The sequence below is a fragment of the Myotis myotis genome, unplaced genomic scaffold, assembly GCF_014108235.1.
Source record: "Myotis myotis isolate mMyoMyo1 unplaced genomic scaffold, mMyoMyo1.p scaffold_m19_p_4, whole genome shotgun sequence".
NCBI classification, from domain to species: Eukaryota; Metazoa; Chordata; class Mammalia; order Chiroptera; family Vespertilionidae; genus Myotis; species Myotis myotis.
The window spans coordinates 82,090,863-82,150,723 of record NW_023416346.1 but is presented as its reverse complement, the minus strand read 5'-3'; the positions used below and the strand labels follow the sequence as shown (position 1 = coordinate 82,150,723).

General features: G+C 48.5%; 2 protein-coding genes across 17 annotated transcripts; both read left to right on the top strand.

The window, feature by feature from the left end:
• The first annotated feature begins 1,762 nt into the window (after window positions 1–1,762).
• Window positions 1,763–25,627, top strand: MED12 (mediator complex subunit 12). 14 transcript variants are annotated; one of them, XM_036304648.1, is made up of 45 exons: window positions 1,764–1,984; window positions 2,529–2,633; window positions 2,840–3,031; window positions 3,168–3,327; window positions 4,566–4,747; window positions 4,925–5,035; window positions 5,159–5,413; window positions 5,740–5,886; window positions 6,049–6,148; window positions 6,273–6,409; window positions 6,621–6,752; window positions 7,113–7,239; window positions 7,714–7,943; window positions 9,230–9,310; window positions 9,642–9,812; window positions 10,014–10,158; window positions 10,325–10,375; window positions 10,687–10,805; window positions 10,985–11,128; window positions 11,581–11,744; window positions 11,983–12,114; window positions 12,526–12,753; window positions 12,929–13,073; window positions 13,486–13,606; window positions 13,975–14,076; window positions 14,177–14,290; window positions 14,534–14,709; window positions 14,890–15,069; window positions 16,784–16,855; window positions 17,300–17,433; window positions 17,608–17,769; window positions 18,023–18,134; window positions 18,300–18,389; window positions 18,883–18,992; window positions 19,189–19,324; window positions 19,589–19,750; window positions 20,973–21,347; window positions 21,543–21,693; window positions 21,828–22,021; window positions 22,195–22,272; window positions 22,361–22,578; window positions 24,099–24,336; window positions 24,711–24,851; window positions 25,066–25,147; window positions 25,353–25,627. In XM_036304648.1, exons 1-45 carry the CDS (start codon window positions 1,886–1,888, stop codon window positions 25,394–25,396), a joined length of 6,549 nt encoding a protein of 2,182 aa, XP_036160541.1. In that variant the 5' UTR covers window positions 1,764–1,885; the 3' UTR covers window positions 25,397–25,627. The 14 variants fall into 14 exon arrangements, 13 of the variants coding, with proteins under 13 accessions (XP_036160535.1, XP_036160530.1, XP_036160529.1 ...); XM_036304642.1 differs by lacking the exons at window positions 24,711–24,851; window positions 25,066–25,147; window positions 25,353–25,627 and having other exon boundaries at window positions 1,763–1,984; window positions 14,165–14,290; window positions 17,300–17,448; ... (2 more) ...; window positions 22,491–22,578; window positions 24,099–24,432; XM_036304643.1 differs by lacking the exons at window positions 24,711–24,851; window positions 25,066–25,147; window positions 25,353–25,627 and having other exon boundaries at window positions 21,828–22,030; window positions 22,361–22,415; window positions 22,491–22,578; window positions 24,099–24,432.
• Window positions 25,628–25,776: 149 nt separating this feature from the next.
• On the top strand, window positions 25,777–54,512 carry NLGN3 (neuroligin 3). Of its 3 annotated transcripts, XM_036304649.1 has the most exons (7): window positions 25,777–27,768; window positions 30,273–30,928; window positions 36,299–36,358; window positions 37,975–38,124; window positions 44,537–44,722; window positions 46,779–47,568; window positions 48,204–54,512. In XM_036304649.1, exons 2-7 carry the CDS (start codon window positions 30,472–30,474, stop codon window positions 49,045–49,047), a joined length of 2,487 nt encoding a protein of 828 aa, XP_036160542.1. In that variant the 5' UTR covers window positions 25,777–27,768; window positions 30,273–30,471; the 3' UTR covers window positions 49,048–54,512. The 3 variants fall into 3 exon arrangements, with proteins under 3 accessions (XP_036160542.1, XP_036160543.1, XP_036160544.1); XM_036304650.1 differs by lacking the exon at window positions 36,299–36,358; XM_036304651.1 differs by lacking the exons at window positions 30,273–30,928; window positions 36,299–36,358.
• The last annotated feature ends 5,349 nt before the right edge of the window (window positions 54,513–59,861 follow it).

Here is a 59,861-nt window from a genome sequence, read left to right as displayed (position 1 = left end):
TTCCCTATCTCAGTTAATGGTATCATCACCCTCTCAGTCACCCAGACTTGAAATCACAAAGTCATCTCCAATTCCTCCCTCTCTTACTCTGAGAATCCAATCAACTCTACTTTCCGTGGTGTTTCTCCCAGCAGTGTCCTTTCCATGAGCATAACCACTGTGCTAAATCAGCCTTTCATTCCCTCTAGTTATGGTTCTTACTAGAATCCACCAACTGGCCTCCCTTTCTAAAGGCTCCCTGCTCTCTGCCCTGGCTGGGTAGCTCAGTTGGTTAGAGCATTGTCCTGATATGCCAAGGACAATGTGGGTTCAATCCCCATCATCTCATTGCCAGATTTATCTTCCCCTAAACACAGAACTGATCAGAGAGACTATCTACAAAAATTTTTCATTCAGCAAACATTTATTGAGCCTTTAATATGTGCCAGGCACTGTGCTTATGTTCTAACCCACCCTAATTTTCTGTCTATTAAAATTCCTCAGGGTTAGCTCAAATATTATCTCCTCCAAGCAGAATGTTTCCTCTCCCCAATCAGAATTAGTTTGTCTCACCCTAGCTGGTTTTGCTCAGTGGATAGAGTGCCAGCCTGAGGACTGAAGGGTCCCGGGTTCGATTCCGGTCAAGGGCATGTACCTTGGTTGCAGGCTCCTCCTGGGCCAGGGTCTGGTCGGGTTCCTGTAGGAGGCAATCAATGTGTTTCTCTCACATTGATGTCTCTCTCTGTCTTCCACTTTCCCTAAAAATCAATGGAAAAAATATCCTCGGGTGAGGATTAAAAAAAAAAAAAGAATTAGTTTGCCTCCCCACTGTGATCCAATAGCATTTTATTATTTTCACTTATTATATGCTAGTTTTATTTTTATGTATTGTAATTTGTTGCTTTTATTATAGTACTTTTCTCTAAAAGGCAATACCATCATCAAAAGAATATTGGCTCGAGTCAAGAAAAAATTCTAGCCTCAGCTGTTACTCAGTAGCTGTATAATATAGGACATATGAACTTCCATTCTGAATATCAGCCTCCCCATCCACAAAATGAAGACAGCAATCCCTAACTCATGCAGCTGTGTACGGATTAAAGGAGATAATATCTAAAAAGCATCTGACAGTAGGTGCCTCTTTCGCTAGAGCAGGGATTATAACCTGAAATCCATGGACACTTAGGGGATGCATCCATGAGCTTCACGGAGTGCAAGAATCTCCCTGGAAAGTAACGTTTTGTATGTCTCCATGTTTATTTTACTGGGATAAAGGTCACAGCTTCCATCAGCATCAAAGGGGCTGTGAATCAAAAAGGGTAATAATCTCAGTGCTAGACCATAAAGACCTTAAGGGATTAGATCTGGCCTTTCAGGGGTTTAATGAGTGTTTTCTCAGCATATATAGGTCCTTTGAAGGCGATATTAGTACACCCATTTTTCTGACGCGGAAACGAAGAGTGGTTTGTAAAAGGCATAGTTCCTAACCAATGCCATTACTATCGAGCACCCATTCTAGGCCCAAAACTGAGCGAGGCGCCCGGAAACCAGCTCCTGTCAGACTGCTGCTCCCCTTTTGACAGGTTCGCATCACCCCGCGCTGGGATCCGGGACCTTCCGCAGCCGCTGCCAGTGTGAAATGGATCTCAGGCCGGAACACTCCCGGAGCGGAGCTCCGCCCCAAGCCGGCCCGGCCCCGCCCCGCCCCGCCCCGCAGAGGTCGGTATTGTCCGACGGTTTCCGGCGTCCCTCGGTTCCCCTCGGTAGTTTCCGGCAATGATCGAGAGTTTCTAACCTGCCCCCCGTTGTCTCTCGGCCGCCGTCCTCGCCACCGCCGCCCCCCCTGCGGCTCCCCCCGCCCCGGAGCCGGCCCGGCTGGCGCCTCCGGCGCTACGGGCTGGGCAAAATGGCGGCCTTCGGGATCTTGAGCTACGAACACCGGCCCCTGAAGCGGCCGCGGCTGGGGCCTCCTGATGTGTACCCTCAAGATCCCAAACAGAAGGAGGTGCGCGTTCACAAACCGGGGCTCTCGCGGGGCCAGAGGCCAGCGCTCAGCCATGGAGGAAGCACCTAGGGTTTAGGAAAGGGGGGGGCGCGGCGGTCTGGTGGGAGCAAAAGTCCCGAAAGGGGGAAGAGTAAAGTGGGTGCAGGAGAGTGGGACCTGGAGGGCAGGGGGCGGTTCCTGAGTGTGACTAGGGAACGGTGGAGGGGCCACGCTGGAGGTGGCCTCCCCCTCTACACACCCTTCAGAAAGTTGTCTGAGGCAGCTTGGTGAGCCATGGCTGCTAGCCAGCTTGTGAGGAAAGAGTGATGTTGAGTGAGATCTGGGTGATGGGGAGCCTGAGTAACTTTGTGTGTGTGTGTGGGGGGGGGGGGTGAGGGTGGGGTCCAAATGAACATCAAGGCCTAGCTCTAAACAGTAATCTGTGCTACTTAGAATCCTCCTCCTACTTTCTCGCCCTCCCCCCTTTCCCCCTCTTTTCCTGCCCTCCTCTCCCACCACCACCACCCCCAAGGAAAAAAACTAAAATGCCATTTTCCTGCCTCAGGATGAACTGACGGCCTTGAATGTAAAACAAGGTTTCAATAACCAGCCTGCTGTCTCTGGGGATGAACATGGCAGTGCCAAGAATGTAAACTTCAATCCTTCCAAGGTGAGAAAATCCTGCCAGGCTGAAGGAAAAGGCTGGAAGAATCTGAGAAGGAGCAAAGGCCATGGGTTGGGAAGACCTAAAGGGACGACCTAAGTGGCCAAGTTTCCCTTCATAACCTAATGCTACCACAGTGGCATTTGCCCGTCAAAGGCACAACTACCTCTCCACCCTTTCTTTCCACCTGAGGTATAGTTTTCTTTCCTCAGATCAGTTCCAACTTCAGCAACATTATTGCCGAGAAGTTACGTTGTAACACCCTCCCTGACACTGGTCGCAGGAAGCCCCAAGTGAACCAGAAGGACAACTTCTGGCTGGTGACTCCAAGATCCCAGAGTGCCATTAACACCTGGTTCACTGACCTGGCTGGCACCAAGCCACTCACACAACTAGCCAAGAAGGTGAGATACTGTTTCCTGTTCTTCAGGCCAAGGAGGGGAGCATGGGTACCAAGTATAGTCCTATGCCCAGATTAAGCTATATGGCTGCAAGCTAATGGTGGCAATAGAGGTCTCACTATTTGCAATGTCCATCCAGGTCCCTATTTTCGGTAAGAAGGACGAAGTGTTTGGGTACTTAGCAAAATACACAGTGCCTGTGATGAGGGCCGCCTGGCTCATTAAGATGACCTGTGCCTACTATGCAGCAATCAATGAGACCAAGGTTAAGAAGAGAAATATCATTGACCCCTTCATGGGTGAGTAACTGTTAATTACCAGGGTTCCCACCACTGATCTCTTCAAGGAGCGATAGACCCTTAGAATTATTCTCCTTATCTATTCCTTGCTTCTGCTTGTATGTTGCTTTCTCTCAATTAGTAAACATCCAGTATCTTGAGTGTTTACTATGTACATGTGCTAGGCTATAAGGATGACCAGTACCTAATCCCTGCTCTTAGGATGCTTATAGTCTAGTAAGTATGCCAAGGCAGGTGTACGAGTTACATTATTAAATATATAAAGTGTCAAAAGAGGAGGCAGAAGCTTCTTTGAGACTTCAGTAGACCGAAAGATTACTTTCTTTATATTTTTTTATTTCAGAGAGGAAGGGAGCAGGAGAGAGAGATAGAAACATCAGTGATTAGAGAGAATCATTTATCAGCTGCCTCCTGCACACCCCCTACTGGGGATCGAGACCACGACCTGGGCATGTGCCCTTGACTGGAATCAAACCTGGGATCCTTCAGTCCGCAGGCTTATACTCTATCCACTGAGCCAAACCAGCTAGGGTGAAAGATTACCCTCTTTTGGGGACACCTGGGAAGGCTTTAGGAAGGTAGCATTTGACTAGAGCCAAAGAGGATGAATAGGGTTTAGAAGTACAGTAGTCCCCCCTTATCCAAGGGGGATACATTTCAAGACCCCCAGTGGATGCTGGAAACCACGGATAGTGATGAACCCAATATATACTGTTTTTTCCTCATACATACCTATGGTAAAGTTTAATTTATAAATTAGGCACAGTAAGAGATTAACAACAGTAAGTAAAAATAGAACAATTATGATAATATACTATGATAAAAGTTTTGTGAATGTGGTATCTCTCTCTAAACATCTTATTGTACTACATTCAAACTTCTTGTGATATGTGAGATGATAATGCCTACGTAATGAGATGAAATGAGGTGAATGACGTACGCATTTTGATGTAGCATTAGGCTACTATTGACCTGACCATATATCAGAAGGAGGATTATCTGCTCTGGGTAATCCTGGATCGTGGAGCCATGAATGACAGTGTCGATGGTTGGATATCAGGAACAGATTATATTGATGGTTAGGAAAATTTATTTATTTTCAGACCACAGTTGACTGTGGGTAACTGAAAAGGCAGAAAGCAAAACCATGGCTAAGGGGCGGGGTGGGGGGGTGGGGAACAGAAAATGTTCTAAGCAGAGGGACAGTATAAAATAGCCCCTTTCCATTTTTCCCTTAGAATGGACTCAGATCATCACCAAGTACTTATGGGAGCAGCTGCAAAAGATGGCTGAATATTACCGGCCTGGGCCTGCAGGCAGTGGGGGCTGTGGTTCCACTATAGGGCCCTTGCCCCATGATGTAGAGTTGGCAATACGGCAGTGGGATTACAACGAGAAGCTGGCCATGTTCATGTTTCAGGTAGGGCATGTCCTGTGGGACATTGGATTGAGCCTGATCTCGCACTCTGCCCATAGAGAACGGAATCTGCCTGCCACCTTGCCCCAGTTGTGGTTCTCTTCATCCTGTCATTGATTTTATCTGCCTCATCTCTAATAATCCCTGGGCTAAACTAATCCTTTCCCCTGGTACCCATAGGATGGAATGCTGGACAGACACGAGTTCCTGACATGGGTACTTGAGTGTTTTGAGAAAATCCGCCCTGGAGAAGATGAATTGCTTAAACTGCTGCTGCCCCTGCTGCTTCGAGTAAGGTCTAGGATTTAGGGGTCGGGGATGGGGGGGGCTCTCGGGAGGATTAGAGGAGGAATAAGATGTGACAGCAGGGTCCTTTGGAGAGAATTTGGGGTTTTGCTCCTCATGTCTTCACAGTACTCTGGGGAATTCGTTCAGTCTGCATACCTCTCCCGCCGCCTTGCCTACTTCTGTACCCGAAGACTGGCCCTGCAACTGGATGGCATGAGCAGTCACTCGGCTCATGTTATGTCTGCTCAGTCGACAAGCACACTGCCCACCACCCCTGCTCCTCAGCCCCCAACTAGTAGCACACCCTCTATACCTTTTAGTGACCTGCTTATGTGCCCTCAGCACCGGCCCCTTGTTTTTGGCCTCAGCTGTATCCTTCAGGTAAGTACTGGGTGGCCCCAAGGAAGTGTTAAGAGGCATCCTGAGAGGAGTTGGTTGGGTGCCTGTCCTGGAGAATGGGGGTGATTCTGAATTGGAGGTGGGACTCGGCACTGAGTACTTGCTTAGAGATTGTTGCTTCTCATTCATGGACTGTTAGTTCCTTTTCAGTTAGGAGTGTGGATGAGGGGAGGGGCTCAGGGATCGAGTGATGCCACTCCAGGGACTTAGAATACTTTGGATCGGAACTCTAAGGATTGGGTCTTATAATGGGATTCTAGAGAGGTAGCCATGGTAACTGAGTTTGACATAGTGGTTCCTATCTGCAGACGATCCTCCTGTGTTGTCCTAGTGCTTTGGTTTGGCACTACTCGCTGACTGATAGCCGAATTAAGACTGGCTCACCACTTGACCACCTGCCTATTGCCCCCTCCAACCTGCCCATGCCAGAGGGCAACAGTGCCTTCACCCAACAGGTAAGTCGGACCAGTTGCCTAGTACCCCCAGATTAGGAGGTGAGGCTCAATTATTCTTTCAAAAATAGTGACTTGGAGTCCTCTGGCACTATTCTTTTAGCCTGGGGCCCTGGCCTTTTGTATGCCTTGGTACATCCTTAAAGTCGTTGATATATATTTCAGGTCCGTGCAAAATTGCGGGAGATCGAACAGCAGATCAAGGAGCGTGGACAGGCAGTTGAGGTTCGCTGGTCTTTTGATAAGTGCCAGGAAGCTACTGCAGGTGAGTGCCAGACGATGAATAGTAAGAAGGATGTTTGAGGAAAGGATGGAGATTGGTTAGGACAGAGATCTGAGAGTTGGACTGCATAGGGAGGTAAATCCCCTTTGCCACTTTTCCTCCTTAGGCTTCACCATTGGACGGGTGCTCCATACTTTGGAAGTGCTGGACAGCCATAGTTTTGAGCGCTCTGACTTCAGCAACTCTCTTGACTCCCTTTGTAACCGAATCTTTGGATTGGGGCCTAGCAAGGACGGGCATGAGGTAAGCAAGAAGGGGCACCGAAGGAACAAAAAACTTTGCGAGAGCAACAGTATGAGGGGAAGGCCTGGTGAGGCATGAAAACGGGATGTCTGAAGAGATGCTATTACTGGGCCGGGATGTTTTAAGATGGGACCCAGTGTTTAAGAAATCGGAACTGGGTTCTTTGTCCCCAGCTCTACCTTACTCACTCCTGTCTTCCTGTGGTCTCCAGATCTCCTCAGATGATGATGCTGTGGTATCACTACTGTGTGAATGGGCTGTCAGCTGCAAACGTTCTGGTCGGCATCGTGCTATGGTGGTAGCCAAGCTCCTGGAGAAGAGACAGGCAGAGATTGAAGCTGAGGTTAGGGAGCAGAGAGAAAAGAAAGTGGTTGGCCAGTGGGGTAGTGGCAACTGGGGTTGAAGACAGATTGAGCTGGTAGTGGGACCATAGTTGAAGCTGTGAGAATAAAGAAATAGTAGAGAACCTAGGGGGGAAAGTCGAGGACATAAGGCAAAAGTAGAAAGGCAAGAGGATTGATGTCAGAGAAGCAATCAAAACTTCAGTTGGGAGGCAGTAAAGAAAATGGAGGTCAAAGGGGGAATGGAATTGAAAAGTTTGGGGTGGAGACAAAATAGGTGGTAGTTCTAGGATTACACATGGAGGAAGGAGTGAAGAAAACAGGTAAAAACCAATCCTGCAGTTTGTTCTTTCATCTTACAGCGTTGTGGAGAATCAGAAGCTGCAGATGAGAAAGGTTCCATTGCCTCTGGCTCCCTTTCTGCTCCTAGTGCTCCCATTTTCCAGGATGTCCTCCTGCAGTTCCTGGATACACAGGCTCCCATGCTGAGTATGGACCCCTGCCACCCTCTGGTTACCTCGGCCTAGACTCAGTTACCCGTTACTGTCATCAGAAAGCATAATTAAGCACCTTCTGGTATATTTTTCTGTCTTGGGCTCTATGCTGAATGAATTTTGGACATAATTCTAGGCTTTGATCATTTTATAGTTTAACAGAATAGAGAAATAAAGAGAAAAATAAAAACCAGCACAAACAATTGAATCATTGTCACATATACTTAGCAGCAAAGATGCTATATTCCTTTATGAGATGGTGTGTGGGGCAGGAGGTGGGGTAACCAAGGATACTTTGTCCCTCTGCAGTTTTATTTTGTTTTGGATTGTTCCTCTTTTTGCCTACCTCAGGCACTCTAGAAGGAGCGTGCCTGAGGTGTGTCCCTCTTTCTTTCTGCCCCCCCCTCTTTTTTCCTCCATATCTTTTGTGCTTCTCCTAACTCATTTTTTCTCATTCCCTCTCCTCTAGCGGACCCCCGAAGTGAGAGTGAGCGGGTGGAGTTCTTTAACTTGGTACTGCTGTTTTGTGAACTGATTCGACACGATGTTTTCTCCCACAACATATATACTTGCACCCTCATCTCCCGAGGGGACCTTGCCTTTGGAGCACCTGGTCCTCGGCCTCCCTCTCCCTTTGATGACCCTGCTGATGACCCAGAGCGCAAGGAGGCTGAGTGCAGCAGCAGTAGCAAGCTGGAGGTGAGTTTTTCCCAGCTCTGGATAGTTTCTTCCTATGTTCCCATCTTCCTGGCTCCCAGAGTCCTCTGAGAGTCCCTTACCTAATAATGAGACCTAACTATGATCCTAACTATGATGGTAGTATCTGCTTAGTGCTTCTTGGTTTACAAGGCACTCTTGCATCATTCTTTTTTTTAAAAAAATATCTATTGATTTCAGAGAGGAAGGGAGAGGGAAAGAGAGATAGAAACATCAATGATGAGATAGAATCATTGATCAGCTGCCTTCTGCCCGATTGGGGATCGAGCCTGCAACATGGGCATACACCCTGACTGGGAATTGAACTGTGACCTCCTGGTTCCTAGGTTGGCGCTCAGTCACTGAGCCACCGCAGCTGGGCTCACATCATTCTTTTTCATGTGATCCTAACAACTGCCTTGTGAGGTCATCTTAACCCCATTTTACTTATTTATTTATTTGTTTATTTTCAAATATGTTTTTATTGATTTCAGAAAGAGGAAGGGAGAGTGGGGAGAGAGAGAAATATCAATATGAGAGAGAATCATCGATTGGCTGCCTCCTGCACGTCCCCACTGGGGATCGAGCCCGAAACCCGGGCTTGTGCCATGACTGAGAATCAAACCCTGACCTCCTGTTTTATAGTTTGACGCTCAACCACTGTACCACACCGGCCAGGCTATTTTTTTCTTTTTTTAAGAATATGTTCTTATTTGTTTTATTTTAATATGCTATTATTGATTTTAGGGAGAGGATAGAATGAGAAACATAGATCAGCTGCTTCCTGCATGCCTCCTTCTGGGGATCAGGCCACAACCCAGTCATGTGCCCTGACCAGGAATCGAACTGGTGACCTGTTGGTTTGTGGGTTGATGCTCAACCACTGAGGCACTGCAGCTGGGCTGTTTATTAATTTGGGAGAGGGAGGGGAGGAAGGAGAGAGAAAGAAAAACATCAATGTGAGAAACATCCATCATTTGCCTCCCCCATACACACCTGACCCAGGATTGAGCCTGTAACCTGGGTATGTGCCCTGACTGGGAATTGAACCTGATTCCTTTTCGTGCATGGGACGACACTCACACAACTGAACCACCTGACCAGGGCTATTTATTTTGTTCTTAACTGAGGCCCATGGTGGTTAAATGAATAATCAAGGCCTGAATCTAGATCCTTTGCTTTTCCCAGTATGGTCTCCTGTCTCCAACTCCCCTGTCAACTTTTCTAGATGATGGGGAGCAAGCAGCTCCCTGGGACTAAAACACTCCGCTTATGTTCTGTGCCCTCAGGATCCAGGGCTCTCAGAGTCTATGGACATCGACCCTAGTTCCAGTGTACTCTTTGAGGATATGGAGAAGCCTGATTTCTCAGTAAGTTAGAGCCTGGTGTGGAAGAACCCACCTCTTCAGGGCCTCCCATGATACCTCTTTTGGGAATTTCTTTATGCCCTTTCATCCCCTTTTGTTCCTCTAAACCAGGGGTGGGGAACTTTTTTTTTCTGCTAAGGGCCATTTGGATATTATAATACCATTCTCTTAATATAATTCACTTAAATTGATGTTGCTATGATAAAAGCTCCTAGATTTATTGAATTTCAAATCCCACCTGCAGTTGCCTTAGCAGGGCCAGAACAAATGATTTTGCAGGCCAGACGTTCCCCACCCCTGCTCTAAGCATTATGCCCTTTTGCCTTTCTCTTAGTTGTTCTCTCCAACGATGCCCTGTGAGGGGAAGGGCAGTCCATCGCCTGAGAAAGCAGATGTTGAGAAGGAGGTGAAGCCACCACCCAAGGAGAAGATGGAAGGGACTCTCGGGGTTCTTTATGACCAGCCGCGGCACGTGCAGTATGCCACACACTTTCCGATCCCCCAGGTACTCTTCCCCAATACCCTGTGACGATCTATTTTGAGTCCAGGTTTCTGTCCCAGGACCAGCAGAGGGGTTGGAGCTGTTCTTGAGGGTGCAACGTGCTGGGAAGGGTTTGAGCACTGGGCTGCTGAGGGGCATAGCGCATGCTTTTAAATGGAGGGAAAGAGATTCGTGCAGGAGTCTGATGGTGCTGCTGGGATGCAGGAGGAGTCATGCAGCCATGAGTGCAACCAGCGGTTGGTCGTACTGTTTGGGGTGGGAAAGCAGCGAGATGATGCCCGCCATGCCATCAAGAAAATTACCAAGGATATCCTGAAGGTTCTGAACCGCAAGGGGACAGCAGAAACTGGTGGGTTTGAGGCTCCTTAACCGATCTCCCCTGAAAGAATGCCCTAGTCAGTCTTCCCTTCCCCAGCATAAGGCATTCCCAGTCATGTCCCAATGTCCTGTCTCTTGGAGTCTTCTGAGAGCTCTAGTCCTTTTGAAACTTCCCCCCTCATTCCCCCCCTCTGCAGACCAGCTTGCTCCTATTGTGCCTCTGAATCCTGGAGACCTGACATTCTTAGGTACCACACAGTAAGCCCCGTACTGCCCTCCCTCCCTCTCCCTTCCCTCCCTCAACCTAGCACCTCCCTGTATTTATTCCTTTTATGGTCCACATAGTTTGTGGTCCTTGCAACCTTCCCTTCACTGTCCCCTTCATCCCTCCCCCACCCCTTCCTTGGCCCTCCCTTCCCATCTGCCCTCTTCCCTCCCCTTCCTTCTTTGTTCCCTCCCTCCCACCCACGCATAGCCTTTCCCTCCATTCCCCACCCCACCCCTAGTCAACTAGTTCATCTTCCCTGTCCTGACTGATCTCTTTCAACTGTCCCCTTAGGTGGGGAGGATGGGCAGAAGCGGCGTCGCAATCGGCCTGAAGCCTTCCCCACTGCTGAAGATATTTTTGCTAAGTTCCAGCACCTTTCACATTATGACCAACACCAGGTCACAGCCCAGGTGTGGGCCTAAGTCCAGCCCCCTTCCCACACTCTGGCCTTCCATCCTCTTTTCCTTTCCTCATCTTCTTTCCCTCCTAAGCAGGGCAAACCTCCCAGTCTCATCCCCTTCCACTGCCATCCTTTCCTGCTTCCCCCCACCTCTCTCCACTCCCGTCTCACTCCCACTGCCCTTATCAGGTCTCCCGGAATGTTCTGGAGCAGATCACGAGCTTTGCCCTTGGCATGTCATACCACTTGCCTCTGGTGCAGCATGTGCAGTTCATCTTCGACCTCATGGAATATTCACTCAGCATCAGTGGCCTCATCGACTTTGCCATTCAGGTGGGGAAGTTGGGGAGATAAGGGTGGAGGAAGGAGTTTGTACTGTATAGGGTCATAAGGATAGGAGTAGAGACTCAAGTCAGAGTCCGGGCTATTTGCAGGGGCAGAAAGATTAGCACAGGGGGAGTGGAACATGAGCTAAGATGGCAGGAATAGAGACTCAAGTGCTCCCTGGGGAGGCCCAAGACACAGATCAGAGCATTGGGTATAGACTGTCCTCCCACCATGGAGTTCATAGAATTCTGTCCTGGAGATTGATTAGATTGTTGATGTGGCTGATGTCATTAATAGAATAAAGGGCTGTGGCATATAGCAGCAGGGCCCTTGTAGACTGAGGTGGCTCCAGCAATAAGGGGCTGGGGCCTGGCTTTGCCAGTTTCTTCTAAGAAAGTGTGGGATTTTATATAATATGTGGGGCCTGTTCTCCTTTCTCACCCTACTTACTCTGCTAGCTACTGAATGAGCTGAGTGTAGTCGAGGCTGAGTTGCTCCTCAAATCCTCTGACCTTGTGGGCAGCTACACTACTAGCCTATGTCTGTGCATCGTGGCTGTTCTGCGGCACTATCATGCCTGCCTCATCCTCAACCAGGACCAGATGGCACAGGTCTTTGAGGGGTAAGCAGGGCTTTGGAATTACCGGAGCACAGAGGGCTCCCATTAACGCTGATGGGGCTCTCACTGTGGACGTGCATGCCATTCATGTGAGGTGGGGTGGGGTGGGGTGGGGTGGGGTGGGGTGGGGTGGGGTGGAGTGAGTATTGTCAAGAGACTTTAATCTGTGTCTAGGATCCTTTGTGTCCTGGCCCCTGCACACTTATCTGCTGACCCTCTTCACCTTCCTTTCTCGTGACAGGCTGTGTGGCGTAGTGAAACATGGGATGAACCGGTCGGATGGCTCCTCTGCAGAACGCTGTATCCTTGCTTATCTCTATGATCTGTACACCTCGTGTAGCCATTTAAAGATCAAATTTGGGGAGCTTTTCAGGTAAGAGAGGTGGGAGTTAAGGGGTAGAGAATGGAACCTCGTCCTTTATCCTTCCCATTGTCGCCCATCTTAGGAGCAGAGCACAGCCTGGGACCCTGCTGCCTTTGCAGGGTCGTTTGGGGACTGTGCCCTCCATGTGTTCTTAGTTCCTGAGAGTGGTTCTCCTTCCTTGTTGGCCTTAGTTCCAGCCCATCTCGGTGGGGCCCACACTCCTCCCCCTGTCTTCAGGGGCCCCTGTGCTTCTAACTGGGTTCTTTTCTTGCCTCGTCTGCTTTGTCCCATCTCCCTTTTTCCTGTCCCAAGGTCCCTGATCTCTCACTTTCTCTTCTTTTTCTTTCCTCCCCCTTCCTGACCATCTTTCTGCCTCACCAGACCTTCAACACTACTATCTGCTTTCCCCTATCCCTGCAGCGACTTCTGCTCCAAGGTGAAGAACACCATCTACTGCAACGTGGAGCCATCAGAATCGAATATGCGCTGGGCACCTGAGTTCATGATTGACACTCTGGAGAACCCTGCTGCTCACACCTTCACCTACACAGGGCTAGGCAAGAGTCTTAGTGAGAACCCTGCTAACCGCTACAGCTTTGTCTGCAATGCCCTTATGCACGTCTGTGTGGGGCACCATGATCCCGATAGGTATGGGGCGTACTGAGTGAGGAATGGGCACTGCGCTCCGGCCCCATATTGGGAGGGATGAGATGCCCGGGAGGTACTGCAATCTTGGTTATTGCCGGAGTGGAAATGAAAAGTTAATGGGTCTGAGGTTTTATGGAACAAGGTTTTTCCTGAGGGCATTTGTACTTTTCCCCAGGGTGAATGACATCGCAATCCTGTGTGCAGAGCTGACCGGCTATTGCAAGTCACTGAGTGCAGAATGGCTGGGAGTACTTAAGGCCTTGTGCTGCTCCTCAAACAATGGCACTTGTGGTTTCAACGACCTCCTCTGCAATGTAGATGTGAGACTTGGGTGGGGTCCTGCTGAGGCCTGGGCCACTTACCAGGGCAGGAGTCTGCTCTCAGTAATCAAGGCAGTATAGGGACAGAGTTTGATTGTTTTTTAATATATTTTTATTGATTTCAGAGAGGAAGGGAGAGGGAGAAAGAGTGTGAAGCATCAGTGATGAGAGAGAATCATTTTTTTTTGGTGCCTCCTGCACGCCCCACACTAGGGATCAAGCCACAACTTGGGCATGTGCCCTGACCGGGAATCAAACTGTGACCTTCTAGTTCATAGGTCCACGCTCAACCACTGAGCCACACCGGCTAGGCTGGTACAGAGTTTTGTACAGTCGAGGCATACCATTTTGAGTTTGATTTAGCACCCTGTCTCCCCTTTGAGTCTTAATGCCTGTCTGCTTTTTCCTCCAGGTCAGTGACCTGTCTTTTCATGACTCCCTGGCTACTTTTGTTGCCATCCTCATTGCTCGCCAGTGTTTGCTCCTAGAGGATCTGATTCGCTGTGCTGCCATCCCTTCACTCCTTAATGCAGGTAAACTACCAGTCCAGAACCCCTAGAATTTCTAGATCCCAAATTTCAACACACACTCTATGGGTGCACTCTCATTGTTCAGTGTAGGGCTCCCTGGCATCCCCAGAGGCCAGTCCTGTGGTGTGTCTCAGGCTGGGGAGCCTCTGTATAACCCTGCATTTGCATCCCTGATCTGTTCATTTTGTGACCCTTCGAGGAACTCCTCTCATTCAGCAAAACAGTTGGCTGCTCCACCTCTTCTTCAGCATTATCTTGGTTTTTTTCCTCCTTTTGCCTGACCTCATCTCCCCTTTTACCATCCCTCCTCCACAAACCTATATACAGTCTGATTTCCTTCTGTCCCATCTGCTTTGTCTTCCTTTCTGTAGCTTGCAGTGAACAGGACTCTGAGCCAGGGGCCCGGCTTACCTGCCGCATCCTTCTCCACCTTTTCAAGACACCTCAACTCAATCCTTGCCAGTCAGATGGAAGTAAGTGATCCCGATCTGAGCCAGCCAGCAGTAGAAAGTGTGGCTACCCCACCCCCATAGTTTCTACTTTTGCTTCCCCTGACTTCAGCTCCCTCCCCAGACAAGCCTACTGTAGGAATCCGCTCCTCCTGTGACCGCCACCTGCTGGCTGCCTCCCAGAACCGCATCGTGGATGGAGCTGTGTTTGCTGTTCTCAAGGCTGTGTTTGTACTTGGTATGGGGGTAGGAAGGTAGTGGTGCCAGAAGTGTGTATAGGGTGGAGTGCCAGCTAAACTACAAAGGACAGTCTCTCTCCTGAAGGTGGTCTCCCTGATCTTTAGGGAAGAGAGGAGGGAGGGAAGTATATTTCTGTTCCATAGGGCAGGACTTGGGGAGTTGCTGCCTCTGTGGGTCCGGGGTGGGTCTCCACACAGTATTCGGATCTCACCCCTCCCTATCTCCTGCCTGTGGACCACAGGGGATGCGGAACTGAAGGGTTCAGGCTTCACTGTGACAGGAGGAACAGAAGAACTTCCAGAGGAGGAGGGAGGAGGTGGTACTGGCGGTCGGAGGCAGGGTGGCCGCAACATCTCTGTGGAGACAGCCAGTCTGGATGTCTATGCCAAGTACGTGCTGCGCAGCATCTGCCAACAGGTCAGTCTCACCTTCCCCCCACACTTCCTAAATGCTTTTCTATAATATAGTCCTGTTTCCAGCCATGATCACGCCACCTCTCTACTATACATTGTGTCCCTCACCAACTCCCACCCTATCCCCCTTATTCGTGACCCCCCTTTCTGGTTGCCTCAGTCCCCTGATAATCAGCCTCCTTAGGAATGGGTAGGAGAACGTTGCCTTAAATCGCTGTGTGAGGACAGCAATGACCTGCAAGACCCAGTGTTGAGTAGTGCCCAGGCTCAGCGCCTCATGCAGCTCATCTGCTACCCACATCGACTGCTGGACAATGAGGACGGGGAGAACCCCCAGCGGCAGCGCATTAAGCGTATTCTCCAGGTAGGCCAAGGAATTGGGGGTCTTGTAGAAAGCAATGTAGTCCAAGCCTGGGGTCAAACTATGGAAACCTTGAGAGAAAAAGAGATGAGGAGTTAAGAAGGAAGACAGATAAGGATGTGGGTGAGAGAAACAGCTCCAGCATGGGTTTAGAAGTAAAGCCAAAATGGTCTAGACCAGCCGTGGGCAAACTACGGCCCGCGGGCCGCATTCGGCCCGTTTGAAATGAATAAAACTAAAAAGAAAAAAGACCATACCCTTTTATGTAATGATGTTTACTTTGAATTTATATTAGCTCACACAAACACTCCATCCATGCTTTTGTTCCGGCCCTCCGGTCCAGTTTAAGAACCCATTGTGGCCCTCGAGTCAAAAAGTTTGCCCACCCCTGGTCTAGACTCTAGAATAAACTGTTGGGTAAGGGCACAGCTCTCTGGATGCAGTGGGACTGTAGCTTATCTTGGGGGCGGGGGGGGGGGCATGGCATCTGGAAGACCTACTTTTTGGCACTTTGGTCATGGCTCAGTAATGAATGGTAATACTACTCAGTAGCTACTACACTAGAATGTCTGTTTCATGCCAGCTACTGTGCTCAGCACACTACGTATATTTTCTCATTTAATCTTTACGACCCTATGAAGTAGGTATGAGTATCTCTGTTCGACCGGTAAGGAAACTGAGGTTGGAAGAGGTTAAGTAACTTGCCAAAGGTCACACAGCTAGTAAGCTAAGAGTCAGTATGTGAACTTAGGTATACCTGTGCCTTTTTTGCTTAACCACGCAGTTTCAGACATTCAGGTGACTAGAGAGTGGACAAATAAAGCCATTAAGGAAAAGCTAAAGGAATGAGGTCTCTAAAGTCCAGAGGAGATAATGCCAAAGAGATTAGCTAGCAGTATAGCCTTGGGGTCTGTAAAGGACTTTGAGCAGCTAGTTTGAAACAGGAGAAGCAGGCTTCAACTTTAACATCAAGGATTTAGGTAAAGTGTTAAGTAGAACTTCCTTGTGCTAAAGAATGTGAGGCCCGCCCAGATGGCGTGGCTCAGTGGTTGGGCATCGACTTATGAACCAGGCGGTCAACAGTTCGATTCCCTTTCAGGGAACATGCCCAGGTTGCAGGCTCAAACACTAATCTCATCATTGATGTTTCTGTCTCTCCCTCTCCCTTCCTCTCTGAAACCAATAAAATACATTTTAAAAACAAATAAGTAAAATAAAAATATATTTTAAAAAAGAATGTGAGGCCCTGAAACAGGAACCTGTGGAAAGATGTGAAATCTTTCCTGAACCACTTTTTTTTTTTTTTTAAATATATTTTATTGATTTTTTACAGAGAGGAAGGGAGAGAGATAGAGAGTTGGAAACATCGATGAGAGAGAAACATCGATCAGCTGCCTCATGCACATCTCCTACTGGGGATGTGCCCGCAACCCAGGTACATGCCCCTGACCGGAATCGAACCCGGGACCTTTCAGTCCGCAGGCCGACGCTCTATCCACTGAGCCAAACCGGCTTCGGCCTGAACCACTTTTTTTAAAGGTTAGATTTTTCAACCATTTTGAATTATTTAGGTGTAATCTTTCCTAAAGCTGGGGCCATAGAGGTCCCTTTCAGAGTGTGGTTCAAGGTTGTGAGAGATCAGAAACTGGCCTTGGAGTGATGAGTGTTTGTGGGTGACATGAAGATGACTAGCTTGGGTGTGGGGTCTCTATAACAGAACTTGGACCAGTGGACCATGCGCCAGTCTTCCTTGGAGCTGCAGCTCATGATCAAGCAGACCCCAAACAATGTGAGTGGTGCCCCGGCCCTCTCTTTCCCATGCTCACTTCTAGCTCCGAGTGTCAGGGAGGTGGCCCACCATAGAAGAACGTAGGTCCTACCCTGGGGTTCTTGAGATAAGAGAGGATGGGAAGGTGACAGATATGTAGAGCCGATGATAAAGGAGCTGGGTTGGAAGTGTTGGGACTCTTGAGTTGTGGGAAGGGTTGGCGGTGGTAGTTGTGAAGGCTGTTTCTGTGGTCACTACTGTAAGGAGGTCTGCAAAGGAGAATACTGGGGAATTGAAAAAATCTGCAGGGACTGGAGGGTATGACTCCCAACAGACTGGCGTCCCTCCCCTCCCATTAACCTCCACAGATGCCTTCATCTGCCCTCATCTCCCATCTCTCCTACCATCTCTTTTCCTTCACCCCAACTTCCCATTTAGCGTCCCTGTGCCTTTCCTCTTCCCCAGGAGATGAACTCTCTCTTAGAGAACATTGCCAAGGCCACAATTGAGGTTTTTCAACAGTCAGCAGAGACAGGGTCATCTTCTGGAAACACTGCAAGCAACATGCCCAGCAGCAACAAGGCCAAGCCCGTGCTCAGGTTGGGTAGACACCTGTTAGTACCCATTCCCTTATAAGTTTCTCTAATGTCAATGTAAATTATTTCAACCGTGTGGAGATAGATATCAGGCATGTCCATCAGGAGAGGAGAAGATGGATTCTACCAACCTTGCCTGGCTCCTCTGTAACCCTGTGGACTCCATCTGTCCTCCAGCTCTCTAGAGCGCTCTGGTGTCTGGCTGGTGGCCCCCCTCATTGCTAAACTGCCCACCTCAGTCCAGGGGCATGTGTTAAAGGCTGCTGGGGAAGAATTGGAGAAGGGCCAGCACCTGGGTTCGTCTTCCCGCAAAGAACGTGATCGACAAAAGCAGAAGAGGTAAAGCAGCTGGAAGGGGGGCAGGAGCAAGGGGTAGAAAGAGGAAGCAGCCCAGTGAAGAAAAGTTAGGGCAGAGGGGTGAGAAAAAAAACCATGGAAAAGTGGAAAATCAGAGGGTAAGCATGGGTCACATTGAGCAAACGGCTAGATCTTAAGATAATAGGCTATGGGGCTTGGGAGAATGAAGTTGGAAGCTGCCAGTTCTCCAGCCCATGGTCCTATTCTTTTTCTTTTCCTTTCCTCTCATCTCTAGCATGTCTCTGTTGAGCCAGCAGCCCTTCTTATCCCTGGTACTGACATGTCTGAAAGGGCAGGATGAGCAGCGCGAGGGACTCCTTACCTCCCTCTACAGCCAGGTGCAGCAGGTACAGGTCTCTGGGTCATGGAGCCTGGCAGGAGGGCAGAGAAGGATGTGCCCAAGAGGCCACTGTGTACTCGGAACCTTCATTACTTTCCGTGAATACTGTGGGTACTTTGGAATGGAAATGAGGGGATCTCTGAGCTGTGTGTTATACTTGTTTCTGTCTTAGATTGTTAATAATTGGCGAGATGACCAGTACTTAGATGATTGCAAACCAAAGCAGCTAATGCATGAGGCCCTCAAACTGCGGCTCAACCTGGTGAGAAGGGAAGCTGGGAAGAAGAAGGGAAGGGGTGGGGCTAGAATTGCAGAGCAAAGAAGTCCTAGCCCAGGGAGTGCAAGGGGGATGATGGCGGGCCCAGGCTGTTCTGGATCTTCAAGCATTCACCCAGCTCTCCTAAAGGACGCAGGCCCTGAAAGTGGTTAAGGACACTGAATCCTAGCAGGGACACTGCCTCAATTATCCTAGATTCTGGCCAGACCCTAGAAGACTTAGAAGCTCATTTTAGAATGTTGGATAGAATCTTGGACATCCCTTAGTCCAACTCCTGCCATTTAATAAGTAAGGAAACCAAGGCCCAAGAGGTCAATTATTAAGTCATTGCCCTGAGTTCATGTAGCAAGTAATAGGTACAACTGGACTACTGACCTCAGGTGTCCCTAGTCCACCCAACCCAGGTTCTGATCCAAACTTTCCTTAAATGCTGAACTTCACCCTGAGCCATCTGACTGACCTATTATGTCCTTGGCAGGTGGGTGGCATGTTTGACACTGTGCAGCGTAGCACCCAGCAAACCACTGAGTGGGCAGTGCTCCTCCTGGAGATCATCATCAGCGGCACTGTCGACATGCAGTCCAACAAGTAAAGTACCCTACCCCTCTCTGCATTTTGTGCCCAAGAGGGTCCCCCTTCCCCCACACCAGGTGCACAGCCCCCTGTGATCCCTGGTTTTGACACCCCCAGAGTGACATCTTAAGCATCATTTTCTGCTTGCATCCAACCCCCAGTCCTTTATTTTCACCTCTTTTCCGATTTTCTCCCTGGCTTCCTGTAATAGTGAGCTCTTCACTACTGTATTGGACATGCTGAGTGTGCTCATCAATGGGACCCTGGCTGCAGACATGTCCAGCATCTCTCAAGGCAGCATGGAGGAAAACAAACGTGCCTACATGAACCTGGTGAAGAAGCTGCAGGTGAGCAGAAGAGGCAAGGGTGAGGCTTAGGGAACAGCAATATTCTTAGCCCACTGTCCCCTGACCTTGCAGTGGCTGTCCAGCCTCTGGGACTTTGCTCTGGCCAAAGCCTCCACTCTTTCCTTTCATAGTCGCTTTTTCTTTGTTATTCGTATAGCAAGGATTGACTGAGTGTTTTCATGCTAGGTTCTGTGTTGTCCTAAGACTTTTCACCCCTATGTTTTTGTATTCTTGAACTCTTGTCTCTTCTTACTGTGCCTGCAGAAAGAGTTGGGGGAGCGCCAGTCAGACAGTCTGGAAAAGGTTCGCCAGCTGCTGCCACTGCCCAAGCAAACCCGAGATGTCATCACCTGTGAGCCACAGGGCTCCCTTATTGACACCAAGGGCAACAAGATTACTGGCTTTGATTCCATCTTCAAGAAGGAGGCATGTTTCACTGTCTTTCTGCCCCAAATTCTCTACCCCCCCACCTTTCCCCCCTTTGGACAAGAGCCTTTCCTGCATTAACTTGTACCTACAAAGGCTCATCAGGCTACTGCGTCCATCAGGCTCTGCAGTGAAAGCCACCTCTTCAATGTTGAACTCATCACTAACTTTACTTACATTTCTTCTCCCCATCTTGGGAGTCTCAACCTCTTTCCTTGGTCTCTTCATTCACCCGTACCCACCGCTCACCACTTCTACCCACCTTTTAACATACCACCCTTTTCTCAACACTTCACCCTCCTCTTTCCTCTGTCCCACCTACCTCCTGCCCTCCTCCAACCCTGCCTGCACCCCACCCATCTATCTGGATGACAGCTCATATCCGATATCTTCATGCCTGCATTTTTCTCCCTCCACTCACTCATCTCTGCACAATTTTCTTTCCCCTCTCTCTGTTAGTTGTAGTATTTTTTAGCTATAATCAATGTGTATAGTAGAGAGGGAGAGGAAGAAGAGGATCTAGAGCAGCGGTTCTCAACCTGTGGGTCGCGGCCCCTTTGGCGGTCGAATGACCCTTTCACAGGGGTCGCCTAAGACCATCCTGCATATAAGATATTTACATTATGATTCATAACAGTAGCAACATTACAGTTATGAAGTAGCAACGAAAATAATTTTATGGTTGGGTCACAACATGAGGGCCAGAAGGTTGAGAACCACTGATCTAGAGTTTAAATCCGAAGTCCAACCCATTCATGTATAATTCTCATGTCTTTTCCTGTCCCATCTGTCTCTGTCCCCCTTCCTCAGTGTCTCTGTCTCTCTCCACCTGTCTCTTTGTCTCCCTCTGCCTACCTCTCTCTTCCTGTTTTTCTCCTTTTCTCTCTTTCCCTCTCTGCCTGTATTTAGTCTCTCACTGCCTTTTCTCTTCATTTCTATCTCTGTCTTCCTCTGAATGTCAGAGTCTCAGTCTCTCTCTCTCTCTCTCTCCCCCTCTCCCCTCCATACACCCATCACCTTCTCTCCACTTAACTCTGTCTCCCGTGTGCATGTTTGTGTGTCCATACCCATCTGTCTTCATCTGACCATCTTTCCTGAATCTGCCCATTACTTTTTTTTCTTTCATTGCCTGAAGATACTTCCCCCTTTCCTATAAGTCCTTAAGGTCTGGCTTCTGTTTTACAAGCCTTAGCCACTCATTGTTTCTCATTTTCTGGAGCAGGGTCTACAGGTTTCCACCAAACAGAAGCTCTCTCCCTGGGATCTTTTTGAGGGCTTGAAGCCGTCAGCGCCACTGTCTTGGGGCTGGTTCGGAACAGTCCGGGTGGATCGGAGAGTGGCTCGAGGTGAGGAGCAGCAGCGCTTACTGCTCTACCACACGCACCTGCGGCCTCGGCCCCGGGCGTATTACCTGGAGCCACTGCCCCTGCCACCAGAAGATGAGGAGCCCCCTGCTCCTACTCTGCTAGAGCCTGAGAAAAAGGCTCCAGAGCCCCCCAAAACTGACAAACCTGGGGCTGCTCCAGCCAGTACTGAGGAACGCAAGAAGAAGTCCACCAAAGGCAAGAAACGAAGCCAGCCATCTGCTAAGACAGAGGTTAGTGCTGTCCCCGTGATGCTTCCACAGCCTGTCTCCATGATTCTGTCCAGTTTCTGGTTTGTAGGAAGGGCAGGGGCATGTGGGGCAGGGGTGCCTTTGGAATTATAATAACCATGTAGATCCAGCTCCCCCTCACCCCTCCTAGCCCACTTCACCCCCACCCCTCACCTTCCTCTTCTACCGTTCACATAGGACTTTGGAATGGGCTCAGGACGGAGTGGCCCCTATGGCGTGACAGTGCCTCCAGACCTCCTGCACCATACTAATCCTGGTTCCATAACCCACGTTAGCTACAGGCAGGGCCCCATAGGCCTCTACACCCAGAACCAGCCACTACCTGCAGGTTAGTGCCACCCCAGGAATGAGAGACTTACCTGGATTCCTCCTGCCTCAGGGATGATGCCCCTCATCCAAGGACACCTAGCTGGGGATGGAGGGACAAGGAGCCTTGAGAGGTCAGCCTGCTCCCATTTCCAGGTGGCCCTCGTGTGGACCCATACCGCCCTGTGCGGTTACCAATGCAGAAGCTGCCTGCCCGACCACCTTACCCTGGAGTGCTTCCCACAACCATGAGTGGTGTCATGGGACTGGAACCCTCTTACAAGACCTCCATGTACCGACAGCAGCAGCCTGCAGTGCCCCAAGGACAGCGCCTTCGCCAACAGCTCCAGGCAAAGATAGTGAGAGGGGCCGTAGGGAGGGCCCCCAGGGAGAGGCATTTGAGGGTCACAGGACTGAGGAGACACTTGGGCTCTTCACGGGGACATGCAGAGTGGGAGATAGAGTTAACGAGATGGCGGAAAGTGTTTTCTGAGTTTAAATTTGTCCCCGTTTTCCCTTTTAGCAGAGTCAGGGGATGTTGGGCCAGTCATCTGTCCACCAAATGACTACTAGTTCTTCCTACGGTTTGCAGACCTCCCAGGTAAGGGCACAAGATGGTGAGAATTAGGGAGCTTGAGGCAAGTTACTCTGCACGCTCTTGGTCCTGACTCTCTCCTCCTTTCGTCCAGGGATATACTCCTTATGTTTCTCATGTGGGATTGCAGCAACACACAGGCCCCGCAGGTACCATGGTGCCCCCCAGCTACTCCAGCCAGCCTTATCAGAGCACCCACCCTTCTACCAATCCTACTCTTGTAGATCCCACTCGCCACCTGCAACAGCGGCCCAGTGGCTATGTGCACCAGCAGGCCCCTACCTACGGACATGGGCTAACTTCCACTCAAAGGTACCCAAGGGAGTTGGGGTTGTAAAGGCACTGAGGTACAGAGGCACATTTGACTTGGAAAAACATGCCTGGGGTGATGGGACTAATCAGACCTTCTGGAGGCGGCAAGAACACTTACCTGGCCACATAGCCTATTGCTACAAAATGCCAGAGCTGGAAGGGACCCTGGCAACCAGTAGTCCCACACCTGCTTCCTCTATATTTCTTTGAGGCCGAGAGAAGGGAAATGATTTATATGACTACAGTAAGGGCAAGTCTAGGATTCATCGATGCACTGCATGGTAAGTTGGCATAAAGCCAGTGTTAGAACAGTCTTAACTCTGGAATGGACTAATGAACATATCCTCTCACTATTCTGAACATTAGTCAAGCCTAAGGTAAGACATTGTAATTGTGTCCTGAGGGTCTGTAGCTTAGGGTTTAGAACACTGAAGGGTAGACCAGCAGAAGTCCTTTTACTGAGAAGTAGTAACTGCTCACTGTGTGGCCAGCACTGTGCTAAGACCGGTTGGGGTGAGGAAAGATATTTTTAAAAAACTATGAAGTCCCTCACCACAAAGAATTGTTACTCTGGTTGAGGAGATGAGACTTACCCAGAGGAACATTTAGAGAACACTGAGGAAAATCAGCCAGATGTGCCATTATGTGCTGTGAAGTAAAATGGGAATCCAGAAAAGGTGCATGGTGCTGTCATCGTGGGCCTGAGTCATCAGAGGAAGTGTCACGAAGAAGGTTGGACTTGCGTTGAAGGATGGCTATGATTTGTATTTGTGGAGAGGAGGAGAAGGAAGGGGATTCCAGATAGAGGGCATATCATGAACAAAGACATGGGAGCCAAATGAGGGGAGTGGCTGGGAGGAGAGGTAGGAGAAGAACTTGGATGGAGGTAAAATTGGTGTCGGGGAAGTAAGGGACAGGCTAGGAGTGGGCAGTTTGAAGAGGGCCTTGACTGCTTAGTGCAGAACTGAGACACAATTCCAGAAAGAGCTCTTTGGATCTGGAAAGTGACATGACGAGTTAGACATGTCTAGCGATTAATATAGAGTGCATGGATAGGATGCATAGAGAAGGTGCAAGAAGACTTGAGACAGGGGACCTGGTCAGTAGCCTGGTACAGTGATGTACAGATTGGGGTAAGGAAAGTGGAAGGAGCAGTGGGACTCAATTGTCTTTAAGCCCCTGAAATGTTATTGGGGATTGCCACCGACAACAAAAACCTCACAAAGTGTTAACAAAATGCCTATCCTATGCTAAGACTTTTTTTCCATTTTTATAAGAGAAAAATAGCTAAGACAGAATTGAAAAATTTCTAGCCATGAAGGTTATGAGACACTGAGATGGGGCATTGTCTTTACTCCTTACTCCCCTACTTAGAAAGCTGCCAGGACCCAAAGGGCTCTTCTGATTAGTGACAGGAGGAATGAATAAAACGACTGAAGTGTCTTTAGAGTCAGGACCTGGGGCTTCTCTTTCACCTCTCTCCCCGCCCCATGCCTTGATCTCTGGACCTCTCTTTGTAGGTTTTCACACCAGACACTGCAGCAAACACCCATGATAGGTACCCTGACACCACTGAGCACTCAGGGTGTCCAGGCTGCCGTCCGATCAGCTGCCATCCTGCCTGAACAACAACAGCAGCAGCCGCAGCAGCAGCAGCAGCAGCAGCAGCAGCAGCAGCAACAGCAGCAGCAGCAACAGCAACAGCAGCAGCAACAGTACCACATCCGGCAGCAGCAGCAGCAGCAGCAGATCCTACGGGTAAGGCCCAGGGAGTTCACAGGGGACCTGGGAACCCGAGGAGGAGGAAAGGCCCAGGCTCCTCCTCATTGTTATCTATAGTGACTGAGGCAGTACATAGAAAGCGCCTGGCAGAGTATCTGGCATGCAGTAGGATCTTAGAGAGTTAGTTTCCCCTTATACTCACTTTGGTTTTGGGGGGTTCTATTGGGAGAGAGTTGGGGGTTGTCTGCTGGGGACTCTAGATTGGGTATCTTTCTCTGCAGCTCTCTGAGGAAGGAGGGCACTGAACCCAGTTTCCTCCCTGCTGCTTCTTCCCCTGTTCCCATCCCTCCATGCCTGGGCTCAGCTGCTTGCTCTCCTTAGCAATATCTCTTATGTTCTCATAGCAACAGCAGCAACAGCAACAGCAACAGCAGCAGCAGCAACAACAACAACAAGCACACCAGCAGCAGCAACAGCAGCAGCAGCAGCAGCAGCAGCAGCAGCAACAGGCAGCGGCTCCTCCCCAGCCCCAGCCCCAGTCCCAGCCCCAGGTAGCTGCTGGACTCCAGCCCCAGGCTCAGGGACAGCTGCCCAGGTTGGGCATGCAGCCAGTGAACTAGGTTGGGGACAGTGTGCCATGTGGTAGAAGTAGGAGGCAAGGCATGGCACACTAAAAAGAGATGGGGAGATGGGGATAGAGAAGGATGTGGAAGATTCCGAGTAGAGGGTTTGAGTTCAGTGTTCCACTTCCAATTTCTACCTCAGTTCCAACGCCAGGGGCTTCAGCAGACCCAGCAACAGCAACAGACAGCAGCTTTGGTCCGGCAGCTCCAACAACAGCTCTCCAGTAAGCCTTCCTTCCTTCCCAGGAGAGTCCCATGAAATAAATTGGGGGTGGGGAGGGGCAAGTAGCTGAGGCTGTTGCTTCTAGCCCATATTGTGGGGGCAAGCATTATATTCCATCCCTTCCCTTAGCACCTGAGTAGCTCTTCCCATGCATATCTACAGCCCCGCTTGGCATCCCACCCCTGATCCTCTCTGGTTTTTCACAGATACCCAGCCACAGCCCAGTACCAACATATTTGGACGCTACTGAGCCATCTGGAGGAGCTGCTTGTGACTGGATGTGGCCCCACCCTTTTCTCTGAATTCTCAATCCCCTTCCTGGGCTAGCACCAGTAATGGTTGGGGCTCTTCCCTCAGGCTCCATTTTTAATGAGTTTTTAGTATTTTTGTTAATGTGAGGCATTGAGCTGTTGGGTTTTGTATATTATTTATATTGAGACCCCAGAGCTGTTGCACCCAATACACAGAGCTTCTTTGCAAAGGGCACGTGTGAGTTCTGCATATCTGGGAAGGGCGGGCCCTTGGGAGAGTACTGGAGGCTGGACGGACGGACAAGTTAGAGCCTTCATTCTGTTCAGATCATCTCCCCTGTTTGCCTTCCATCCCCTAAATTTCTCAGTTGAATTGGATTGCTACCCTCTCTTCACTTCTCCAACCTGGCAACATATTAAGGTTTGGGCCCTTAGTCTCTTAAGAAGGGCAGCTTATGTTCTCAGCTAGATGATACAGCTTCTGGATAACTTTCCGTCATGGTGGATATACCACTGGGATTGGGGAGGGGCCGTCAGGCCAGAGGGAGAAAAATCAATGGAACCTGATTCTGCTTCCACTCATCCACATGCTGGGTTTTGAACAAGCTTCAGAGTGGAGGGCGTGACAGACACTGCCTACCGTTTTTGCCACCTTTTGTGGTCTCCATCATGTGCCAAGTGGTATCCTAGACAGAAACCTTCCCTGAGATTCACATTTCGGGGATGAAAAATTGCCCTGCATTAGCAAGTGTCACCATTGAATAGGTGGTGGAAGTCTGGCATGGTTCCAGGAGGAAGAGACACCAGTAAAAGGAAGCACCCTTTTCTTTGCTCTGTTGCTGTAACTGCTTGCTTTTACACTACTCACCTTGGCAGTTACCCAGGGTAACTGTTGGTCACTCCAATTTTAAAGTAGAGATAACAAAATCTGCTTCAGAGTCACAATTGATACTGTGCAGGGCCATTCTGGGATCCCTTGCCTTCAGGTTTGTTTTTGTTTTTTAAAATATATTTTTATTGATTTCAGAAAGGTAGGGAGAAGGAGAGAGGGATAGAAACATCAATGATGAGAGAGAATCATTCATTGATCCGCTGCTTCCTACACGCCTCCCACTGGGGATCGAGCCCACAACCCAGGCATGTGCCCTGACCAGGAATTGAACCAGGACCTCCTGGTTCATAGATCGATGCTCAACCACTGAGCTATAGGGGCCAGGCCCCTTGCCTTCAGTTTTAGGGCCCTAGATCAAATGCTATCTGGGAGAATCAACTGGTTTACTACAATGGAGTCCCCTGGTGTGCCCAGCTGGGGCTAGAAGAGGACCAGCCCCTTCTCTGTGGGTGGGCAGTACAGGATGATTTGACAACTTCAGGATAACATCCAGGACATATTTGCACTATATCACTGGGAAGTGTCGAGTGTGCTGGTAAAACTAGGAGCACCAATCCATACCCAAGTTATGAAATATAAAAAATAAACTCCCTCTTTGAGATCCACAAAGTATGGCACTTAAGTTTGAGTTATGTGCTCAAGGAATGGAACTCCCTGATAGGGCCAAAACAAACATGACTGAAGCTTCTGCTGAACATTCTAAAGCAGCAGTCGCCAACCGATGGTCCCCGGACCACTGGTGGTCCATGAGGTCCGAAATGTTGGCAACTGCTCTTCTAAGGAGATACAGGAGTAGAGATTTGGCTGGGATAAGAGACACTCAGAGGGGCTTCGGGTATGGGGATTAAATAAACTGGACAGGTGCACTACATACAGGAACACAAAGACAGCCGGATCTAGAGAGGAGAGACCCTGACAGTCTGAGGCTGACATGGCCCCACACAAGCAGCAAAAAGGAACATCATTGACCTTTGAGAGCGACAGGATGAGGGCAAAGTGCCCTCCACTGGTGCTACTTGAATAGTGCTGGTGCTGAGAGGTGAGGGCTGCTGAGGTGGAGACCTGTTTGTGGAGTATGACTGGGGTCTCCTGCAAGCAGTGCCTCAGTTTCTCCCTTTGTTTCAAGTTCTCAAGCTTTGCAGGTAAAGTTTGGACTAGCTGCCCTGGAAGATTACCTGTTTGTGACTTGAAGGGGGTATGTGTGTGAGGAAGAGGGATTTCATGAGCAGTGTGTGCCAGATCATGGGAGGAATTGGGCCATGCCCCAGGACTTGAGCCATCTCTGGCACAAAAGGAGTTAATGGCAGGGACCGCGCCCCCCGTGTCCGGGCACGCGCAGCGCGCCCCCTGGGTGCGCGGGCACAGCAGCCAAGCAGCCAGAGAGCAGATCTCCGGGATTCGGGTGCGGAGCCCTTGGCCTGGAAGCGATATGGGTGGTCCGAGGCCCGGTTCAGTCGCTTGCAACAGCCAGGGGAACAGGTGAGGCCGAGGTCTCTCATTCTTTAGCCGTCCATACCTTGCCCCATCCTATCCCCTCCCAATCGGGCTCCTCCACTCCCCAGCCAGTGCTACCCATCCTCAACCCCATGTTCTCCATCATCGGCACCCCTGACCCCCCAATCCTCCCCCACTCCTCTCCTTCACCTCCCCCCTGAAGCCCACATATCCCTGTCATCGTCCTGCCCATGGTCCCTCTATTTCCACAGCCCGGCTCGAATGCTCACCAAAATACCCCTACTGAGGGCCCCCAATCCCATTCCTGTTATGCACATTGCCAGTCCCCCCACCCCCACAGTGCAACCCCATCCCTCTTCTATGGTAGCATCTCACAGCCAGGCTCCCTCCCCCACTCTGCAGCCCCCCTCCTAACAGAGGCCTTTATCCTATCTTCCCCATTCCAATGCAGCTCCATCCCTCAATTCCGTTCAGAGCCCTCATAGCCCCCAATCCTGTGGTTTACAATACCAGTGCATTCCTGTAAATGCCCCTCACCCAATACTGCTCCAGCTTAAAAAGTACCCCCAGATGCCATTCTAATCCCTGGCATTGCCACCTCTCCTTGTCTTCTCCCAAATTGGAAGTTGGGCCAGGATGAAGATCTTGGCCTTGGGGACTTACAGTGGGTCTTAGGGTACAGAGGGCGTTTGGGGGTCGATTTGTCTAGGTGTTCACGGGGGAGGGACTGCAGGGAATTGACTCAAAGGGGTCCGGCATTTGGTACCAAAGGGGTACTGGAGAGGGAAGCATCCCAAAAGGGTTAATGGAATTTGTGGGGAGGGGCGGCACCGAGAGGGTTAATAGTGGGGGTGGGTGCTGGTGGGGAAGCCGTGTGAATGAGCGGTCTGTGCCCCAGAGTTGCCATGGAGACAGTGAATGGGGGGATTGTGTGAACTCAGCTGCGGACTATTCCCCCCATACACACACACACACACACACACACACACACACACACACACACACACTCGCTCCTGCTCCACCTCCCTATTCCTACCCCTTCTTTCTCCTGCCCCTCCTCCCCTAACCCTGGGCCATTATGGGCAGTGGGGCAGTGGCTGGAATCTAAGCCCCCATATTTTGCTCCCCATTTCATTTCGTCTGAGCCCCCACCCCTTTAGTCTCTTTGCCCGCCCTCCCTTCACCCTCCTTCTGCGCGCGCTCTCTCTCTCTCTCTCTCTCTCTCTCTCTCTCTCTCTCTCTCTCTCTCTCTCTCTCTCATCTCATTCCCCTCTCGGAGGTGGCGAATTGCCGGGCGTTCCCAATCTCCCTCCCCCACCCCTTCAGGCAGTTCTTAAAGTCTTAAAGGAGAAGTCCTGCAATCTTGGAAATTGGGAGAAATGGGGGGAAAAGGAAATATATATTGTGTGTGTGTGTGTGTGTCCATGCACGAGTGTCTGTGTGTACCTGTGGATATGTTTTGACTGTACCTGTGTGTCAGAAGGCCTGTGTCAATTGTGTTGCTATTCCTGTTTCTGTCTCCACCTATGTGTCACCATCATGCTGCATGTGTCTGGATATTTACCTGAGTAGTGTGTGTGTGACTATATTTTAGTAAGTCTCTGGCTGGGTGACACTCTCTGTCTCAGAATGTGACACTATATGAGGGGATCTCTGTGGGCTTGAAATGTATGTCTCTGTGAGTGAATATTGTAGTATTTATTATCTGGCTTGGTATCTCTTACTTCCTCTTTGAGACTTTGTGAGTCTCAAAGTGTGAGTCTCTGAGAGTGTGTTCCCCACACTCCACTGTTTATTTTCCACTGGCTGAGCATCAACAATGCCTAGGGTGCTAGGCAGAAGGGTTTCTGCCTCAGTTCTGGCATTCCATGTGACTCAGAGGTAGCTGACAGAGATGACCAAGGCTTAAGGATTTGGGAGCAGTTAAGGCTGAGGAGAAATGTACAGAAGGGCACAGGAGGTTCTGGGGACTTTGGGAAATGGCTGTCCTGCCCCTATCCTTGCCCCTGCCCCTGCCCCTGCCTTGAGCATGAAGGGTATCTCTGTGGGACCCTTTGACTGCTGCTTTCCTTTCTTATGCCATAGAGTCTCAGAGTGAGGTTCACAATCCTCTCCCCTGAAGCAGAGGTCCTTGTGTGGGCTTTCCAGTCCCGGGGCTAGAGGGCGTAGTGTTCCTGCAGCATGCCCGGGAACCTAGCTCTATTTCCAGTTCTCACCTCTTCTACCACATGCTACTCTGGCTCCAGCTGGCCCTCGGGAGCTCCATTGGCTGAGGAGCTCAAGTTGGGGATTGGTAATTTGTAGTGGCAACTGCTGTCATTCTGTCAATCCCCTTGGGTTTTCCAACCATGGCCAGGCACATAGAATGGTTCAGATTGGCAGTGGAGATCATCTATGGGTCTCTCGACTTTTGGGCATGTGAAACCTCTCCTAACTAGGAGAATAGCCCAAGCCCAGCAGGGCCCCCAAAACCCACTCCATAACCCTCCCCACTGTCTTGGATGACGAATACTTCCCTCTTTCCACAGGCCTGTCTGGCCCTGAGGGAGTCTTCTTTCTGAAGCTGTGGTGCTTGGATGACCTGCTCTCTACGTGGCCAGCACCTGTAGGTGTCCCTCAAGAGCTCAGTTTTGAGGTTCCAGTCAGTGTGGCCATGAAGGGGCTGCCTATTGGGCTGATGCTGTGACCCTGGAATCTGCCTTTCCTGCCAGTCCCCCTGCCCAGAACATGTGGCTGTGGCTTGGCCTGCCCTGGCTGCCCCTGAGCCCCAAGCCCACAGTTGGCCGGAGCCTGTGCCTCACTCTGTGGTTCCTCGGCTTGGTGCTAAGGGCCAGTACACAGGCCCCAGCGCCCACAGTCAATACTCACTTTGGAAAGCTAAGGGGTGCCCGGGTACCATTGCCCAGTGAGATCCTGGGGCCTGTGGACCAATACCTGGGGGTGCCCTACGCAGCTCCTCCGATCGGCGAGAAACGCTTCCTGCCCCCTGAACCACCCCCATCCTGGTCGGGCATCCGGAACGCCACACACTTTCCCCCAGTGTGTCCCCAGAACATCCACACAGCTGTGCCCGAAGTCATGCTGCCTGTCTGGTTCACTGCCAACTTGGATATCGTCGCCACTTACATCCAAGAGCCCAATGAAGACTGCCTCTACCTGAATGTCTATGTGCCCACGGAGGATGGTGAGTGCTGTGGCCAGGCACTGTGCCCTCCCTGCCTTCTCCTGCCCTGTTGTGTTTGTGGCTTGCATGTGGTTGTGTGCCCTGCAGCATGCCTCTGTCTGTCTAACCATCACTCTGCTTGGCGTCCCCCTTCCTCCTCCCTGTTCTTTGCTCTCCCAGCATTGTCTGAGCTCCCCTGTGTGAGTGACACTGTTACCAGGAGGGGCCTGGCCAGGCCTGAGAGCTTTGACAAGTCTAGGGTCAGAGTGCTGGATGGGGGTTCTCTGGGGGAGTATGGGTCACTGCCAGCAGCTGCCCGCGGGAGGATGCTAGCCCCACCAGGCCTCCTGTTGCCATTCCACCTGCTTTGGAAGGTGGAAGTTGTGTGTAGCCAAAGGAGCTAGGTGTGGGGGGGGATCGGGGCAAGCCTGGTGGGCACTACTTAGGTGCCTCCTCTTTCACTAGCTGGTGCCTCCTCCCGCGGGGGTCACACTAAGGTAAGTGACAGAAACAAGGAGGTGGTGGGAGAGGCTCTCTGCCATGTGCCACCTGAGAGCAGCTCTTGGGGTCTGGGGGTGGAGGGTGCATGCCCCTTGGCAGAGGCCTCCTGTTATTTTTTAGTTTTTTATTCATTTTACAGTAAAGCGGATTTCCAAGGAATGCGCCCGAAAGCCCAACAAGAAAATTTGTAGGAAAGGAGGTAGGTAGCGAGCCGGCGGGGAGGGAGAGAGAGAAAGAGAGAGGGAGGGCTGCCTGCCCACCTGCACTTGCCCCTGAGGACCCTGCCTTCCTTCAAGTGGCCCAGGCTCAGGGGGCAGATGGTGAGCAGACATAGCTCCACCTCATCCAAGGGCCCTGGCCGCCTTTTCAGGGAGGATTTGGTGGCCTAAGGCAGATTCAGAGCAAAAGCAGCAACCACGTTTCTTCTTATCTTCTCAGACCTCAATTCCACTCTTAAGACAGAGCCAGTGGTTCTCTCTAGCCACCTCAGGAGAACTCAAGGCAGTCAAGGTGGAACCAGAGGCCTTTTCCTGGTTAGGGAGCCATGGGCTCACCCCTCCAAGTTCGTTCCTGGATTGATAGTCTAGACCAGTGATGGCGAACCTTTTGAGCTCGGCGTGTCAGCATTTTGAAAAACCCTAACTTAACTCTGGTGCCGTGTCACATATAGAATTTTTTTGATATTTGCAACCACAGTAAAACAAAGACTTATACAGTGGGGCCTTGACTTACAAGTGCCCGGATTAACAAGTTTTTCGAGATACGGGCCGTCTCTCGGCCGATTTTTTGCTTTGAGTTAGTTGCAAGCTAAAATTCAGATTACAAGCCAGCTTCAAGATACCCCACCGCTAGTTGGCTCAGCGAACGTCACAGTGAACGCCACAACATCAGCCCAGCATTTCAATTCATTGTAATGGTGAAAATTGATTTGACATGAGTAATTTGAGTTACGAGCTCTGTCACGGAACGAATTAAACTCGTAAGTCAAGGCCCCACTGTATTTTTAATATTTATTTTATATATTTAAATGCCACTTAACAAAGAAAAATCAACCAAAAAAATAAGTGTCATAGGTTCGCCATCACTGGTCTAGAATTAACTCTCCAGCCCTGAAGCTGAGACCAAACTCATGCACAGGCTTAGGAATCCTGCCACCCAACTCCCCACCTTTGGCCAGAGCAGCTGAGTGACCTGGGCTGGTTTTGTGGCAGACTTGGGGGCGGGGAGGGATTTCCTCCTGGAACTATGGACTCTAAAGGAGGCACGAGACCCTGCGTTTTAAATTGACCCTCTTGCTGGGAGGAATTTGTTCCCCCTGTATAACAATTCTTCATGTTCGAGTAGCACTTTATGTTTTCTGTAAAGAATTTTCATACTTACCTCATAAAATCCTCCCTACATCTCTGGAAGCTTCTAAGGCGGGAATTGGTATCCTGATTTTATGGATGAGGAAACAGGCCCAGGGGAGTGACTTGCTGCTGCTCATCCCCTGTCACTGGTCTGTGGCAGAGCTGGGAACAAAACCTGGGTCCCTTGACCCTCAGGACAGTGTTCTTTCCGCTGTAGCACGTGAACCAACTCAACTCCAGTCTAGTCATTCCTGCCTCCCCAGTTCTGAAAACTGGTAAAGTGTGGACAGGTTGGGCCAAACTAGAAACAGTAATAGCCTAAGAATTGGTGGAAAATCAGCCTAATTCCTAAAACTCTTTGGCAAACTTGGAGCTTGTTTTCCTTTAAAATCCTGGAGCAGGGTTCCCCCAGGTGGGGTCTTCAGGATTCCTGGGATTGGGTCCTCCCTGCTGAGTGAGAACCTCAGGGAGCAGAACCCAGGATCTCCACAATGGGCATGCGTGCTGAGTGCTTTTGATACACACTGAGCAGTGAGTGAGGCCTGCTGCTCCAGGGGAGTTTTCCACCATATCTCTACTCCCAGCCCAGGACCCTACAAGCAGTAGGCTACCAGTAAACACTTTTTTTTTTTCACAAATGAAGAAGCATTGTGGTGCTGCAGCAAGAGTACAGGTCTCAGAGCCACAAAGCCTGACCAGTCCCAGCTCTGCTGCTAACTCACAGTGAGACCTTAGGCAAATATTTTCCTTTAAGAACCTCTGCACATGTGAAGGTGGTAGAGGACCGGTATTGTCCTTAACATTCCATTAGCCTATCAATGAACTCTGGAAGAGGGTCTCTTTAATATATATTAATATATATATTAATATATATATTATTGATTTCAGAGAGGGAGAGGTAGAGAGAGATAGAAACATCAATGGTGAGAGAGAATCATTGATTGGCTGCCTCCTGCACGCCCCACACTGGGGATTGAACCCGCAACCTGGGCATGTGCCCTGACTGGGAATCGAACTGTGACCTCTGGTTCATAGGTCAGTGCTCAATCACTGAGCCACTCCAGCCAGACAAAGAGGGTCTCTTAAAGTTACTCCTTTGAGTTACTTACTTGGGTGGGAGGGAGAGGAAATGATCTTAAAATTAACCATTTCCTAGGAAGAATGACCTCCCCAGAGCACCAGTAAGGGCCTAAGACAGTCCAGTCCTGAGAGTTTGGCTAGAGAGCTGGCTTTTAGTTCCACTCAGATACATATACTGATCATAATAGTTGACAGTGGGCAAGGCCAAGTGCTAGGTGTTGTTGGGATGTGGAGAGAGATAAATGAGGCAGAGGAAAGATTTAGAAATAACTTAAGGTCTGATTGCCACTCTGAAGAAGCTCCTAGCCTAGTATTTAGTCTCAGCCAGTTTAGCCAGGGCCCACAGGCCAATCTGGGAGGTAGATTTTCAGACAGTTGGAGAAGAGGTCATTTGGTCATTTAACTGTTCAAAGTAGTTCCCTATTCAGGGCCCATTTGGAGGAGACTCATCCACAGAGGTGGTTAGGGTTGTGTGCTTAGGGTAGGCAGGGCTGGCCTGGCTGGGATCCTGTAGCAATACTCTGTCAGGATGGGGGATGGTGGTCAAGCTGGCCAGGGTAACAGGCATGGCAGCAAGGAGTAGCTCACAAAGTGCAAAGCTGAAGAAGCAAAGGCAGATAGAGGAAGCTGAGACAGTGCAGCAACCCAGAAACACTCCCAGTGGTCAGGAGGGATGCATCTTCTAAGCCAGGGCCCATGGGAAGTAAAGGATTTCCTGGGAAGACCTGCCCCATCCTCACCCCAACCCCGTTCAAGTTGGAGGGAATTCATGTGTAGGGATGAGTGATTCCTTTCTGCCCACTATGTGGATAATGAAGCCCCAATCCCCACAGGATCTCTGAGGGCAGTAATGTTAGGTGTTAAGACAGTAGACACCACTGGAAGTTTGGGAAGCTGGAGGAGGTTTCTATCCCTCGGGCTGGGCTCCTGCCCTAGTTGAAAAGCCATTTTGTATTATGAGGGTGGTTTCTGTTTTGATTAATAGCTGTAAGGGAATTCAGCACCAGAGACCAGGCCAGCTGAGAAAGAAGGCTATTTGCTGCCTCCAGGCTGAGAGTATCTGGTGTCCTAGAGAAGAGGGTAAGCGCTGGGTGCCAACAGAATGACCTCTGTTTCCACATGCTGCCCAGCATCCAGGCAGGAGGTCTCCTTTCTCCACAGCCATTCTCAAGGTGCACTTCTTGTCTCCTTAGAACAGGAAGAAGAGTTGGTGCCAGCTTACCCCCAGGTCTTAAATGTCTCTCTTCTCTCCTCTGGTCTCTTTTCTCTCCTTCCCATCCCTCCTTTCCTCTCCATGTTCCACCTCTTTTCTCATTTATTTTCCCTTCCTTTTCCCCTATCCCAAAAAGATGGCATGGTGCAGTGGAAAGACCATGGGTTCCAGAGTCAAGTAGACCTGGGATTGAATCTCATCTCTAGCACTTTCTAGCTGTATCATCTTGAGCAAGTCACTTTACCCCTCTGAACCTCAGTTTCCCCATCAGTAAAACAAGAATAAAGATAGTACCCGCCTCATTGGGGTGTAAGGATGAAACTCTATGACAGAAGTGGAGTCTCTGACATGATATTCAGTACATAGTACACAGTAGGAGTGATTACCATTATTCTTATCTCTGTTTCCCTCTCTCCCTCCCTTCCTCTGTTTCTCTCTCTGCTTCTCTCTGTTTCTATCTCTGTGTTTCTCTCCCTCTGCTTCTCTCTCCCTCCCTCTCCTCCTCCCCCAACCCTACCCCTATTTCTCCCTGTTTCTTTCCTTCCCTCCCTCCTCAGGCTCTCTCTAGATCTCAGAGCAAAGCTTGCTATTCTCAGGCCTGGTTCCTATGGGCAGGAACCTCATTTGCCATTATCCAGAGCAGGAGGTCCCAACAAGGAAAACCAGAGGGACAGCTTCATGTCCCATTTTCTCCTGTGGGAATCAGGGTGAGCTGAGGCTCAGCTTACGCTTGCTCATTGGTCCCAAGGAGCCCAGGGCTGGGGTCCCTGGTACCTTTCTCTGCCCTAATAGCTCACATCCACATCCACACATGCTGGCAATGCTGCCTCTCACACTTAGTGCCTGCCCTGCTCTCCAGCTCAGCCTGCCTATGTGTACACTCACAGCCCCTTCCAGATGGAAGAAATCCCTTCCCTGAGTAGCTCTCTGGCTCTGTGCCCTGGCCCACCTGCTGCTACCTCCTTCCTAACTGGAAGGTAGTTGGTTGAGATGGGCTGTTGGGACAGGGAGGCGGGGCAGGGAAGTGCAGGGAGGCCAGCACAAAAGGGGCCTGCAACACCATCTTCCTGATGAAAGTCTGGGCCTCAGCCCACCCATTCCCTCAGTTCTTGCCATCCGTCCTGCCTGTCCTGGGCCCAGGCCCAGAGCTGGCTTGCTGGGCCACACTGCAGTCATGCTGTTTTTGAATTCTCTCTCTGTTTTGTTCTCTGTTCTGTGCTGTTGTGTCTCCCCGTGTCTGGTCCCCAGGATCCGGCGCTAAGAAACAGGGCGAGGACTTAGCGGATAATGACGGGGATGAAGATGAAGGTATTTGGGGGCTGCAGGGCGTGGCGGCTGGTGCATGGCACAGAGCCCCTCCCCCTCTCAATGGGGAGAAGCCCCGTCTGTCTGTCTGTCCGTCCGTTGGTGTGTTTCTGTTTCTGTACAAGGCCATTGGGCTGTTCATTCATCTTTGGCCTGGTTGGCCATTGGGAGTTCCAGGGTGATGGACATGTTGGTGGGCACAGGAGGCGACAAGCAGAGCCATGGGGAGGGCATCCTCCTCACCCCGGTTTCCCACCCATTCTCAGTCCTATAGTAGTAAGCTGGAGACAGCTTCCTCCTCATCTTCTGTGATTCATGGGCACCTGCCCCTACTGAGCAGCAGGGAGAGTGGAGAGAAAGCAGGGCTGAGGGAGGGTGAGGAGATGCCTGTGTTGTGGGGAGACTGGCTCCTGGGAGAGGGGCCCAGCAGGATGTTGAACAGAGGAGTGAGGCAGTGACAACCAAAGGGGCTGGAGAATAGCCCCAGCTAAAACCTCCCCAGCCTTCTCTTAGCAGAAGGACTGGGGGCTAAAGCTCTGGGCTGAGGCCGGGACACCACAGCTCAGTTAGTGGATGGCGTAAGATCCTTGAGTGATGGCTGAACCAGTCCTCCTTCCTCCTTGGGAAAACAGGGTACGTTTGCTCAGCAGCAGAGAGCTTTCCCTTCTACCTCTGTGACCCTGCCCCCTCACCCCCGGAGGGGCCAGACAGATCAGGGGGTCCGTTGGTGGCTACTAGGGTTGTGCTGGTGTGGCTGAGTGTTGAGAGGCTCCAGGTAGAGGTGATCAGGCCAGGAGGCTCCTCCTGAATGCCCATCCCATCCCTGCCCCTGTCTGCTGAGACTGGGGAACAGCCACTTTAAGGTCACTCATTGTATGGCCTCTGGGAGGCTCCATCTTCATTCTAATGCTGACGGGGGCCAGATCTCTCAGTCTTAGTTCTGTCCTTTCATCTTCCATATCCCCAATGGCTCCAGATAAATCTGCCTGATGTCCTGGGAGAATGGGGTAAATGAGAAACCATGTCACTAAGGGTCCCCTATCCCATCTCTGCCATTCACTCCCCTTTCCTCATATTCTTCCTTGTTCTCTCCCTGTGCTACCCCTTCCCACCCCTCTTGTCTCTGTCTGCACTGGGGGGCCAGCTTCTGCCAATGGCTGTATTTCTATGGAACTGGTCTAGTCTTGGGGGTTCCAGGGCTCCCCAGCCCCTGCTCTCTAAAGCCATATCAGGTCCCAGGACTTCTGGGTGCCCAGGGAAGGACTCACTTGATGCAGCCAAGGAACCAGCCCTTCCTCTTCCTTCTGCCTGCCCCCGCCCCCCCCCCCGAACCCCCGCCACCTCCAGGCCTACCTAGGCCTAGCTGTATCAGGCCAGGCTGCTGGGAGGCACTTGAAACCAGAGTCTTTAAAAACACCAACACCACTGAAGTCCAAGTATCTCTGGCTGATGCTCAAGCTCTAGGCTGAACAGCCCCATGAGTCCTGCCCTCAGAGATGGCGGTGGTGTCCTGGCACCTGGGATAGCTTTGCTACCTGCACCCCCCCCCCCCAGGGCTGGTGGGGGTGGGGAAGGAAGGGCATCCTACCCAGCCTATGTCTTACCCCTTCTTCTTACAGACATCCGGGACAGTGGTGCTAAGCCCGTCATGGTCTACATCCATGGAGGCTCTTACATGGAAGGGACAGGCAACATGATTGATGGCAGCGTCCTCGCCAGTTATGGCAACGTCATCGTCATCACCCTCAACTATCGGGTTGGGGTGCTAGGTATGGTTCCCTGCTAGGTGTCTAGGAGGAAGCCTGGGTTCTCAAGGAGGGAAGAAAGAATGCTGGGGAGTCAAGAACAGTGGCCTTGGTTTCCTAGCTGGTGCTAATAAACATAGTAAAAATGCTGTTATCCCATTACCCCTACCCAAGTAATGGGAGCTTCCCTATGTCCCCAGGCCCTTTCCTGGATGTTTAGTTCCCACTGGAAATTCAATTCAAACTTCACACCTTCTCTTAGGTCTTAAGCCAGGTCTCTGCTTCCAGACTTTTGCTTGGCTGAGTCTTACAGGGCCCATTAATTTTCTAGTGTCCTGTCCTCATCACTACCCACCCACCCACAATCTCTAAACACCCTGCACATACATAGGAATTCCTTCTAGCCAATCACATATCCACACACCCACATACCTTCACATGTTCACATATGCACACTGTCCTCAATCACCCCCATGCATATGGTGATTTCTCACTCATCCCCCCACAAGCACACTCACATATCCATACACATGTAGACCCCCACATCCACATATATAGATTTCCTCACATACACACACATTCCCCCAGCACTCCATATACACTCCACACATGTAGTCTCACTCACACACATATCTACATGCCCATATATTCTATATATCCCATAACCCTATCCCACATCTACACAGATTTCTCCCTCTCTCTCTCTCTCTCTCTCTCTCTCTCTCTCTCTCACACACACACACACACACACACTCCCATATATTGCTCCCTACACATATCTATGTCCATATGTATGCTCTACACAAAGACCCATACCCTGCACATCCACACACAAACCCCGCACATATATCATATATACCTTAAATGTACATAAATATTTCTTCCATACATACTCATATCCCCCATGCACTCCACTTCCACATTCATCCAGCACCCACATACACACATATGCCCCTCACTTTCCCTACATAAACACAAACCAATATTCCCCCTTCCTACACAAAAACACCCATACCTACACATCCACACCTCCCCACCCCACACATACACAAATACTACATACATACACACACACACACACACACACACACACACTTCATATCCCTGCTTGCACATCTATATCTACATCCCCTCACATATATACATACAGACCTCCTACACATATACCCACATGGACACATATGTCCCATATATACCTTGCATATATACATCTAATACATACATGTGTACACATTCCCCCACACTATCCCACAAATGTATACACATTCATATACCCACATCTTCCCATTCATGCACATACAACTTTACTCATGCCCATATTCATGCACACCCACACTTATGTACCCCATATACACACACATGTACATTTCTTCTACTCTATGTGTACATCCTCATACGGTCCCACATATTATACAAACACATTCTCACACACACATTTATTTTCCAAATGCTTCCTCATACACTCCCACATGCCCTTCTCCACACACACTGTGTCACCCACACACTTGTTTCAGTAATTTGGGCTTCCACTATACCCCATACCTTTCTCAGTGACTGTTAATGCTTATATGTGGCAAAGGTCTTGAGGTACACAAGTGCCTTAAAGAGGTGACTGGGCATAAAGGTCCTTGCTCCTTTTCATATGCTCACCTAGGCCTCAGAGGGCACATGCAGCCCCATATCCTTGGAGTGGCATGAAGAAGTCAACTTCTTACCTCGAGGGCTTGTGTCCTCAGAGTTCCAGTGGGGGTCAAGGCTGTTTGTCAGGTCTGTAGGCCTGCGTGCTGAACCAGCAATTAGGCATGGCTTCCTACATGGCTAGTTGGATTATTTTAATTTGCTTTTGAGTATATTGCTTTGCCAGTTCTAATTCCAGAGGCTCTGGTACTGCCTTAATACTATATGGGATAGCAAGATACCTTTTTGGGGTTCAGGCTGGAGAAGTGATATTCCCTGGAAAAAGTGGAGCCTGTGTCCCCTTCAGTGGTATCTGGATACTGGGTATGAAGCCTGCAGGGCAGCTCCCCAGTCTGTTAATAGTCTGATGTGCTTTGGGTTTCATGATTCTGCTGCTGCTCCTGTCTGAGCTTCCCCAGACATCTTGGCAAGGTTCTCCTAAGAAGTTCTGTCCTGTTGAGAAAGGGAATTTGAGTCTGTGACAATAAAAATGATACTGTGAAGGTGGCTGGAAATACATGTACTAGGGCTGCAGAGTTCTTAAAAAATGATGAATATACAAATATAATCATACACAGACATATAGGCACACATACCCAGCAGTTTAAGTCCAAAAGTAATGTTGCTACTTTATTTTCTTAGTGAGAATAATAGAAAGCATTCAACTCAGCTGCTTCTAAAAATTATAAGCACAAAGCTTCAGTCTAGAAGATGTATTGGAAAGCACAGAGAATACTAAGAATATGCTTCAGTTCCATATTTTTGGACTGGCTAGGGATGAAGGAAAGAGAGAGGAGAGGAGTGAGGGAGAGGGGAGAATGTAAAGGAGAAAAGAACAGGATGGGGACAGAAAAGAGGAAAAGGTGACAAAGAGAAAGGAGGCAGAAAGGAGACAGGAGAGACAGATTTGCAGTGTCGGTTGGGAGCTGTGGGCTGCACAGAAGGCTGTTGCTGGTGAGCACTCCCTGTGATTTGCTGATTACTTCACAACCCTAGCCGAAGCTGCCCCAATCCTTACGCTTCTGTATCAGAAGTTCTTAACCTCTTGGGGAGTCTTGGACCCCTTTGAGATTCTGATGAAAGCTATGCACTTTGCCTGGAAAACACACACACACACACACACACACACACACACACACACACACACTTGTAGAAATGATTTCATGGATCCCACTGAAGCTCATCCATGAAACCCAGGTTGAGAACCTCCCACTTTACAACCTCCTGTCATTTGGTTAACCAGAACAGCATATCTGTGGGTAGAAATATTATTCTTTGGGCGTAAGCAGTTAATGATCAAACTAATATTACCCAAACCTCAGAAGGAGTCATAAACTAAGATTTGATCAGAAGTTCTTTACTGCTTCCTGTGTATTCTTCAGTGCCTGCTAGGAAACACAAATGTAATCAGTAAAGCCACTGGTTGGATTCTGGGTACATACAAGATGTTTTGCTTCTTGTTTTGCCAGTTGTAGAACATGGGTTTGTCCATGACACTTGGGGATTTTCCTCAGTTTTGCTGAGGCTTTGTTGTTTTGTTTCCCAAAGCATCCCAGAACAGGTGGCTAGTTTGAACCGCAATTATAGTAAGTCCCCACTTAACATTATCAATAGATTCTATGACATTAAGTGAAACAATGTATAAAGGTACCAATTTTAACCTTTGACTAATTGATACAAACAAGAGTTAAATTCCTATGGCATCTTATCAACATTATAATGAAAAGATGTTGAAGGAGACAAAGTTATTTTAGGACTGCTGTATATGTATTCATTTACCCTCCTTCCCATCTGCTTCTCTGGAGCACTGAGCACAAACAGACAGCTCACTCTAAGGTGCTTCTTTAGACATCTTGGGTGACTCATGTATTTGGAGAAGGTCCAAGGCAGAATGGTAGTTATTATTTGAGAAGCTCTCACTGGGCTTGAGACCAACAAAAGAAAGGGACCCCAGCAGGATATAGGATGTGGTTATCCCTGGGACTGAGGAAGTAGAGGCTTGCCAAGTTTTATTCTGGGTTCCAGAATTTAATCCTATATCCTTGCCCAGGTACCCTTCAGGCAAACTGAAAACCTGGTAAACATCAAGCCTTGAGTGGTATGGATATCTGGTTTTGATATCATTGGTGCCAGAATCCCCTGTCTTCTGTTGACAAGCAACTTACCATGCACAGCAGCATAAACTTGGGCCCAGGGATACTGGCTCAGGTTTATTTTGGCAGTTTGTGGAGTTTGGTATTTTAGCCCTCATTCTCACATGCTTTGCATGGATGGCTGAGTTACAGGGGAGCTAGCAGTGAGTGACTGCTCTCCCAGACTGCCAGGTTTTGTGTGCTTGTGGTGGGTCATGTTTGCTGTGTCAACTTCCTGAGCCTGTTGGATATAGCACTTCAAGCAGGACTCCTGTAGTAAGGATAGTTGGCATGGCATCATCCACATGCTTCAGATCTTCTTATCCCAAGGTTCTTGGGATCTCAGGGAGCCAAGAGTGATGGTCAAACCCTCTACCTAGCCCTTTCAGTCCTTTGCTCCTAACCCAGGAAACTGGTACATGTTGGAGCAATCTACTTTCCTTCATCCAGATGCAGGCTCTTCCTAATGATTAGGACAGATGTGTTTGACACATTTCACTGAATGATACCTTCCTTGACAAAGGCTAAGGCCAAATATGCTGTTGCCCAAATGAGAGAAATGGAGAAAAGGATTTGGGGAAAGGAGGGGCAGAAGACAGGCAGGCCTAGAGAAGTACATAGTGATTTTTGCCAGAGGGTCTCAAGGTTTGGACAGCTGGGTTGAATCTTGGTCAGCATACTTCTTAAGACTCGGAGGAGCAGCTTCAGTTTGTGAATGGGCCTGGCAAAGGAGGAGCTAGTCCTGTTGTCTAGAGGAACAAGCACTCCTCCATTCATCCTCGTGCAAGCTTTCTCTAATTCCTTCTCATTTCCTCATTGGGAACCTGGGGCTAAAGAGGGCTTGTGATTAGGTCCTGAGAGGACTAACTAAGTACTTTACATACTTAATTGTACCAAAGGTAAATTAATAACTTGAAGAGGGTGAAATGAGCTCTCTTGCAGAAGCTAGAAACAGAAGGACTTGAGAAAGACGCTGAGGAATTCTTGTGCCTTACTGAGTCTTTTGAATTCAGCTTCTGCCCGTGGACTTTCAGGACTGCCAGAGAGCTCTCTGTGAGCTGAGGGAGCCTCCTTAAACACAGCCTCTCATAAAGATGATGCCAGATGCTGTGAATGAGCTTTTCATGGTGGGGTTAAAAAAAATACTAACCTAGCCTGGCCAGTGTTGCTCAGTAGTTGAGTGTAATCCCATGCACCAAGAGGTCACTGGTTCAATTCCAGGTCAGGGCATATGTCCAGGTTGCGGGCTGGATCCTCAATAGGGGGTGTGCAGGAGGCAGCTGATCGATGATGTTTCTCTCTCATCAATATTTCTATTTCTCTCTCCTCTCTCCCTCTCCCTTCCTCTGTCTCTAAAAATCAATAAAAACATTTTTTTAAAATGCTGATCCAGGTATGGGTTTCCAATATGTAGGAGCTCCACAAGTTCCACCTGGAAAGAACCCTTCTGAAAGTCTAGGGTGGGATAAGATAGAGCCCCAAGGAGCCTAGAGATCAGGAAGAGCGTTGAAATGAGGCAGCAAAATCCATCTGAAATGAAAGCATGTGGGGAGGGAGGATGAGGAGATATAGGACATCTCTGTGGAATAGCCAGCAGGTGGGTGGGAAGGTAGTCTCCATGGTAACAAGTGTCCACAGCAGCAAATCCCAGCAGGTGGGTGGGAAGGTAGTCTCCATGGTGACATATCTCCTGGCAGCAAATTCCACTGGGTGGGCGGGAAGACCTGTTTCTGTGGTAACGCACTGCACTGACTCCCCAATTTCTCCACCAGATGAAAAAGATGGTCTAACCCAGTGGTTTTTCAACATTAGCAGGCATCAGAATCACCTGGAGAGTGTGTTAAAAATGCTGATTGATGGGTCCCATCCCTAGAGTTTCTGATTCATTAGGTCTTTAGAGGAAGGGAATGAAGACCTGTCCTGAGAATGAGGGGAAGGGAATATCCGGGGCCCTGGAAAGAAATGGAGACGGACTAACTTGTATGGGAAGGGCAAAGAGAGCTTAGGGGTTGTTGCCTCTTAGGATCTTCACTTTCTTCAGAGAGAGAAGGAAGGGGAAAAAGAAGTAACTACAGATTTACAATGTGCTCAGCATATTAGTGATGCTTATTTATGTTCCTTTTATCCTTGTAACAATTCAGAGTATTTTTTATCCCCATTTTACAGAAGAGGAAGCTATAGCCCAGAGATGTTAAATAATTTGCCAAAAGCTACATGACTAGTAAGTGGTAGAGCCGGAACTCGAACCAAGGACTATTTGAGTCCAGGGTCCCTGCTTTTTCCACTCTATAATGCCAGGTGCTAGAACCATAACCAGGATAGTACATTAGGGCAGAGGATGCTGGGTCCTGGCCATTTTCAGTTCCTGCAGGTCTCCCAACTGGAGGCATCCCCTTCTAATGGTCTGGAGACCCCTCCTTCCAAACTGGAGCATGGGTGGGAGGCAGGGAGCCGACCCTTCCTGTACTGATGGTGCTGGACCTTGCAGAAAGGAGCTCTGCTTTATACTAGCTAGGTGGATAGAACTGTGCTGCATGCTCATCCTCTGTCCTCACAGCCCCTTCTATCATACTGCAGGTTCTCCATCCCTCCACCTTCACTGTCCTCATGCCCTTTGTTGAATCCAGGTTTCCTGAGCACTGGAGATCAGGCTGCCAAGGGCAACTATGGGCTCCTTGACCAAATTCAAGCGCTCCGCTGGGTGAGTGAGAATATTGCCTTCTTCGGTGGCGATCCCCGTCGTATCACAGTCTTTGGCTCAGGCATCGGTGCGTCCTGTGTCAGCCTCCTCACGTTGTCACATCACTCTGAGGGTGAGTAGCTCTGGGAGCAAATATGAACCAGCAAAGTGCTGGCTACCCTGCACCTCAGGCCTCTCAGGCTCCAGAGTGCCCAGTTCTATGCCCCGGAGCACCAGGGGAATCAGCCCACTCTCTTCTATCAGCTCAGTATACTTTTGGGGAGAAGCTGATGGGAAATGTTTCACTAGAAGAAGATGGAATTCTCCCAATGGGAGAGAGGGGAGGAGAGAATCCCACTTACAGCTTAGAAAAGTAACCCCATTCTGACATCGGAGTCTTATTTGAGTGAGTGGGAATCCATTGCCTCTCTCTGAAGGGACAAGAGTTCTTTTTGAGGCAGGGGATCTTTCAGTTAGGGAAGGACACATGACTGCAAGGTAGAGCTCTAGGGTGGAAATTAGTTTTTAGGTGTAAGAAACACTCATTCTCTGGCTTTCTTTCTGACGAGCAAATCTGTACAAGAAGGGATCTTCCTTGAGGGGGGATGGGTCCCAGGTAAGGACTGCTAACCTGCAGGGTAGGCTTTTTCTGAGGGTAGAAACCTATCATCGGACTCGGACCTCCTTGTGGGCTGTACAGCCCTGCTAAAGGAAACTCTCATTTTTAGCCCCAAGGAAAGCCTCTCTCCTTGCTGTGTGTCCCTCTGCCAGTAACTCTTCCAAGGGGGCTGAATAGGCCCTTTTGTGCTCACAGGAAATGTTCTCATCACCTCTGGACTATAGCACATTCTGTCTCTGAGAGGTAAAGGTGCCTTTCTCTGAAGTAAGGAAATATGTGAGAGACTTTTTTTCATTGAAATCAATCCCATGAGTTAGTGATATTCTCACAAGAAGACTTTCAGTCTCTCTTTGAAGAAGGCCTATCTCTCTGAGAGAGAAAAATCACCAGCTCTGACCTAGAAATCCTCTCTCCCTCTAGGAACTACCCCGGTGAGGGAAGTCTAAGCTGGGATCTGCATCCCACCTTAGAATGTGTTTCTAGGTGATTATAATTGGAGCAGGAGTCCCTTTTCCATAAAGATGGATGAAGTGACTGGCTGTGAGGGTGCCTCTGTCTGAAAAGAGGAACAAACAGTACCTCTTCTGGTTGGGACTATTTCACAGGGAGGAGAAGGCCTTCCTCAGAGTGGTGCTACACTCTGTCTCCTAGCGGGCCCGTGTCCCTGGAAGTCTGGCTGCTTTAAAGATTTGTTCTCTCTGCCTTTCCTTAATTGACTCATGGAGAATAATCTTTTGAAAAGTGAGGCTGTCTCTTAAGTTGTCATCTGTATTTCTCTCCCTCTCTTTCTGCCCATGCATCTGTCTTTCTTTTAGAGGAATAGAATTGTGTGCCTGAGGACCAGATTATCCCTTGGCAGTGTTGGGGCCAGGGAGAGAATGATACCCCCCTATTTTAGGAAAGAATCATTCATTTTTTTAGTTTGGGGGACTGGCTCCCCGTCAACTAGGGGAAAATCTGGATCTGAGGCCTCAGTAGCTTCAAGAAAAGGAAAGTCTCTGTGGACACTATGGACTGGGAGGGCACATTCCCTGGAGACTTTCAGACCCCAAGAACTTTGCCCTCAAAATCCTTCCCCAGACTCCCAGAATGTGAGGCTCTCTCCTGCTTGCATTTCTCATCTCTCATGAAAAAGACCCCTTTGTGGTGGAAGCGCCAGCTCCCTGGTGGTGCGCTGGCACAGAACTGGGCCCAGCTGGGCAGGAAGCAAGCGGGGAAGACAGGAGAGATAAAGAGAAAGAGCATAAGGAAGCTGATGTCTGGGGCCCAAGGGGTTAATTCTTCCTGGCATGTCCTTAACCCCCAAGTTACCAACCATTGCCCCAGGACAAGGAAGCTAGAAGCAGGCAGTGGACCAATCAGGGAAGGGACCCAGCAACCCATCCTCTGGTCCTCACCAATCATCCCAGCCCAAAGGATTTTTACTCTTTTCCAGCCCATTCAACCCATAGGGCAGCCTCAGTAACAAAGGAATGAGGAGATGTTTGCTTTATCCCTCAGAGACAGGCAAGGGAGGCCTGGGCTGTGGGTGACAAGGCAGATCTGACCTGGTGTTGCCTATCTTCTCTAGGGCTTTTTCAGAGGGCCATCATCCAAAGTGGTTCTGCTCTATCCAGCTGGGCTGTGAACTACCAACCAGTGAAGTATACCAGCCTGCTGGCAGACAAGGTGGGCTGTAATGTGCTAGACACAGTGGATATGGTGGACTGTCTTCGGCAAAAGAGTGCCAAGGAGCTAGTAGAACAGGACATCCAGCCAGCCCGCTACCATGTGGCCTTTGGCCCTGTGATTGATGGTGATGTCATCCCTGATGACCCTGAGATTCTCATGGAACAGGGTGAGTTCCTCAATTATGACATCATGTTAGGTGTCAACCAGGGTGAGGGGCTCAAGTTTGTGGAAGGGGTGGTGGACCCTGAGGATGGTGTCTCTGGCACTGACTTTGACTACTCCGTCTCCAACTTTGTGGACAATCTATATGGATATCCTGAGGGTAAGGATACCCTGCGGGAGACCATCAAGTTTATGTACACAGACTGGGCAGACCGTGACAACCCTGAGACCCGCCGTAAAACACTGGTGGCACTCTTCACTGACCACCAGTGGGTGGAACCCTCAGTGGTGACAGCTGATCTGCATGCCCGCTATGGCTCACCTACCTACTTCTACGCCTTCTACCATCACTGCCAGAGCCTCATGAAGCCTGCTTGGTCAGATGCAGCTCATGGGGACGAAGTACCCTATGTTTTCGGTGTCCCTATGGTGGGCCCCACTGACCTCTTCCCCTGCAATTTCTCCAAGAATGACGTTATGCTCAGTGCTGTTGTCATGACCTACTGGACCAACTTTGCCAAGACCGGGTAAGGAGAACGTGGGGGTTCTTCTTTGGGACCCCAGCATGCCCACCCCTCTGCTCTGTCTAAATCTCTTCCATCATCTCCCTTCCTAAAGTATTCCCCAAGTCTTGCTTGGTAACCCTTTCACACACAACCCTCCGTACTTCCTCCTTTTGAGTCTTTCATACCATTTCCTTCCCTTAAAATTTTTGCTCAGACTCACAACTCGGTTAACATTAGTACTGAGCAGGAGTGGGAGTCATTGGCTAAACTATGGGATGCACGGTTAAATGGCCGGAGGCTGTGTGAAGTAGGAGTAAAGTACATTCAGAAAGAGCCTTTAAAGGCTCTTCGGAAAACTGGGCAGCTGAAAAGATTGATGGATGCTCAGTAGCATGTGAAAAGGAAAAGTGGCATAGCATGATCTTACAGGTTGGGCATAGGGAAGGATGAGATGGTTCCATGATGCTGTGGGCAGTAGGAGTTCAAGGCTGGGGAAGAGGAGTATGGACAAAGGGAGGGGCCCTGAAAAAGATGGAAACAGTGGGAAGTTTTAGACTGGGGAGGAGGTTTTTAGGGGTGGGTGTGAGAGGAAGAATACTGGGTCCTTTCCTCATCTAGGTAGATTGGTGACCCCAGATTTTCATGTGGTATTTCAGGGATCCCAACAAGCCGGTCCCCCAGGACACCAAGTTTATTCACACCAAGGCCAACCGCTTTGAGGAAGTGGCCTGGTCCAAATACAACCCCCGAGACCAGCTTTACCTTCACATCGGGCTGAAACCGAGGGTTCGAGATCATTACCGGGCCACTAAGGTGGCATTTTGGAAACACCTGGTGCCCCACCTATACAACCTGCATGACATGTTCCACTATACGTCCACAACCACCAAAGTGCCACCCCTGGATACCACCCACAGCTCCCACATCACCCGAAGGCCCAACGGTAAGACCTGGAGCACCAAGCGGCCAGCCATCTCCCCTGCCTATAGCAATGAGAATGCCCAAGGGTCCTGGAATGGGGATCAGAATGCAGGGCCACTCTTGGTGGAGAACCCTCGTGACTACTCCACTGAATTAAGTGTCACCATCGCTGTGGGGGCCTCCCTTCTGTTCCTTAATGTTCTGGCCTTCGCTGCCCTCTACTACCGTAAGGACAAACGACGTCAGGAGCCCCTGCGGCAGCCTAGCCCTCAGAGGGGAGCCGGGGCCCCTGAATTGGGAGCTGCTCCTGAGGAGGAGCTGGCAGCATTACAGCTGGGCCCCACCCACCATGAGTGTGAGGCCGGTCCCCCTCACGACACACTGCGCCTCACTGCGCTGCCCGACTACACTCTGACCCTGCGGCGCTCCCCTGATGACATCCCACTCATGACCCCCAACACCATCACTATGATTCCCAATTCCCTGGTAGGGCTGCAGACATTGCACCCCTATAACACCTTTGCCGCAGGGTTCAACAGTACTGGGCTGCCCCACTCACACTCCACTACCCGGGTATAGCTCCAGCCCAGAGCACAGCCTATCTCCTGGCTCCCTTCCTCCCAGATCTACGAACACACATGCACACACAGACACACAGAGAAACACATACAGATATATATGTATACGCACGCACCCACGCCCAACAGCAGACCCACCTGCACAAACATAGATAGACGTGGACATGCACCCGCATGTACAAAAACACAAATAAGGAAGTAAACCTAAACAAACCCTCCAAATGGGGATGCAAATGAGTCCTTGAGAAACTGAGGACCCATGGGACAGCAGCTGAAGCCAGCTCCTTGAGCCTGACCGCAGACTCTCCTGGGGGCCTGAAAGCACCAGCTGGACACCCCCTTGGTGCTTGCCCTCCGCCTCTCTTGGAACTGCACCACCAACCAACTCCAGACTTGGGAGCTGTAAAGAGCAGAGTAGCTCTTTCTCCCCTAGACTTGATCTTTTTTTTCTGGTCTTGTTTTTGTTGATTTAAAAAAAAAAAAAGGAACAAATCCTTCTCCAACCTGTGAGTGCGAAGAAGCTCCAGAAGGGAGGGCCCCAGCCCAGGTCTTTCTGGCTCCAGTGTTCACAGAATCCGACAAAGGAACAGGACCCCCAAGAAAGAAACAGATTTGAGTAAGACCACAGGTTGGAAGGAGGAAGGGGCTATGGCCGGATGGGGCTGGAGGCCATAGGGGAGAACTCTCCAGCCATCTCTGTGTCCCTGTGAAGGGCTGCAGACTGCAGAGTAGATTTGGTGAATGAGGTTCTGTGGAGTTCACGCCTCTGTCCTCGGGGTAATGCCATCAGAAATTCACCCCATTTTATTTACAGTCTCTTGTGTCTGTCATTTCTCTTTCAAAAAGGCAGTGTTTTTTGTTGTCGTTGGCTTTTTTTTTTTTAAGAAAAGTTCTTAAAACACTAACAGAAACCCATGGAGTTTGTCCTTTGTAAAAATTTTAAACACAGTGTCTTGTTATAAAAATAAAAAATCCAGTTAGCACTCCCAATTTGCCTCCCTTGCACAGGCCTTGCCCTAACAGACCTCCCAGCTGGGTGCCTCTGCAGGCTAGGAATCACAACAGCTCTCTGCCTCCTGTGCCTTTAAACTGATACATGTCTGGGCTGTGCTCTGCTGGACCCGCATGAAGGCCTCTCCAATCTTCATCAGGTTGCTGTCCCCACCTCCAGGGCCATGGGTTCCTGCTTCTGAAGCCTTCTCTTAGTGCCTCAGGGCCTCCTAATGAAATAGCAAAAATAACACTTCTTTCTCCTCTGCATGCCATCACGCTACTGCCGCCTCCATCCGTGCTGCCATTGCCACCAGGGCCACCACCCTGCCCTCATCCTGGACTGGGGGCTGGGAGGAGGTTTGACCTCTAACATGCTGAAATTCCTACTCATATCTGAATCCAGTGAGGCATCAGGTCTGTAGACTCCCTTGCCTTGGGTGACTGACAGAGCAAGGGCCCTCTCCTCCACAGAGATGCTTGTGTCCTATTCTGGTCATTGGAATTGGAGAAGTTCATTGGGGCCCTGGGAGCAGTTTCTCTCCAGGATTATAATCAGTGACTCCCTATCAACCTTGGAGGACAGATTCAATGAGGTTCTACAGGGTTAGCATTATGGTATTTCATATTATTCTCAATGACTTGAAGGGATGAACCAGCTCAACAAGTATGACAGTTGGGTGGGGTTGCTGATACCTCAGAAACCAAGAATATAATTCTTCTAAATGACCCTGACAAAATGAGGAAGATGAACCAACACAACAGGATGATGTTCAGAGGGGATGAACACAAGGTAGTATAAGGACCAAAAGAGAGATGGGCAATGATTGACTTGACACAGTATAGTTAAAAAAGAAAAAAAAGAACTGGGGGCAGCGTTTCAGGGTGGGTCACAGCTGAATGAGTTCATAGTGTAGAATTTATTTCTACTCTCTCCCCTTTTCCCTTTCTCTCTTCTTTCCCAAACTAACATGAACACTAGCATATAATAACACAAATATAGCATGAAGTGGCTGGGAGGTAATCAGGCTCTAAGTTTTAGAATTAGAAGTAGCCTCAGAGTCATCTGGTCCAACACACTTATTTTACAATTGGTAAAATGGGCCCAGAAAAGTCCAATGTCACAGTCAGTGTTAGAAACAGACATGGAGTGCAGTCCAGAAATATATGACCTTTCCCATGGTCCTCAATTTTTTTTTTGCTCTGCTTAGCATTGGTTATGCCTTTTAAAGCATTAATGTGTCTGGCCTTGGTCAACACATTTTCAGCATATGTGGAAAAGCTGGAGAGGGTCTGGAGAAGAACAAAAACAGTGTGCCAAAGGACTAGTGTGTTGTTTTTTAATTTAGAAAGGAGGAACATGGTGAGGAAACATTAAATAATTGTAGAGCACCTACTAAGTGACAAGTGTGTTATATCTTTAAAAAGTTAACTCTTAAATAAGGACAAAGCTGCCATTTCTTCTGACAATGATAGAGGGGAAAAGATGGTTAGATACAAGAAAAAACTTTGATATGGATAGGAGGTGATCATGGCACTCAGTAAGTTCTCCAAAATAGTTGAAAAATGAATGAAAGACTACTACTAAGGAAAACACTGGTGTTCATCTTCCTGAAATCAGAGGGCTGGATGACATGAACTTTTTAGGTCAATTCAGAGTCTTTGTTGTTATAATCCTTTGATTGTTCCGTCTCAGATATTACCAAACTGGGCCTCCTCTCTTCTGGGGTGTGTGTGTGTGTGTGTGTGTGTGTGTGTGTGTGTGCCTCCAAATTAGGAGGCTCTCTATTTGGGGAGGATTTAAACATTGCCTATCCTCTAAGAACTCAAGGTCTATAGCAAACCCAGCTCCAATTCTATTTGGGACCCATCAGTGAGAGATTACAGTTGATCTTCATACCTTTGAAAGGTCTGTCTGGGTGGCAGAAGTGGCCTCCAAGACAGGCAGGGTCTCAATCAAATTGTAGTCAGTGCTATGCTGGGGTAGCTTGAGGGTTCGTAGCCCCATTACTGATAGCCAGCCTTGAGCTCAGCTAAAAAATGCAACTCTTTGTTTGGAGAGGGGCTGAGGATATACTTGGATTTTATTTCCCATTGCAAAAATCATTAGTGCCTAGAATGAATGGATCTAACTTGCATTCCTAGATTTATCTGGTTTCTGTATTAGTCCTTTTGGGAGCTGGGCAAAGCTATCTTGAGGTCTAAATTTGTGGTGTGTGTTAAAAGCTAGATGTTGGTCACTGTAAAAATCTCCATAGAAAGCAAGTATGATTGTCAAGACTATAGGCCTGGCCCTGTGCTAGTTTAGATACTGTGAGGGATAGAATATACCCGCTTTGAGGTGCATACTATCAGGAAGACAAAACTGAACTATGATAAAAATGAGTGAAATGCATAATTTAGCATGTGGCTTCAATTTTATGGTTAAGGTTAAAGGGGCTAGAGAAATTGCAAGACAAGCTGGGCGAGGGGGACTTTCGGGGGACATAGTAGACATTCCAAATTGGGAGAAAAGGCTCGGCCAGAACAACCACACCAGAAGATCTAGGCATGCTTAAGTTGCAGTGAGGAACTGACCTGACTGAAGTAAAGGGTTCAAGTTAAATAGGTGGACATCAGATTGGAAAGGCAGGTTGCAGAAGTCTTTATAACAGCAGAAGTGTTTGGGTGTTATCGGATGAGTGATGGGATGCCCTGACTTTTCCTTTTGCTAATGGTTTTATAGAGAGAACACAAAACCTCCTCAGCTCCTCTTTTGCTCCTTCTCTTCTCTGAGGAGAAGGATTTCTAGAGTAGAAATGACAGAGTGAGCACCCAAGAGAGGCTCCTAAAGGCAGTTTATTCCAAAAGAGCCTTTAGCTGCTCTGAGTAATTTCATCTCATACTCTGGATCAATAATAGCCCAGAGCATTGTGAGGACTTGCAGCTCAGGTTGCAGGACAACTAGTGGTAGCTGTTATAATCCCATAGAAAGTGAAGAAGATGCACACTGTAACTTAGAGATGGGCAAACATGGCTCCACAGTTTTACAAATAGGAAGAGATGAATTCCATAAACTATAGATCAATACATTTAATATTGATTGAGGGCAAGAGTCTAGGACAAATGAGTAAAAGGATGGGTGGTGAGCACTTGCAAAAGGAAGTGAAGATTGCTCAGCCCCTGCATGGATTCAGGAAAAACAAATCATCCCCCACTCAGCTCATTTCCTTTGAAAGTGTGACTGGATGGGTAGATGAGGAGAATGCTACACCTACAGTGTATCTGGAGTGCAACAAAACATTATCTTAGGATACTCTTGGGACAATATGCAGGAATATGAGGTGGATAAAGATAGGTGTGTGCAGATTCTTAACCAATTGAATGACTACACACAAAAAGGTTCTGTTTTAATGTCTCTAGATCAAATTTGAATATTACACATAGGTGGGAGAGAAAACCAAAATGACAGAATCAGAATTCATAGAGATGTCCAGAGGCTGGTATGATGGACTCACTATAGCAAAATAGAACGTAACAGGGACATAACCTTTCTATGATACATTTTCCTGCTCTTATTTCCAGGTTCCTAGGCATCCAGTAAAAAGGTTTAGGGCTAAGGCAGTAAAAGATGTCCCACAGAGAACTTAGGAGCAAGAGCCCAGAGGAAGACCCTTAGAACATATATGGGAAACATGTAAGTTTTTCTCTTACATGTTAAATACCTGGGGAGGGCAGCCTGGCACAAGACTGAAATTCCGGTGGATCAACTAGAAGAGCTCAACAATTGCAATGCAATCATTACTGGAAGATGGAGAACCCCAGGACCTCTGGGTTACAACGAACTCACCAGAACTGATTATCAATTCTGTATTCAGAACTAGAAAGACAATAGTGAGCAAGATGGATGTGGTCTTGAACCTCACAGATAAGACAAATATTCAACAAATATGTACAAATATGAAGTTTATTCCAATAAAGATTAGTCTGTGAAAAACAAGAAAGTTAGCAGGAACAAATATAAAGTCACTCATTTGAATTCCAAAATGTAATAGTATAGCCCTAACCGGTTTGGCTCAGTGGATAGAGGATCAGCCTGCGGACTGAAGGGTCCCAGGTTTGATTCCAGTCAAGGGCATGTACCTTGGTTGCGGGCACATCCCCAGTAAGGGTGTGCAGGAGGCAGCTGGTCGATGTTTCTCACTCATCAATGTTTCTAACTCTCTATTCCTCTCCCTTCTTCTCTGTAGAAAATCAATAAAATATATTTAAAAACAAAACAAAATGTAATATTATCAGTGTAGGATGTGAGAGATGTGGCTTAGAGAGTTTTTAAGTAAATGAAAGCTTATCATGAGCCATGAGTCAAAAGTATAGGTTGGCCCTAGCTGGTTTGTCTCAGTGGGTAGAGCGTCAGCCTGTGGACTGAAGGGTCCTAGGTTCGACTCTGGTCAGGGCACATGCCCAGGTTGTGGGCTCGATCCCCAGTAGACAAGGCAGGCGATCAATTATTCTCTCTCATCATTGATATTTCTATCTCTCTCCCTCTCCCTTCCTCTCTGAAATCAATAAAAAAAAATTTTTTTAAAGCATAGTTTGGCTCCTGTAGAATGTCTTGTGACCTTGAGCTGCATTAATAAGAGTATAATGTCCAGAATAAAGGAGGTGAACATCATGTGGTATTCTGCACTGGTCAGACCATGCCTGAGGCCCTCTGTTCAGTTGCGGGCATCACACTTCAAAGGAGAAGTCAACAAAAGTATATCCAGAGAAAGAGAATAGTGAAGGGACTGGAAAATCCCAGGAGAAATTTGTCCTCTGTCAAAAATTCGTTACTGGGTTCATGGTGAATAGGAAGCTATAGATTTATTCTGTGTATATCTCCAAGAGCTCCAAGATCTCATGGATGGAAGTTGTAGGAAAACAGATTTTGGTTTGATATAAGGAAGTTGCTTTCTTTTTTATAATGAAAAAAAAATGATAATAAAAGTTTCAGCCCACAGTTCCAGCCTCTTGAAGTCCTTTAAAGATTTATTATCAACATTTTCCAAAACAGAGAAGAAGAAAATTAATAATCTCCAGATCTTGGCTATTGTAAATAATGTTGCTATGAACATAAGGGTGCATATATTCTTTCTGATTGGTGTTTTGGATTTCTTTGGATATATTCCCGAAGTGGAATCTCTGGGTCAAACAGCAGTTCCATTTTTAATATTTTTAGGAAACTCTACACTGTTTTCCACAGTGGCTGCACCAGTCTAATAAACAAAATAAACTGACAAACAAAATAAAAACAGAGTCATGGATACATGGAACAGACCAACAACTATCAGAGAGGAAGGGGAGGAACTGGATAAAAGAAGGTGAAATGTTTAGCCAAGGAAGGTATATACATAACTCATAGACACAGACAATAGTGTGGTGATGGCCAGAGGGAGATTGGGCAGTGCCAGAATTGGGCAAAGGGGGAGGAGGCATGAGGACATCTGTAATAGTGTGAACAATAAAAATAAAGTTTAAAAAATTCCTAATCTCATCATCTCAATATAAGCATTTCTCTGTGTTTAGGAAGACCTTTCTAATGATTAATTGTACTCTCTGAAATTAAAATGGACTGTCCATAAAGGTAAGCAGCCCTCCATCACTAGAGATATTCAAGCAGTGACTGGACAACCACTCCATGTGGATGATGCAAAGGCAATGAAAGCATCTGATAAAGGACCAAACCAGATGACTATCTAGGGTTCCTGAGATTCTACGATGCTGGAAGGTCTCATGGTAAGGTATTTAGGAAAATATTTCTGGAGCCTAGATGCAGGTAGGCTGGAGGAGGAGAAACCAAAAGCAGAGATAATAACTGCTTAAGAGGTACCTATTCTGAGGGCTACAACTATTTTCATCTCCAGCCCTCCTTGAATCCCAAAATTATAGTCAAAAGCAGCTTTGATGGTTGCCTAATTTCCCTCCCTGGTGATCTGATGCTTGATTTCCCTCTGCAACCTCCTTGCCAAATAGTTATCTTGTCTCTGCTTAAATACTTCCAGTAATGGGAAAATCTTGTCCTTTCAGAGTAAACTATTGCATAATATTTGGTCATCTTGGACCATTATAAAGTTCTTCCTTAGTTTGAGTCAAAATATGTTTTCCCATACCACCTGCCCTTTGCTCCTGATGGCTCCCTCTTACAAAGCAAAACAATATTATGAACCTTCCTATATTTAAAAACTGAATCTGAACCATCAGCATCACCATGTTGATCCATTCTCCACATTAAACAGCCTCAGTAGCTCATATACAAGGATTTTTAAGTCCTCTCACACTTCTGGTCTCACTCTTCTGTGCGTGCTCCAGGTTGCTAATGCCCCCCATTCATGTGTGGTGTTCAAGGCTAAAGACAGTCCTCCACTGTGGTCTAATGAACAGAGAAGAGAACACAACTATAATCTCCTTCATCCTAGCACCAAATGCATTAGCATTTCGGGCAGTTGGTATCAAAATATTAAGCTTACAGGCACCTCAAAGACCTGAAACCTTTTCATACAAATTGTTACTAAGTCATGTCTCTCCTACCTTGCACTTAAACATTTGGTCTTGACAAACTCAACAATGAAACTTTACATTTCATTTTCCCAGTTCACTATGGTCTCTTGGGGTCTTCCAGAAACCAGCTTCATGTCATTTACAGATTTGATCAGCATTCCCTCAATGTCCTGATCCAAGTTGTGAATTAAATTATTGGACAGGCCAGAGACCTCCCTCCAGGCTGACAAAGATCCATTAGTCACCAGCTGTCCTGTCTACACCCCACATTTTCCCTTCTTATCTACAAGGACATCTCACACTAGGACATTCTTAAACAAAATAAGATTGTATTCTGAAATCCTCTTTGGAAACAAGGGAGTGAGAGGGTAGGGAGCAGGGAGGGAAGGAGGGAAGTTTGACCTCAGTTCCCATGATGAATCCCATGCTTGGGTCTCCATGAAGGAATTTGCAGCCAACAGCTCAGGTACAGAAAGTTATAAGAACTGAATTTAGGGTCATAAAACTTGCATTCATACCCTTCTCTGCTTCTTTCAAGCTGTATGACCTTGGGCAAGTTGTTTAACTTCTCTGAGTATGTTTGCTTATCTGTAAAACTGGGATGGTAACACCTACCTCACAGGATTTTTGTGAGGATTAAGTGGGGAAATGGATGTTAATGTGCTTTGTAAACTATAAGCACCATACAAATGTAACATATTATTATTTATTGAGTGCCCACAGTGTCACCAATATAGAGTATAAAAAGAAAAAAAAAGATAAGCTATAAATAAGAAAAAAGATAAATGAGTTTGGTCCTTTTCCTTGGGTAGCTCACACTTTTGTAGAGGATATACAGTCACAAAATAATTATAATATAAATTAGAAAATAGGACAAATGGCACAAGTTGTGATAATTTGGAAGAGTGGAAGGTCCCTTCAAACTGAGGGAAATTAAGGAAGGCTTCATGGAGCTCCAACAGAAATGGCTGAGAGAGGACAGCATTCCAGGTGGAGGAGCCTAGGAATGGAATTCATGGAGTGTGCTTCAGGTGCTGGAAGCAATCCTGTTTGCCTATAAGAGGCCATGAGGCTGGTCGGCCACATCACAATTTTTGTAGACATGGTCATCCCCAGCACACCAAGTTAAAGAATTCAGTCCTCCATAAAGGAAGCTGCATTTAAGCAAAGCTTCCCAGGTCTCATGTCTGTTACTCTTCAGCTGACCTCCTTGAAGAAAAACAACTCTTCTGTAGGCTAGAGGCATCTGGAAAGGTTCCAGGAAATCACCCTTTTCCTTATCTGCAACTGAGAAATAAGTTTCCAGGAAGGGCAGAGACTAAGGCCTCATTTAAATCCCAGGAATCTTCAGCTGGAAGTAGCTCTAGGTTAAGGATTCAAACGTTTTCACTGAAGGAGAATTATCCACCATATTTGAAAGGCTTCTTATTCAATTCCATGTGAGAAGCAGGAAGGGAGAGGAAAATAGCTCAAGGGCTCTCAAGGTTCATTTTCTGCCGGTTTCTTTGAAGTTATGGTTATAATTTGGTGCCACCTGGTGTTAGAGACAGACTATAACACACTGGTATAGCTGCCTCCTTCCTAAATTTAGAGCTCTGTACTGCCACCCAGCAGCATTTAGGGATGGGTTAGCTTCCTTCCAGGGGTTAGAGCCAATAATTCAGAGACACTCTGGCATCTGGATAATGGAAGAGAAGGGGGAGAAAGGGGAAGTGTTGCTCCAGGCCTCATGGCAGTCCTTTCTTCTTCCTCCAAAGCTATTTTCCTCAGAGTACACCTGGGAATGTGTATTTTCCCCAAGTACTACAGGATTGGGTTTGTCCTGCCCCCTCCCTCCATCCCCCACTCTCACACACTCTCATGATGGCTTGCATTATCTGTAAGAAATGATACAAGATCTCTCTTTCAGATGTGACCAATCGAAATTGTTGTAAGCCTTCAGGGTGGCCAAGGGGTCTGTTTCCCCATGAGCTCAGGTTTAAAGTGTTTTCTTCTGAATGGGTTATACTGTTCTAGAATGACTGATCCCAAACTCCTCTAGATATCTGCTCCCTGAGGCTACATTTAGCCTTCCGACAGCCCTTCTAAAAAATTAGGGGAGGAAAAACCAGGGCCTCAGAGACTAGAACAGATGGTGGCCCCTTTTTCCTCAAACCTCTTTTCTGAATAGATTCAAAGCAGTCAATAAAACTAAAACCAAATTGGTCTGATGATGCCTCACAATGGGGTAATAGTAGAGGGTAGGGTGAGAGGATGGCTCAAATTGGCCATTGCTGAGAAAGACAAGACTGAGCTAGTGAAAAAGTTAATCCTTCTTCTACTGTCTCCTTTCTCAAGTCCCCTTGAAGTGCCCCACTCTCTCAGGCATAGCTTTTTCAGGCTCTTCTAAATGCCTGTTCCCAGTTTGGAGTATAGATGGTGGGTGTGAGCATGAAAATGGCCAGAGGGCCATAGGAAAGAATTAGCTACATTAGAAGGCTTCAATCTTGGATCACTACTTTTATATGTTTTGGCTCTTCCATGGTCCCTACTATACAGGGAGGCATGAATAGAGGTCTTCTGACTGAACAAGAAGTTAACATATTCCTTTTTATTTTGTACTTTGGATAAATTTTTAAAAGGTAACATTTGCTAAGAAACTGAATGACAAGAATATATAGCTTTATGCGTTAACTCACATTTCTTATCTTATTCTGGATCAATAAAAATCTAACTGTGAGTAAATGTATCTGGTGCAATGTACAGGGCACCCAAACAAGTCCTTTTTGGCCAGAGCAAACTATCAAAACAAGTGAGAGGTCAGAGGTTATGCCAAGCTATCTAGACTATCCTGACATAGATCTGGTGAGATTGGCCCACCCAGGTGGAATCGGCTTCCCATGTTGCCCCTGGCCTGGCATGTGCTGCCTTCTGCAGTCACCCTGGCCCTTGAGCTCCCCCACCCTCCCCTGCTCCCCAAGAGCAAAGAGCCCCAGTGAAACTCTACCTCTTCACACATTGTTTTGATTATGTTTTTAGGACATGTGTTCTGACAAATACAAGTGTGTTTATGAGTCTAACTGGGGGGGAAAAAATGGATTCGAACTGGTTTGGCTCAGTGGATAGAGCGTTGGCCTGCGAACTGAAGGGTCCCAGGTTCGATTCCAGTCAAGGGCATGTACCTTGGTTGCGGGCACATCCCCAGTAGTGAGTGTGCAGGAGGCAGCTGATTGATGTTTCTCTCTCATTGATGTTTCTAGCTCTATCCCCCTCCCTTCCTCTCTGTAAAAAATCAATAAAATATATATTAAAAAACAAAAAACAAAA

Coding starts and splice junctions, on each gene's coding strand:
- NLGN3 (XM_036304649.1), top strand. CDS start 30,472: ATGTGGCTGTGGCTTGGCCTGCCCTGGCTGCCCCTGAGCCCCAAGCCC. Junction 30,929..36,298: donor CTATGTGCCCACGGAGGATG/GTGAGTGCTGTG, acceptor TCTGGTCCCCAG/GATCCGGCGCTAAGAAACAG. Junction 38,125..44,536: donor CTATCGGGTTGGGGTGCTAG/GTATGGTTCCCT, acceptor TGTTGAATCCAG/GTTTCCTGAGCACTGGAGAT.
- MED12 (XM_036304648.1), top strand. CDS start 1,886: ATGGCGGCCTTCGGGATCTTGAGCTACGAACACCGGCCCCTGAAGCGG. Junction 9,813..10,013: donor CACACTTTCCGATCCCCCAG/GTACTCTTCCCC, acceptor GCTGGGATGCAG/GAGGAGTCATGCAGCCATGA. Junction 18,135..18,299: donor TCTACAGCCAGGTGCAGCAG/GTACAGGTCTCT, acceptor TTTCTGTCTTAG/ATTGTTAATAATTGGCGAGA.